Here is a 60,948-nt window from a genome sequence, read left to right as displayed (position 1 = left end):
TAATCACACGCTAGGGCCTCCATAGGATTTAACCACTTAAGCCCCTATATACTTCTCTGTACGATGAATATCGGAATTATCCGATCTATTAAGCTCACAATGTGTCATGATGCGACTTGTTGTGAGCTTGTAGATCTGCTATTTCCGAAAATCGTAAAGTTATTTATTTATTCATTTGAGTAATTAATAAATGTCACCTATGACATGCCCAAATAGCCACACCAGGGATAATGTGGTTAACAGCTTCTATTCAAGGGTAGAAAGTACATTCTTGCTTATACTATGATTCCTACTTTGTGAGAAGAATGAGTGTGATTTGTTCTGTGAAGCAGTATGGGACTGGGCTTCAATGAGCAGTAGCAGCAGCAATGTGTAACAAACTTTTCAATGCGCTTGTTCTATACCTGGAATAACTTGTGAATGTGCATGGAGGCCAGACAAAGAGTAGATAGGGGATCATCTTGCTGTTTATTTGTTGGAGAGCTTCAGGCTAGTCTGGTATTGTCAGGGTGCGTTGAGTCAGGCCTTGGGGTCACGCTCTCTGCATCTCTGAGGAGAGAGAGCCTCCACATTCCTCCTACACACACATGTGTGTGTGTGTGTGTGTGTGTGTGTGTGTGTGTGTGTGTGTGTGTGTGTGTGTGTGTGTGTGTGTGTGTGTGTGTGCGTGCTGCCCCACACAACCCACTCTCTGCTCTTTGACTCCAATAGCCATATAAGGCAGCCGGCACCATGGTAACCGCAGGGCTTGAATAGCAGTGTCAAATCCCTGAGTGAACACACACACACACACACACACACACACACGTGCACACGCACACACACACACACACACACACACACACACACACACACACACACACACACACAGGACTGCCCCCTCCCCCTCAGCACACACTCCCTGTCGCTCCCTCCCTCTGTCTTGCTCTCTCTCTCCCTCATACACACATAGGTCGAGAAAAACAGACAGAAGAGGGGAGAGGAAGAGACAGAGAGAGCAAGAAGTGTTGTATGGTAGCTTCAGAGAGACCAGTCTGTCTACAGCCCTGCCCTTTAAAAAAAAAATCTTAATTCAATTTGTGGACTGTGGAGCCAAAGAGAGAGAGAGGGAGGGAGAGAGAGAGAGAGAGAGAGAGAGAGAGAGAGAGGGGAAGAAGAGAGAAGTCCCTTCCCCCCATTTGTCTGAGGTTGAGCTACAGGGATAGGCTGCTCAGTGCAGAGTGCTCACACTCACACGCACAGACGGAAAGGAGCACATAGGGCTAGGCCGCAAGTCATTAGTTCTCGGTGGGCAAACACTGACAAAAGGCTGGAGGGAGAAGCCTGTGTTAGCGCTCGGGGAGCTATGGAGAGCTAAACGGACCGACGCCTCACTCCGGTCCCCTGCCCTCTCCTGTTTTGTTTTTTTTGGAGGGAAGGCAGCAATCCGGCACCAAAGAGAGCATAATTGCTACAACCTAGACCCTCTCTCACAACAACAAACGAGAGAGAGAAAGAGAGAGCACTTCCTTCGGATCTATCCGTGGAGGAGAAGGGGAGGGTGTCAGAGGCTCAGGCGCTCCACGTAGCCTGTTAACAGCTGCAGCTGGATGTGCCTCGATGAAACCCTCGGCCACAAGAAAGTGAACCGTGTGGCCATCATCAAGTTGTTTTGCTTGTGGTGATCTGGAGGGCTTTTTTTTTTGGTGGCTCAGGATGAGGCTGCTGCTCAGGAGATCACATAGAGCTCTGTGTGCCCTGTTTTTGCTCCCAGTCTCGCTGGATGGAGGGAAGAACTAGAAGAGAGAGAGGCTATTTGTCTTTAGCCAACACGCCTTTCTGAATGAGGGAAGCCATAGACGGTGCGTGAACGTTTCCTTCCGAGGTAAGCATAAGAAGCATGACATAATTTGTATGCCGATTTCTATCCAATGTTACAGTATAGCCAAACAATAACAGACAACTCTTATATCAGTGGTTGCTATGAGCTAGCCAGTAGCCACCAATTCTTGTGTGAGGGGTACTTTAAGAGGGGTGGTCATGGTCTCTCTAGGCATGTGCTGCTAAGGGCGAGCTGTACTGAGGTCCTTTTTCAGCCATTACTGTGGCTACAGACAGAGCTGGGAGTGGAGTGTGTGTGTGTGTGTGTGTGTGTACGCGAGAGAAATTTCACATTGTGTCATGTGAAAGCTGTTTGGCAAAAAAGGCTGCCTTTGCTCTCTTTTTGGATATTGTGTGTTTGACTCATTGTTTCCTGTGAAAGGTTCATTGGCTGAGGCGTGAAACTGTGCGACTGGACAAGTCTGTAAAGACGCGACATCTCAGGAATTGGGCCAAAGAAGAAGAAGAAGAAGAAATTGCACAAAGAGTGACTAACAGTGCGGTAAAGAAAGAAGAAAAAGGCATTGTGATCCACAGGCATGCAAAACAAAAAGAAAGTTATCAAGCTGAGACTGTTTCCAGGTCATAGTGGAGTGGGAGGAGACTAGACTCTCTGGTGTTTTCTTTTTTTCCTGCCAAACATTCTCCACACTTCTTTGAACCGTGCTTACTCCTTTTGATGTCTGCTCTTTGAACTGAGGATACTTTCCAATTAAGTCCACTGCTGTTTTTTTAAGGCCAACCTGGAAAACAAACATAAAATAACAACAAACAAGGAAATCTTGACACTCTTCAGGTGGAGAGGAAGCAAACAGACAAGCCTTTTCTTTTCATTTTCTTTTTTGACCATTTTTGTCAGCTTGACAGCAACCAAGAGTCTTGGCTGCCTGTCCATTTTCCTCAGCACTGGTTTGGTAACCAAGCGATGGCCATGGTCAGTGGGGGCTGGGGAGATCCCAACGGGGGCACTAACGGGTTCGGGGACAAGGGCTATCTGAAGGCAGAGGAGGACGACGGCTCTCCCCAGGCCGGGGGCAGCGACATGGAGGCCGGGGATGACGACAAGGCCTGCGTGGTGGACTGTGTGGTCTGTGGCGACAAGTCCAGTGGGAAACATTATGGAGTCTTCACCTGTGAGGGCTGCAAAAGCTTCTTTAAGAGAAGCATCAGACGCAACCTCAACTACACCTGCAGGTGAGAGGGGCACTCTGGGTAGTTGGTTGTGTTTGGACAATAAGTAATACACACATGTTCATGATCATACCAGTATAGGTCAGTGGTTCTCTAATTGGGCCCCCAGGGGCCCTTGAGATGGTTCCAGAGGGTCCCCAGCTAAATGAGTTAATATCATTTTGAATCAAAATCATTGAAACTCTATTTTGTACTTCAGCAATTCAACAATAGCCAGTCTACAAGCTCACAACACGTTGCATCTCAATGCGTTGTGAGCCTGTAGATAAGCTATTTTTGGGGGAAATCTTTGAATAAATGTACACACATGTTCTCTTATGGGTCTCCGTGACACAAAATCTTTTCAGATGGGTAGCCAAATACATATACATTTGGGGGTCCTTGATATGAAAATGTTTGAGAACCACTGATAAAGGTCAGTGGAATTATGGTTATAATGGTACAGTATATTTATGGTATATTTTTATGGGAAATGTACCAGCACTGTACAAGTATGATTCTTCACGTGTCTGGTTTGTGTGAATTCTATACATAGTACATTGCGTACACACAAAGTGACACATTTATGTATATGTGTCATGAAGAGGTGTGTATTTTAATTAAATATTTAATCTCAGTTCTCAGTTCCGTTATAATGTATAATGGATACTCCGGGTCTACAAAGGAAATGGATACAAATTGCTATAATGAGTCATGCATTAAGACAACCTGACTCTGCCAAGCAGTTAAAATTGCCTACAGCAGATCGTGTGTCTGTGTGTGCGTGTCTGTGGGTGACTCATCTCACATAGATCCACAAACATAATATTCCTCATATTACAGTTCTGAAAGCATAGGAATATCTAATAATACACTGCTGTCCTTCGCATACAAAAAAACAAACCTTCTGTTGTCTTTCATGGTGGAAGTATAGGCTACCTCCATTGACATAGGGGTTCATACATTTGTATGCATGACCTATATCTGAAAATGGCACTACAGTGATTATGGTCTGGAGTCAGGACAAACATAACTGTACTTCCAAATGCAACTGAAATTACAAATGTGATTGAAGTCATTCTTAGTGAGTCAAGCGGCTGGCCACTTCTCATCTACTCCTCCTTACAGTTGCCTCTAGCCACATGAAAAATCCATGATCATGATGCAATATTAATGTTGCAGTCGTTCATGTAAGGAAGGCACCCGTCGGCTGCTAGACACTTATATAATCTGTGAAATCAGCTTTACATATATTAAAGTGTATTTGAATGGAAGGAGCTTGCTTTGTTTCAAATCATGTTTACTGCCGCTGCAACAACGCTTTTCTCCATTTGCATTTGGCCTGAAGTAGCACTGGTTATGCAATTATTTACCAGCATTGTCTGGTTGCTTCAAAGCAGACGAGCTGCTTGCTGAGGTGAAGGCATATAATACAGCCTGACAGTGGAGGTCAACCAAAATGTGATTGCTGCTATAGCTGCTACGGTGAAAACATGAGCCTTGCTTAACCCTGATACAAGTGAAGGCTAGAACCACAGTGATTGTCTTGTGCATAAATCAATCACAGTAATCCCATAACATCTATGTCTGTCTATGTTATCAGGTCCAACAGAGAGTGCCAGATAGACCAGCACCACAGGAACCAGTGCCAGTACTGCCGCCTGAAGAAGTGTTTCCGTGTCGGCATGCGCAAAGAAGGTATCTTCCCATCCTGACCCATAAGTCTATTATCCGTCTTAATGCCCCTGGAACACAGCTTATTGGATAAGCAACAGTTTTTTGGGGGGTATAAGTGTTTTTTTAAGATTGACATTTATAGGTAATTATTTAAGAACCCTGAAGAGTTTCTCAAGTACTTACACCTGTCTTTGTGAAGAAATGAATATGAATGCGTTTGGTTTATTAACTACCTTGTCTATAATGTTGCGTGAGCCTGATACATAGACTAGAGTCAATAGCATACATGGCTGTGTGGCCTATCACGACTAAGCCAGCTGCGCATATCGGTTCAATGCAATGTACTTAGTGGCTTAATATAGTGCTAAGACACCTGTGTCCCAGAGTATCAGTCATTCAGGCAGACCTCTATATCAGCCCTAAGCCTCCGCTTGTATACAGAATCCCTGTGCCTTGTTGGCTAGATGAGCTGCAATCCAGCAACGATTTCATCCTAAGTGGAAATGAAGTCAAAACGTGATTGTTCTTCAGTGTGATTTAAATTTAACGGAATTAAATGAATAGCCGGCTATGTACACAGACTAGTAATGCTGCAGGTACATTTATTGAAAAGTGGCATGTTTCTCTTGAGGTGCGTTGTGGTGTTTAAACTAAGTAATCAGGTGGAATCGCAAGTGTAGTGATCATCTCAACTGGCAGAAGCTGTTCCTTTCCGACAAGCCTCCCCTGTTTCCGCTGTGTTTTAGCAGTTATCTCAAAGCTTTAATTCTTTAATGAATAAATGTAATTTTGTCCAATCTGTATGGTAGAGTATGTTAATACAATATAACTTATACAATTGGGGTGGTTGTATCTTGGCTCCCTGCTCTTCTATTGAGACATTTAGATCATGTCAAACTCAAAGGTCATGTCTCACCTAGACACAGGATCTGACACGAATTTTGAACTGATCAAGATTCAATGTATCCCCTGAGCAAGCCGGCAGGTTCTATTAGCTAAAATTTCAGCACTTTTGCAGGAAACCGGATTCAAAAGTTACACAGTGCAGCTTTAACAATCTTCAATGATTTGAATTCTGGATACTGTTATTTAAATGTGTATTCCTTCAGAAATTTTACAATCACACTGTTTTAATTGATTTATGTTGATTTGTATTGTATGAAATTGGAAAAAAGTAATGGAATATAACGTGCCCACAGATGCTTATAGCATGCCCTGCTGTGTTGTTGATATGGATTACTATGCAGAGTTAGGTTTGGGATGAGAAACAAAGGAATGTGAATTATCTCTGAGATTCTCTAATAGTTTTGCAAGTCATAGCTACAACATCATCCTCTACTCTCAAGGCCAAAATTCTGTTCTCACATTTTAAAATAACAGTTATAGAAGCTGTCCTCTACTTAAACGCAAGAGAAGCTCGTACTCTTAATAACCACCCTGACATTTCCCCTCCAGTGGAGAATTAATCTTCTAGAAATTGAAATACCCCCCAAAAAAAGAAAATAAATCCTCGCCTGTGGTATACGTTTTATTTCTGGAGATAACCTTCAAGTAGCATGTGGCTGCAGTCTAGTAATGTCTCCGCAACTCCACTGTTATTGTCTGGGAATCAATTCTGTGCTCAGCTGTGCCCCCTTTTAATCTGGAATTAGACCATCCTAATCTGGTCAAGGCCGTCTGTTGATAATCTGTCAAACCCCCCTCCACTGAGCACACATGTTTTCAAGTTGGCCTCCTCGCTGGCTTCGCCCCAATAACCTGTTCTCCTCATTTCTTTTATCCTCCCCCGCCCCCCCAAACCCCCCCGCTTTTGTCTTTTGTCCCTCTGTTTGCCTGTTTGCTGCCTTTCTCCCCTCCTTTCCTTTTCCTCTTTGCCCCCACCACCCCTTACTCCAGCAGTCCAACGTGGGCGCATCCCACCTCAGCCCAGCCTCAGCCCGTCCATCACCCCCTTAGGGGGCGCCAGTGGCCTTGGAGGCGAGTTCTACAATAACAACAACAACGGGGGGAGTGGCGGAGGCCAGCCTGTATCGGAGCTCATCTCCCAGCTGCTCCGCGCCGAGCCCTACCCCAGCAGCCGCTACGGTCACCAGTACAACCAGCAGGCTGGCCCAGACAACGCCATGGGCATCGATAACATCTGCGAGCTGGCGGCCCGGCTGCTCTTCAGCACCATCGAATGGGCGAGGAACATCCCTTACTTCCCTGAGCTGCCCGTATCAGACCAGGTCAGTTGACCATACTTTATAATAAACTGCAAACCTCTCATAGGGCTTTGAATCAATTCACAGTGCAATGTGCTTCACACATGACAAATATGCATAAAAACACATTCTGTTGTGAAGAGGACATGTAAAAGTCTGATAGTAATACTTCCTAATGCAGTCTGTGTGACAACTGCAGTTTATCACAACTGCGGTTTCCTTCAGATTTTCACGTCTTCACAATAGAACAATTCTGATTTAAACAAAACAAATACATTTGCCCTTTAATTTCTGCTTCAGAGAATATTCACAACATTGAATCCAGAACAATAGAATATATATATATATATATATATAAAAAACGTTACTTTTATGTGGGGGAGGAGGGGTTATTAGTGTCTATATTTGTTAGCGCCACATTGCTGTTTGTGTAACGAGATTCCCATGGATTTTGTACCCATCCACAGGTGGCATTGTTGCGGCTGAGCTGGAGTGAACTGTTCATCCTGAATGCAGCCCAGTCAGCCCTGCCCCTCCACATGGCTCCCCTGCTGGCCGCCGCCGGATTCCACTCCTCGCCCATGTCGGCTGAGCGCGTGGTGTCCTTCATGGACCAGGTCCGGGTGTTCCAAGACCAGGTGGACAAACTGAGCCGGCTGCAGGTGGACTCGGCAGAGTACAGCTGCCTCAAAGCCATCGCGCTTTTCTCACCAGGTACTGTCTTTCTGTCCATTTTAATTTGTAACAGTGTAAAGTCCTGAATGTTAACTGAACTCGGACAGTGTACAAATGCAACCAAATGGGACCCGTATTGGACATTTGTACACTCTCGGAGGGACGAAAAAAGAGAGCCTTGAAGAATCTATTCAGTTAAGATAACTGAAGACCTGAAGAGTTAGATGTAAGTGCATCCTGTGCTATAGCACCATCTTGTGGCATATTCAAGAAACGACATTCAGCATTATCTATACAGTAACTGATGCTGTAATTTAAAACTGCAGCACAGTGTGAAATACATTATAGATGATCTATTTTAAACAAATAGTAAATCAATGGAGAGTCCAGCACTTGTAAAGTGGGTGCCCAGTTACTGCTGGTGGTAACTGGTAATACGCAATCCATTTAATCAAATTGACAGAGAATTCAGGGCTCTCGTGCTTGCAGAGACTGTTTTACAAGTCACAGGATGTGCACAACCAGCTTGAGTGAACAAAAATATCCCAACAATATGTTACAATCACATAGTCAACTTGAAACTTTTATGTCCCCACATGAGGCAAAACATTTAGATTGCTTGATAAAGAATACCTTTGTTCAAGGACACATAGACAACCATTAAATGATAGCCACAGACAACATCAACATTTAGCATTTGCAAAGTAAGTGAAATGCCGTAACTAAGTATACAATATAGCATTGGGTTTCCTGTCTGTCCTGCTGGCTTCTTCCAATTAATCTTTGAGATGCTGAAGAAAGTTTCTGGCATTGACTAAAATGTATAATCAATCATATACACACACACCTACACATACTACATACACATCCCTCTGGGCTGGTGTGAGCAGCAGAAGCCAAACAAATGTCCACAGTTTGCAGTTTGGTGGGTAATTTGAGCACAAACATCACCAGTGTGTTTGCGATGCTTGACTCAGCCATGGCCGCGAGCACCCAAGCCTCCCCCCCGCATCGTAATTCTTCTACAGTTTTCTCAAGCTCATTCAAATACAACTGAACGCTTGACTCTGTCATAGTGTTGTAAAATGTGAAATCACCCACCACAGCCGTCCTCTGTGCAGATATGCTGGGAACATATTTTAGCCGGTCAAATTAGGTCCTTGATGGGGTTCTGGGGGATCCCCAGCAAAATGATTAAACTTTTTTTTAACACAAATCTCTTACGGTGGTCCCTGGCACAACATATTTTAACCTATTAAAGGGATACTTCACTTTCACATAAAATAAACATTAAAAAAAAATGAAAGAAGTTATGGCAAAATAAAGGCCCCCTCACACATTAGTAGGACACTCTAATGCGTGAGGGGGCCGTGATTTTTCCATTACTTTTTTCATTTATTTTTAATATATTTTTTAAATGTTTATTTTATGTGAAAGTGAAGTATCCCTTTAAGACCGGGGAGGTATCTGTGTCACTTTTAGATTTCATTGGCTATTTTAAAATAGCAGATATTCAAGCTCTTGGTGCCACGCTATGAGCTTGTAGATCTGCAATTTTTGAAAACCTGTGAAAATGTGTGCAAAATTTTTGAATATCTATATATTTTTTAAACCGAACATTTGTAACCATTTTGGGTGGTCCTTGACATGAAAAAGTTGAAAGAATTATGTTTGGCCGCAAACCCCCATCAAAATATGTTGTTCCAGGGACCTCCCAGAAGCAAAGATTGGAGTTAAAAATGTTGTTTCAAAAAACATATGTATTCAAAGATTTGCACAAGTGTTCAAGATTTTTTAATAGCCCAAAGTATAAAATAATGGTTATAGCTAAAAATCTGAAATGGCACATATATGCGTTCCCGGATTGAATGGGTTAAGATGGGGGTCCGTGGCCAAATACATGTCAATTTGGGCATCCTTGACATGAAAATGTTTGCTAACCACTGCTGTACATCACTGGAGGAAGGAGGGAAAACCATATAAATTGTGTTTATTTACTGCAATACAAGAAAAGATCATTATGCAAGAATGACACATAAATGAAGATACGGTTGAAAATGGCTTAAGGACCATACTGGTGGTCTGGCATGTCCAGCCCATTGATTACAACTCAACTGCACTGTTTGGACGAGTTACCAGATTTCACTATTCTTATAATTCAAACATTCAGGTGATAAACTTTGAGGTGATAAAATCCAATTCTGTGATTCTCCAGCTGATGTATCTTTGTCATCATAGATGTTTGAATTTAGTTTCTTAAACGATCATTTCTCCAGGAACAACATTTTGCTTAACTTCAGATCAGTCTGCGTTTACCTTAAAACTCAATGATAACTTTGACAAAAAAGTAACAGAAAGTTTACTGTGTTGTTTTGTGTTTCAAGTCTTTGTAATTAGTTTTTCATACCATACTGAAATGAATAAAATCCAATGGTATCCTTGGGAAAAAATAAATAAAAATACTGTATGCTTTGGAAAATGTTAACTATAATGTGAGTCATCATGGTTAATAGCTTCACATGCCAGACCACTGGTATGTTCTTTTTAAAGTGTCCGTTTAAGAGACTGTATGAAAATAAGTCTGGGTTATAAGTTTGTTATTCAGAGATGCCAAGGAATTGCATTTGTATACTTGGCCTTCTGGGTCACTGAATTGCATTATCGGCTGGCATCTCAAACTTCTTCCATGCTGATCACGACTCTTTATGTAACCTGCCCACACAATTAAGTAACATTCCATCTCCCCTCCCCCCTCTACCCTGAAAGATGCATGTGGACTGACAGACCCGGTCCACGTGGAGTCTCTGCAGGAGAAGGCCCAGGTGGCCCTGACGGAGTACGAGAGGATGCAGTATCCCAATCAGCCTCAGCGCTTCGGCCGCCTGCTCCTTCGCCTCCCCGCCCTGCGTGCCGTTCCTGCCGCCCTCATCTCGCAACTCTTCTTTATGCGACTGGTAGGCAAGACGCCCATCGAGACTCTCATCCGTGACATGCAGCTTTCCGGAAGCTCCATCAGCTGGCCCTATGTCCCGGGACAGTAGCCCCCCCCCCCTCACCCCTGATGAGACAGGTCTCCGCCTTGGCCTGGTGACGACACGGACCCACAGGAACCCTCTTGAGTCATCACTATCCATCTGTGTGGTTCTGCAGACCCAGTGCCAGCTGGCCATCATATGTACTGTACATTAACCGCTCTATTCCCCCTCATGAATTGAGCCCTCCGTTTCTATACAGGCCCACAGAGGAGAGTGGGGCCTGTGCCAGCCCGGGCCTGTCCTGGTGCCAGCCCAGTAGTTCTGGTGCCAGGTCTCAGGCCAAAGGCCAGCTCTGTCCTGCTGGGCTCCGATATGGCCATCAGAGCCAGCCATGCCATCACCCACATGCCACAGGGACAAAGGATCCCACAATCACATGCAGAGGGCAGCACTGCCTCGCTACAAATACATACTGTATTATGGCCAGTAATGCCCTGCCATGGAAGCTCACCAAAACAATTTGCTCCAACCTGGACTCATTTTCCATTGCTCATCATTTGTGGTATGGTGACTTTGATTAAAATTGGCACATTCAATCACTGATGAAAAAGGTTGGAAAGTGCAGGAAACCGTAGTTGTGTGATAAACTGCAGTTGGCTGTATAAACTGTGGGCCCAGTAAGAATTGGGACCATTTTGCCTCAAGATCTTTGTCCTGAGAGACTCAATCTGTGCACATCTGTGTCAAAGTTCAGCCTGATAAGGGTATTGACCATATTCACACTACATCTTACTGGGGAGCAGGGGGGTCTTCCCACCCCCAGAGTATAAAGTAAGAGCAAAATGGACACAATGTGACTATGGTACATGGCACTAGGGGAACCGGAATGAAACTGGACCAAGGAGAATCCACCAAAGTCTATCACATTATCACTTTTTTTGATTAATCAAATATAAATACACATTAAATTGTGGATCCAGCAAAACAAACCAGTTAAAAGCTGGTGGATGGCCTCTGACCTCCCAGTTATCAGCTGACGAAAATAATCTGTTTGATTTTCACTGTAGTTGAAGAGAAAATGGCCACAGATGAATGGCAACAGACTAATACCTCACAAGACATCAGAATGCTTTAGTCTGATATTTCCTTACAGCAAGCCTCTGAAATTGTCCTTCACCACAAGCCGCCTTCTTTTTTGATGAAAATTTGGAACACTTGTGAAATATGAAACAAGTCTTAAACAGCCCCAAGCTTCAAAAACGTGCATCTTTTGTTTGTTGTTGAAAGAGCCCGAAGCGGTCGTTTTCATTTCATGTCTGAAACCAGATGTTGTATACAACGAAAACTGTGTCTGACTGCCTGATTGTTTGGTACTAAGGTTTGTTATAAGTTGAATTTTTTTGTTTTGTTTTTTAATGGATGAGGGAACAGACATGTCACATGTAAATTATACTTACATGCTAAAAACAAGGAGCCAAACAAATGTAGGTGGTGCTTCAAAATTGCCATAATCAACTTTACCATTGGAAAGCTATCAGAGGTTTACTCAAGTCTACGATGTTTGTGCAAGAAAAGAACTCAAAAATGTATTGAAATGTGTGTGTGTATATATATATATACAGTATATTGAGGCCAAGTCTTTCTTCTGCATGTTAAATTTTTGTTTTGGATCTCTGTTCAGTTCAAATTGTTTAATTCTTTACACAGTGAAATTCTGAAAAAAAGTGTTCTTTTGAGTGTTTAAACATTTGGTTAATTGTTTGCTCCTGTTTTTTGTTTTTTTTTCCTTAAAGTTAATATTTACATAAAATACCTCTTCCATCTGTCAAGATGTAAAAAATAAAATAAAAGAAGAAGGAAAAAAAGAACTACATGCCAATATGGGTGAAATCACATTGCCATCAATAGGCTGCTTCTGCCTCCCATCACTAAAGCCTGTTGACATTTTTTGTCGCCGCAGCATAAATCAGGCTTAAAGCAACCAAATGGCTCTCCCCTCTGCTGAAGCGATGTGAGACACTATCGTACTGGACATGAATCTGACAGATGGACTGCACTTGGGAGTATATACAATGCCAAAATGTCACACTACCTGTGAGGAGCTGAAGGAGGACAGGGTCCAATGTTCTGCTCCACCAGGATTTACCTCACGAGGGTATTTCAAGAAGCATGTTTTGCAAAGGTAACTTTCAGGCTCATCACGGCACAACCTCTGAACCGCCTCTCGATGTTGAATTTGACGTTAATCCACAAAACCATGAGTTGCGTTCACAATGTTCTCTCTGGAGAAGGAGACGGTTCAGCTTCTTGAAATATCCCCTGGCCTTTTGACAGTAACTGAGATATTCTTCCTTTACTCACTCAACTCCTTTAATCTCACTCAACGAGGTCCTATAAAGAACAGAAAAAAAGATAAATGTACTATTACTGTTTGTGTTGCTGAGTTCTCTAGTTTTTTATTTTCATGTGTATGGAAGCATTATTAAAAGGCCAGAATCTAATTGTGAGCTTATTACTTAAAATGTTTTGTAAAAGAAAAAGGATTACACACTTTAACATTTCATACATTTGTATGCTACTACTATAAGAAAATGCTTGAGACTTAACTATACTGAAAGAAAAAACTTGAGACTTTACTATACTGAAAAGCAATTTATTGATGACGTTACATTCTCAGTGGTTACAATTTCAACGTATTACATATTTTATACATTTCTATACAAAATTTCGCTTTGGTTATTTCTTCACTAAAACTAGAATACAGTGTATCATCAAATCTGTTACTTTATCCACTTAAATCTCTTAAGGAGTGTTGGAAAAGGAACATTATTCCAAAAAACTAAACAAATTGTGACCATCAGTGCATTTGGACACTGACACCTTGTTGAAGGGATAGCATGATTACTATGGGCATTGTAATAAGTAAGAAACATTACATCTTAAATGTCTTCGAAGAGCATCAAAATGGCATGAAACGCAAAAGTTAAATGGAAAGACAAAATCCCATTTTGCACACGTTTTATTTTTCTCAGATTATATTGGATCCTCCATGAAAAGTGGGGTGGTGATTTAAGTGGCCCTTACCTGGAGGTGGCCACAAAAAGCTGTGTTGTCTTATGCATGTCCCAATTTATCACAGGGTCGGGCTCCGCCAGTGTCTTGTCTGACATGATGGGGGGAAGCAACGGTGGGAGACAGTGTAGTTTAACAAAGGCCATGGTCATAGTTCTTCACCAGGCGCTTGAGGTGGAACAGTTTCTGCCTCAGTTCCTTGCTTTGTTTCTTCTTGGCTTGATAGTCTGTTGTCTAGGAAAGAAACACTGCCGTCACCATCTGCTTTATAATATTCACTATATCAGTGATTCTAAAGCCTTTTCATTTCAAGGACCCCCAGTTTGATATGTATTAGACTAAGGACCCCCATTTGATACCATTTTTATCTCTGGGACCCCATTCTACACTGTACAATCCTCAGTGTTATTACTCTGTGTACAGATGGAACCAAATAGAGACGGGTCCATTTAGTTCCATTTGTACACTCTTAGCGATACAAACGCATAAGGGTCCATTTGGTCCCCAATTATCAATCATTTAGCTGGGAACTCCCTTAAGGACCCCTGGGGTCCCTGGACCCCACGTTGTGAACCACTGCACTATATAACAGATGATTTAACCAGACAGCTGCTGCCAACCATTGAAGGGTTTATTTTCACAGAAATGACCATTGTGAGTGAGTGAATTCTAAAACATCTTTCCTGCTCAAAGTTGGTGATTTTTTTGTAGGAACAGATTGATTCAAAATTAATTCATGAGCAGATTAGTCATTCATTTGTACTCACCCTCTTTAGCTCCCTCAGTCTGTTTAACTCATCTGCCACTCCCTGAGGAAGACAAAATGCAGTCAGACAAAAAAGAAACCATCCTAACAGTTGTTCAGGAACGTTAGTCAGCATGTTGAAACTGATTTGGGTCCTCTTAGATATATTATTTAGGTTTTTAGATGGCACATGCCCCTAAGTCATGCTTGAAACCACAGTGCAAATGCAAGACGGTTAAAGTCACAGACAGCCGTCACTTAAATTAAATGTGCAAAAAAAAGTCAACAATTGAATTGTGCAGTTAGAGAATATGAGAATATTGCAGCTTTACTGACTGAGAAATGACTGAGAAATCACATAATAGCCTATTGTATGATAGTGTATAATCTTGAGCTATGGTGTGCTAAGAATAGCTGCCGATTTTAATGTATTAACATCTTTACACCCTATCCTCTGGTTAAAGAATTGCGAAAACACCTGTGTCTGAGTTGGCAAGCTGTGGTGGATGGAATAGGTTATCACATGAACCGAAAACGAGTGCTTCCTCTGCGTCAGTCACAGCAACGGACACATGGGTTTTGCGGTTTTGGCTTCAGAACAGCATACACACACAGAAGGGACAGCTCTCAGGTTCAGAGGTGTAAAGTAACTACACTTTAAGTACTGTATTTAATTACAAATGAGAGGTACTTTTACTTAATTAGTTTTTTCAATATTATACTAATACTCCACTACATCTTGATCTGAAAATGTAACTTTTTACTCCACTACAAGTATTTGAAAGTTACTTTGTAATTTTTATTATTATTATTATTATTATTATTGCTATAATGAAGCCCTATTTTATACTTCAGCTACTCGAAAATGGCCGATCTACAAGCTCACAACACGTTGCCTATGTGACACGTTGTGAACTTGTAGATCAGATATTTTCAGATATTTTACAAATTTGACAAATTTGAGTACTATTACTTTGATACCAAAGTATATTTTAATGCCAATACTTTTGTACCTTTGCTCAAGTAAAATACAGGCCTTTAACTTATAACAGGGCATTTCTCTATTGATACGTTTACTAAAGTAAAAAACTCTTGAGCACTTCTTCCACCAGTGCTCAGGTTACAGAACATGTCCTGGGTCTTGCTCTCCTCTACCTGGTAATGGAGGGAGGAGTGTCCCAGGGTGTCCATTTCTCGGCTCAGCTTGTGAATCTGATCGCTGGTGTTGTCCATCTCGGCACACAGCCTCTTATAGTGGACCCGGTCAGCGTCAAACTCCCTCTTGTACTCACGCCGCTGCTCATCCGACGTTATCTCTGGGTAAAGCCTGGGGGCCCAATAGTCACGTTAACCCATTAAGACCGGGAAAATGTTAGATTTCTTTGGCTATTAAAAAATAGCAGATATACAAGCTCGTAGCGCGGCACCGAGTGCCGCACTACGAGCTTGTAGATCTGCTATTTTTGAAAAATCGTGTAAATGTGTGCAAATCTTTGATATACCGGTATATTCGTTTAAGTGAAAATTTTTAACTCAAATCTTTACTTCTGGGGGAGGGGGGGGGCTGGAACTAAACATGTTTAGATGAGGGTCTGTGGCCAAATACATGCATAATCTTGGGGGTCTTTGGACATGAAAAAGTTTGAGTACCACTGATATAGCAACATACGTTTTTCAGAAAACTGTTTAGAAGACACAATATCAATTTTTTTTGGTAAATAGCTAAATGAGAGGGAATTCCCTTTTTCTTTGCTAAGTATAGATAAGGAGTAGGGATTGTGTAGCATTTTGTCATTTTAAAACAAACAGCAGCCCTATTTGCCTTCAAGATAATAGTTGCGTGTACATGAAAGCATTAACAGTTTAATTTAATATGTGGCCTTTCTAAAAACAACCATTAGTTATTCTGGTTGATGTTCTTTTTTTAAACCACTTCACAAAATTGGCCGGAGGGATGTAAAAAAATGAATGAATGATTAAAGAGATACATCGGGAGCAAATGTGTGTATGTGTGTGTGTGCTTGGGAGCAAATTATAATGGCCCACCTGAAGAGATAATCCCTCTGGTCCTGAGCCAGTTCATTCCCACTCTCTCCCCCAGTGGTGTAACCCGTCTCATATTCAACCACCTCCTGAGCAGCGGAGCTGGGCTGATGGTCCGGCTGCCACGCCTTCGCTACAGGTTGAAGACGTTTTTTGATGCTGTCAGCCTCATCTGAGGAGCTGTTGGGCCTAACAGGCGCCCTGGGGTTTCCATGCGCAGGCTCAGCACCACGGGAGTTAGTGTTGTGACCGGGATAACTGTAAAGTAAAGTAGGGGTGCAACAGTTCCTCAAATTAATTGATTTAATCGATTATAAAAAATAATCGATAGTTGGAATACCAGAAATAGCACAACGTGTTGTGAGCTTGTAGATCGGCTATTTTCGGTATTTTTGCGCGACACCATTGTGCGACAAAGTATAAAATTTGGCTTAAGTGGTTAATCAGACTAATGGGTTTAGTTGATTATAAAAAAATCTATTATAATTTTGGAGTGTTGATTCGTTTGTATATTTTTTTATTATCCCAAAAATGCGCTTCTCGAATTATTCGATTAATCAAAAAAGCAATCAATAGAATAATTGCAAAGAAAATAATTGATAGTTGCATCCCTAATGTAAAGCCAGAAGCAGAAGAGTCAGATTAGATGCTGTGGTTTTAGAACCGTGGTGTACTATAATGTGTGTGTGCTTGTTCATCTGTATGATTACAGTCTGTTCTAGAGCAGTGGTTCTCAACCTTTTCAGGCCGTGACCCCCCAAAATAACCATTATTTGAACTGGGGACCCCCCACCCTGATAAGCACTTGGAATGTAGGAGTTAAGGCATTACATTTTCGGTTCCACAGATACATATTGGGAAAATAGCAGATCTACAATCTTTTAGATCTGCTATTTTCAAAAGATATATGCATATATTATTTGACAATTTGGCCAATGTTTGACCCGTTTTTATAGTATAGTTTGTTGATTACTTTTGATGCAGTAATGGTCTTTTTTCTTTTCTTTCTTTTTGAGGTCTTAAAAAGGTCTTAAAAGTCCTTACATTGTCACTTCACTTCACTGTCATCTGGGAACCCCCCACAATCATGTGGGGACCCCCCCTGGGTGTCCCGACCCACAGGTTGAGAACCACTGTTCTTGAGCACAGGTGGCGAGGAGATTGCAGTGACCAGGTCTCACCACTACTCACGTGTTGCCCGCGCTGTAGATGCTCACTGTTCCGTTGCCATAGGACAGCACACTGTCCACTGCTCTGAGGTCAGGGACGGGTGCAGCCCTCTCTGACAGGACCACGGTCGGCGCCTGTGGGATGCTCCGCGCCTGCCCAACGCTGTTCACCTGGAACAACACCGTGACATTTGCATTGGTTCATGAAAAATGTATTAATTAAAAACTGGAAAAGAGCGCTCTCAGAGTACAGATCTCCGTCAGGCATGGGTTGCCTACCCAGGGCTGTGTCAGACCTACTTTGTCAGACTACTCACAAATAGTAGTCCTATAGTGATGAATTGGGGCCCAAATGGGTCACAAAACAGTGCAAGAGGTGTGTTTGGTGCGTACAGGTCCTGGGTTAATCCATCCACCAGGACGACCTGGTACATTATCGTTCATTTGATCTGGGACTGTGTGTTTCCTGCATGCTGAAAATGGAATATAAAATGCTTACACTACACCTTCCATGATTTCAGTGACAGTCAAAGCACGTGCACTCTGACTTTGGACTGGCAGTTCAAATGCAATACCCAGGTGAAATGCTGTTTTTCCAGACAATGTTAAGAAAATTGTTATTGTTAAAATATATATATAAAAACACTATTCAGAAAGTTCACTTTGAGAACCGGGTGGCTAAAATCTAATGGATATGCCCTCAATCACTACTGCTGGTCTGTGCAGTGGAGACGAAATTACATTTCAGCAGGAGGGGGAAATGCATTTTTGATGCAGGAAACAAAGAAATGTCTTGTTGCTATGTGACTTGGTCTGTATTCAATTTGTCAGAGTGTTCTCTGCTCCTGGTAGGAGAATATTGCACTGACAAGCGTCCTTGAGTGAAAAGGAAATACGTCATGGACAGCCACAGGTACATACAAGTGTGCATGCTGACACACACACAGACGCACTTGCACATGCATGCACTGAAACAGACACTGTGACAGTAGCCTGAGTCACTGTGAGACACACTGAGGTAAAACAAGACGGAACTCCAACATCCATCATCCTCGGAGGGCAGGAGTCCTTCTACTCCAGGTGTCCAGGATGATCAGTGTCTTGCCTGCCAACCTCTCTCTCCTCTCCTATTCTTAGCAGTAAAAGCACTGTCAGAGCCACTCAGCGAGAGAGGGCCACACAGGAGAAATTCCCTCAGCTGCTTTCTGCGTGAGTGGAGGGCCAATGTGAGTGATGGAGGACGAGGTGCATGGGTCCAAGTGCACGTGTTTATATTTATACTGTATATATAGGGTCCAATTTTGCATTGAATATTACTCTGATGGTCATTTTGGAGTTCTTGAAAATGCATCGATTTTATGCTACAAGCGTAATCCTATCCACAAGTCTTAACAAGTCCTGTCTTCAAGGTTAAACCATTCAAAGCTGCTGTGCTAAACATATGTGCCATTATCTGTTCTCCACTAGCATGTTGTCACATTGTATTTTTCATTTAAACAAAGGAATGATTTACAAATAATGCTTTTATTGCAAGCCGACAACTCCCGAAATCATGATTTTTAACAATTGTATATTTTCTTGCAGCAGTGGGTTGTTTCTGAACTGGAACCTCGTCCCTTAGGGAGATGATGTACAATAGTTGATGGAGGTCTATAAGGCATGAATCTGAGTACTGTACTGTACTGACTTGAACTCATGATGTCATCAGATACAAAGTAGGAGTTACATCAGACCTGGAGGATGATTCTGTGGGCCCATAAAACATTGAATTTATATCTAATTAGCTTCCTTTTGTTTTCTATTTTGTGCCAGAAAATATACCCATATTCCAACAAATCCCTACTATGGTGGTACTCTTCTCATCACCATCTTTAAAAGTCCCCCCATTGATTCTAATAAAGCCTCTCCAGCCTTCAGACCTAGCTCTTGTCACAATTACAAGTCTTATACATCTGTTATCTCTAGGATTGGAAAAGGGTATCACGTCAGTATCATGTCAAGTATCTTGTCAGTATCATGGTCAGCATCGTGTCAGCATCATGGTCAGCATCATGTCAGTATCATGGTCAGCATCATGTCAGTATCATGGTCAGCATCATGTCAGTATCATGTCAGTATCATGGTCAGCATCATGTCAGTATCATGGTCAGCATCATGTCAGTATCATGGTCAGCATCATGTCAGTATCATGTCAGTATCATGGTCAGTATCATGTCAGTATCATGGTCAGCATCATGTCAGTATCATGGTCAGCATCATGTCAGTATCATGGTCAGCATCATGTCAGTATCATGTCAGTATCATGGTCAGCATCATGTCAGTATCATGTCAGTATCATGGTCAGTATCATGTCAGTATCATGGTCAGCATCATGTCAGTATCATGGTCAGCAGCATGTCAGTATCATGGTCAGCAGCATGTCAGTATCATGGTCAGCATCATGTCAGTATCATGGTCAGCATCATGTCAGTATCATGTCAGTATCATGGTCAGCATCATGTCAGTATCATGGTCAGCATCATGTCAGTATCATGTCAGTATCATGGTCAGCATCATGTCAGTATCATGGTCAGCAGCATGTCAGTATCATGGTCAGCATCATGTCAGTATCATGGTCAGCATCATGTCAGTATCATGTCAGTATCATGTCAGTATCATGGTCAGCATCATGTCAGTATCATGGTCAGCATCATGTCAGTATCATGTCAGTATCATGGTCAGCATCATGTCAGCATCATGTCAGTATCATGGTCAGCATCATGTCAGTATCATGGTCAGCATCATGTCAGTATCATGGTCAGCATCATGTCAGTATCATGGTCAGCATCATGTCAGTATCATGTCAGTATCATGGTCAGCATCATGTCAGTATCATGTCAGTATCATGTCAGTATCATGTCAGTATCATGGTCAGCAGCATGTCAGTATCATCTCAGTATCTTGTCAGCATCATGGTCAGCATCATGTCAGTATCATCTCAGTATCTTATCAGTATCATGGTCAGCATCATGTCCGTATCATGCCACTAATGATGCCAATGCATGCTCATTTTAATGGTTCTTCTGTTGATTGCCACACGATTACCATTATATAAAAGAAAATGTTGCATAGTTTACTATGATTCTTTTAAAATATATTTTGTATTCTGGGAGCTGCAGGTGTGCGAAGCAGCCCTGGTGACAGACTGAATCATTTAGCGACACGCCGACACTATGTTCTATGGGGATTCACACAGTAACACTGAGGCAACGCAACACTTTTTATACATTATACATGTCACATACATTATAAATGACTGCCTGTGAGGCAAACATACAAGCGTTCCCAAGAATAGGGCTGGCGTCACTCGAAAGGCACATCGACTCATTCAAACAATTTGAGAGCCAAAGTGATCTAATAGTTGTACCAGAGGAGAAAAAGGAAGCAGTATGATTAAACCATTGATACCTGGAACGCATCTGTGTCACTTTAGACAGTGGCGCGGGAAGGGGGGGGCTATGGGGGCTGCAGCCCCCCTGGTGATGGGAGCAGCCCCCCTGGTGATGGGAAGAAAAATCAAAAAAAAAAAAAAAAGTTTTATTTTATTTTATTTTTTATAATATATATATATTTTATGGATCATAGCAGTCTGTTACGGTCATGGATGAACTTCAACCTGGTGTTTACACTGTCTTTCTGCCTTTTTGTGTGGGGAAAAACACAGAAAACCCCAAAAAAAATCGCAAAAAAATCGCGGGCGCGAGGACTCCCCCCCGACGCACAGCCCCCCTAGGTATTAAGGACTTCCCGCGCGCCTGACTTTAGATGTCTTTGGCTATTCAAAAATAGCAGATATACAAGCTCATAGCGCGGCACCGAGTGCCGCGCTACGAGCTTGTATATCTGCTATTTTTGAAAAATCGTGAAAACTTTTCTTTTAGATTTTTTTCCAAAAACTGTTATGATTTAGAATTTTTTTAAAGAATCGCCTCAGGTCTTAAAGGGTTAATTTATACTCCACTGTATGACATAGATGCACGCCGAAATCTGCGAACGACACCGTCATGCAACTAAGGATAAATCAGGCTGTGTAGACTGCTGCACTGTAAAGTGGAGCAATCACGGCATGAGAGGACCTGAGTCAGGCACGTGCAACTCAGTGGGCTGGCAAACACACAGTGTGGAATAAATTTCCCTCCAATTATAATACGGTGATAATTCAACATAATGGAGTCGCCTGGGGAATAGACAGGTCACTTATACAGCCTACACCTTCTCATAGACAATGTTATTACAAAATTGCTTGACTATTACTGACGCTGTACAGCAGGCCTATTCAACTTGCAGCTCTAGGGGTCAGATTCCGCCCGTATAACAATTTGTCATAATTTCACATAAATAAATAAAAAACTCAGCTAAATAAGTGTGAATATGAGCCTTTGTTCAGTATTCTCCAATAGGAAGATGTTCCTATACACTGGCCTATGTTTTCATTCAATACCTCCACATAAATACCTGTTTCTGGTCTGAGCCAAATAAGGTGCTAACATCTGGCTATGATCTGACAGCGCAACACGTCACCTGCATCAGTTGCTAGCTACTGTTGATTTAAGTTAAGCAAATAATGTTAGTATGATATTTGACCATCTTCATGCACTTAAGTGGTTTTAATTTGAAACTATGGGGAGATGATAAAACCGTTACTGACATGACAGAAACACTGTCTTCTAATCTCACTCTTGTGATGTCAGTGTTTAGATAAATGAAAACCAGACTTTGCAACGACATAACGACTTCAATCTCCAAGAGAGGTGATGCAAGGGTAGACTTCTCTGTTGAATGGTTTCCCCTTTTCCCCCATCTTATCCCCAATGAGTTGATGCCAATTCCCATGTGTACTGTGGTCCCTGTCCCTGTGCTGATGACTAGATCCTCTTCAGCTAACTGTTGTTAATATTGATACCAGCACAAGTCCATGGGCTGTGACAAGTTTTTGGACTGAACATATTAATGCAGTGCAATACCTAAAATGTGAGCTTTGGTGTTTTACTTTTGAACAATCAACATACAAATGTCAATCTAGTTTCTCTCATGAATGCAATTCAAACTAACATTTGCTAGCCTGGCTCCAGCCCCTCGCTAGCCACGGCCATTAAAAAATATATATTCTGTAGTGAAACGAAATAAAAATTCAGGCTGAGTGTCAGGCTAAACATTTGCAGCAGTCAAACCGTCAATCTATGTGCCAAAACATTTCCCAATCTAAAAAGTGCAGCATTTCCCATCAGGAAGTGTATACATGTGTTTCAGATCAACAGTGATATAGACACTGTTTAGGCTACTACTGTTTTTTTTAAATGGTATAGATACAATGAAATACTATTAATTTAACCACTTAGAATTAACTTTCAGTAATATTTTACTTTAATTAACTAATCTGTAGCTTTCTAATTGTTTGATCAATGTTTTTATATTTAGGGAAAAGGTATTGCAAGATGTCTGACCTCTAAATAACATTTTCAAATCTGGACCCCTTAATAATATAGTTGAATACCTCTACTGTAAAGGAGTACTACATGTACTGTACAATTGCAGTGAATTAGACAGCCTTGAAAGTACTAAACAATTTCAAACATTTCATGCTGTGGTACAAAAAGACTGGAATAATAAGTAAATGAAAAATACATTTCAGTGTTGGGCCTCTATTTGAAAACTGGCACGCTTGGCCAATAACTAGGGTAGTGTTTTCACCAAGTTCCAGGCAGGTGCTAACAAAGTATCCAAAATTAGTATTGTGAACCTAAAACCATCACCACGTTGTCTTTCCTGATGTAGGCGTATCAGCAATATTCTGCTCACAATTTAGAGCTATAGGGAAAAACATGAATCTGCCTGTTATAGCGCCACCATGAGGCCAAAATGTAGGGTGGCATTTCTTTCTTGGCCTAGTGGAAATGTGCGTTCAAAGTGTCATAGCAATCAGTTCATGATTTGAGGCATTTTGTTCAAAACGGGCCAATCACAATGGAATATGAAAATCCGTCTTGATCACATGACTATGGAGATACTGTGTACCGATTTCTGTAATGTTTGGACACAATCTGTAGGAGTAATATAAACAAATTTAAAAGATCGAAACGTGCAACTCTCTCTGCTAGATCCCCTCTCTGCTGAACAGGTACCATGACCAGCCAGCAGGGGTCCCTATGCAGCAACAAAGATAGACTAATTCCTCGCTGGCTTTTTCAACCATAGACTGTAAAAAGAATGGACAAAGCGAAGCCATTGGTATCTACAGACCGCTTTGAAACACTTTTTCGACGAATTGAAATCCGACATATTTGAACTTCCGGTCCCGAAATGCTGCCGGAAACGACTGCTATTGGCTGCAACTGCAGCAAGGGCCGGTCTTCACTCGGTAGAACCAGTAGAAACCTAGAAACATTCCCTGCTTTATCATTTATTACAAAATTAATGGGACCATAATTTATTAAAAGCATATCATACGCATATGAATTAAAAAAGACTTGCTAGCGATTGAAAACATAAATTGTTTATGAAAAGGTTTACTAAAGTAATAAAATCAAGTCAAAATCGCCCAAAACCACATTTACTTGTATTGAGATTATATTATATTGCGACCGGTAGAGGGTAAAATAGTGACATCTGCTGAGCCATTAATAGGAACAGCAGGTTGTAAGAGAACCCAGAAGAGAGCTTCAATTCCAGCGCCGATTCCTTGGGCCTCAACCCACAAAGTGATGGGAATTGAACCCAGGCCTCAGTGTTTTATTACCTCTATGCTACCCGTATGTCCAGGTTTTAGGTATAGATCAAAGCACATTGGGGGAATGGTTAATGCACCAACCATATGATTTCAACTCACACTACCCTCAGCTTCCTGCTCTCAACTCTCTCCTATACAAATAAGGCAGAACTGCCTAAAAAGAAAGAAAGAAATGAATTGTGTGACTAAACATAACCTTTGGATCACTTTTAACGAGGACGTGACATTGTTTGTCATAGTTTTGGTATTAAGAGTTTTTATTATCTCGTATCTGTTTTTTCCCCCACTGGTTAATGATCAGCCACAGTGAAACCAGACGTGCTGAAGACAAACATGTGGGCCAATAGCAGCAGGTGAAAGGACAATGTGATCAATGATTCCTAGCCATGTGTTTGTCGGTATCAGCCCAAGACTGAGAAATCAAACACTAGAATCACTGTGGCACTGAGGGTTTTGTCTTTGTGACCTCATTTGTCTCACTTCTGTGGAGTGGCTGCAGTTGGCCTAGCCATTCATTGTATTGTTGAGGTTCGTGTTCACACAAAGGTCCATTATCCAGTTTCGTAGTGTAATTAATGGCTCAAGTCCGGAGTCGGTTTCCACACCAATCCTTCACTTCTGCCTGTAACCCACGCTGACTCATCCATCCAGCCACCCACTTCTGCACTCACCCTGTCATATGCCTTCATTCAAATTCATTCCACCTTTTTAAAACGAATCCCTCAATAAGTGAGTAAAACACCAAAAGGTTTGACTGACCCAGTCCAGTACATGGTGTCCCTCTGATTGCCCGGCATGGGGTCGGTCCCAGTAGATGTTGGGCTTGCCATGGCGCCAGATCTTACTGCGGGTCTTGTAGGCAAAGTAAGCAGCCAGGGACAAGGCTATCACCACCATCAGTCCCAGTACCAGAGCTACAGCCTGGAACAGATCATCATTATTATAACGTTGTTGTCGGGCAACTTTTTAGATGTTATTTATTTCGTAAATTAAGGCCCTACTTGATCATGCTACAGCGTCACACAAAAGCATCAAAAGTAGGAGATCCACAAGCTCGAAAAAGTGGCGTGAAGCGGCGCTTTTTGAGAGATCTGCTTTATAGATTTGCTGTTTTTGAATTTGAATCCTGAAAAGTAGCAGTTTTGGACAGAGGTTTCCACCCCGTAGAGATGATAAACAAATTATAGATAGGATTATAAAAAAAATACATTAAACAGAGAATATAATATGTCTATTATCTCATTAAGACCCGGAACGCATCTGTGTCATTTTAAGATTTCTTTGGGCTATTCAAAAATAGCAGATATACAAGCTCATAGCACGGCACCGAGTGCTGGGCTATGAGCTTGTCGGTTAAAAAAAAATGTATATAGTGAAAATGTGTGCAAATCTTTGAATATATATATACATTTTTAACTCAAATCTTTGCTTTTTTTAATAACCATAGACATTTTAAAAATGACACAGATGCGTTCCCGGTCTTAATGGGTTATTCTGTCCACACTGAGAGTGTAAAAACATGGCCATTGTATAGCTGTCAGGACATATGAACTGACCTCCTCTGGGTCCATGTAGCAGTAGTGCTGGAGGTACTGAGTGTACATAGGGAAGCCTCCTGGGTAGCCGGCCCCGATGCTGCCACTCAGGCTGGGTTTGCCTGGTATGTTCTGACACATCATCAGCATGGGGTTGTACAGCATGCTCTGGGAGCTCTGGGACATGGGGTTCACCCCGATCACAAACACGATGTCAATAATACCCTGGAAAACGTCAAACACATACACACATACGGCACTTGATACTTGTTCTGTCATGTTTTAAACAAAGGTCTAATATCCATTATATTATCCATCTATTATACATTGTCAAAGCAATCCACTACTTACTGCGTTGAGGTACAGTATATGCCGCCTGCTGTTTTTTTACCCTAACCCAATGCCCCCTTCTAAGCCCATTCAAACCGGGAAAGCATCTGTGTCATTTTAGATTTCCTTGGCTATTCAAAAAATAGCAGATCTACAAGCTCATAGCGCGGCACTCGTAGATCTGCTATTTTTGAAAAATCTTGAAAATTTGTGCAAATCTTTCAATATATATATTTCTAAAGCTTCTGGGGGGGTCCCTAGAACAAAACATTTTGAGATGGGGGTCCACGGACAAATACATATCTAAAAATGTTTTTAACAGTATGTTGCTATATCAGTGGTGCTCCAACTTTTCCATGTGAAGGACCCCCAAAAATATATGTATTGGTGCCGCAGACCCCCATCTCAAAATATGTTGTTCCAGGAAGGAACCCCAGAAGCACAGATCGGAGTTAAAAATGTTAGCTTTAAAACATATATATATATTCAAAGTGTGGAAAAACCTTTCACGGGTTAAAATGCCCAGAAACTTAATGCCCCCCTTTTGACAAAAATATGTATGGTTACATTCTGAGATCTTCTGAGCCTAAATGTAATAAGTCCGATCACAGGCTGTGCCCGAAATCACTCACTCACTACCCTCTACTCCCTATACAGTAGGTTGTTCTACATACTCTATAGTGAATTACATAATTGTTGTTGTGTGCCAGATCAACGTCAGAATGTTTCTTTCAGCACAATGCAAGGGGGTACTGTATGTAGGGTTTGCGATAGTGGCAATCGGTTGTACCCTACTTTTCACAATGCATTATGGGATTAGATGAGTCTGCGATATAGGGTAGAATAATTATCACTATACATTCAGCCACCACTGCAAAATGGCATAATCACTATATAGTTCATATACTTAGTAGGGAATGATTTCACACACAACCATAGACTTGGGGCAAGTCACTACAAGTCAGTCATTATGCTTATCCAGCGGTGTCTGGTGAAAAGTGCATTATTCTGTCAAGATGTAACATCTAATGCCTGACTTTCTTACATCTTAAAGTTTGTGAGTCTTTTTACACCCCATTTCCAGGCGTGTTCAAAAATGTGGACGCCTGTGCTTTTGAAGCCCAATCCTAGGCAGCAGTGGCTCAGGAGATAGAATGGCCGCTTGGGAAACAGAAGGTTACGGTTCGAGTCCCAGCTTCCCTAGGTTATTGTCCTTGAGCAAGACACTGAACCCCATCTGCTCCCGATAACAAGGTTGGTGCCTTGCATGGTTTCCTCCGCTGTTGGTGTGTGAATGTGTGTGTGAATGGGTGAATGTAATGCACATTGTAAAGTGCATCATTTTCCACCTACAGTATATTGACATTGTGGACAAACAACCTAGATCATCAACATTGTAAGCAATCAATAGTGTGCAGCACAAGCATGTATAGCTAGTGACAGCATTCCAGTGTATTCCACTATTCCCAAGAGAGGAAATAGAGCCAAGAAGAGGGCGCAGAAGGACTTCAAGGTGTCGTGTTATGACAGGGACCTTTTACAGAGGTCCGTAGTGTCCTGGCCAGCCTGACTCACCTGGAGGACGGCTAGGATGATGTCACAGACGAAGACCGTCAGGTAGAAACAGCGGCTCCGCATGCTAGGCGACCGAGAGAAACTCCCCACCAGAAACCCCAGCGCAACCAGGAAGTTGATGGCTGCCACCGAGATCATGGCCGACTTGGCCGAGTACGGCGTCATGTACCCACTGGAGTAGCCGTAGCTGCCCCCGTAGTACCCTGAGCCCGTCCCTCCCGAACCGGCCCCCGTGGGCCCGGCCCCTGCCCCTGCCCCGTAGCCGACTCCGTGCATCTCCCACACCAGGGTGGAGGCGACGCAGGCGAAGATGAGGAAGCACATGAGCACCGTGGCGGCCTGGAAGGTCTTGACGAAGCCGGGAGGAGAGAACCATCGGAAGAAGTACTGAGGCCTCTCCTCCGTGTAGTAGGAGTCTGGAGGGCGGTTGTTGTAGGTGTTGGGGGCATACTGGCTCCTGAACGAATGGACGCTCTTCGGGGCAACGCTGAAACGGGAGTTGCCGGGGTTGTACGCCGGGGGTCTGTCGTACTGCCGAGTCTCAAACATGATGGAGTTGTGAGGATGGCAGCCAGAGGAGGGAGCCCTGGAAATAAATTGCATGTTATTTTATGTTAGCTTTGCAACAATAACACAGACGATTTTAAATAATGGCAAACCTAGCAGTCTAATTCTTAAGTCTCTTGAGCAATTCTTCCAATTAAACAATTTGCACTCTACTGCACCCCAACACACCGTTCTCACCTCTCTCCCTCGCTCTCTCTCTCTCGCTCACACACACACACACACACACACACACACACACACACACACACACACACACACACACACACACACACACACACACACACACACACACACACACACACACACACACACACACACACACACACACACACATACATATCGGTGACCCATGCTTCATCAGTGCAGTGGAACTAAACCCAAGAGGCTTCAATAATTCAGACAGACAGCAGACCAGAGGCCACCTGAGGCAGCTATGCATGGTGTTTGCTGCAAGGTGAACCCCATGCACCGTCACATAAGCTCCTTGTTTATCCCTCCCCTGGCCTATATGATGAGATATTTGTGAGGGGGGGAAGCCCTAGTCATGCATACTCTCTGCATGGTCTCTTCAGAGATATATCACAGCTGAGGGGCACATTTGCATTCAGCAGTGGTGTAAAGTAACTAAGTACATTTACTCAAGTACTGTACTTGAGTACAATTTTGAGGTATTTTTTTTACTTTACTGGAGTATTTCCAATTTTCTGTACTTTTACTTCTACTCCTCTTGCCTGCATCTCAGAGGCAAATATTGTACTACAATTATTTGAAAACTTAAAATGACTAATTACTTTGTAGATTTTGATTATTATTACAAAACATACATTACCCACTTCAGCCCTATATACATTTTGGCCATTTGAAAATAGCTGATCTACAAGCTCACAATGCGTTAACTTGTGATGCGAGGCATTGTGAGCTTGTAGATCTACTATTTTCAAAATATTTTTGTAGTGTTTGAAAACTTGTGAAATGGGACATTCTGCGTAATGACTATACTTTCTACTTTTGGTACAGTACATTTTGATACCAATACTTTTATACTTTTACTCAAGTACATTTTTAACAGAGTATTTCTACATTGCAGTATTGCTACTTTTACTTAAGTAAAATATCTGAATACTCCCATCACTGGAAATAAGCCAAATGATGAAACACACACTCTTTTCTGCTCTATTTCTCAACTCTCTTGCACACGTGGCACACAAACGTGCATATGAAAACGCACCGACACGCACGCAGGGTTTTCTTCTCACCCATACAGCCAGGGTACAGTGAATAATTCAGAAGCTGAACTAGACACATTCATGAAAGGCTACCACACATCAAAGCTATAGCCGAATTGGAAATTCCAGTTATTCATCCTTCATACAGCCTGCTCTTCTCTTCTATGGCTCTGTCCACACTGTGTGCTGAATTATGTGCAATTAATCTGAAACCGTGATGAACATTAGAAGCCAGTGGTGGAAAGTAACTCATTACATTTACTCAAGTACTCTATTTAAGTAAAAGAATGTGAGGTACTTTTACTTTCCTTAAGTATTTCCAATTGTCAATACTTATACTCTCCACTATATCTCAGAGGCAAATATTGTTATTTTACTCCACTACAATTATGTGAAAACTTTAGTTACTAGTTACTTATGACTTATATAAATATTATTACAAAACATACATTAACCACTTCTTCAGCCATATATAGATGTCGGCTATTTTCAAATGATTTTATACATTTTGAACATGAAAATGGAAAATTTCTGCATAATATTATAACTTTAAGTACATTTTGATGCTAATACTTTTGAACCTTTACTTAAGTAAATTCTGAATACCAGACTTGTAACAGAGTCTTTCTGCATTGTAATGTTGATACTTTTACTTAAGTAAAAGAAATTGAGTAGGCTACTTCTTCCACCACTGCATAAAAGTCACAGGCTGGCTGTGTTAATTAGCATTCAGAAATTGCCTTTTCAGTCAGATAATTTATATTAAAGGAATTTTCTAAATACATTTAAATATAGGCCTATATATAGCCATTATTTAATTAAAAACAGGTCAATAAGTTATGAGGTTTACCTGTACTAGTCCCAGGCTACTAGCCTGGCTATAATATGGAGATAGATATCTTACCTCTGTGTCTGTGGAAGAGTCCAAGTTTTCAACTTTCTACCTGCTGTGCTGCTGCAATTCTGTTCCCGTCTGCAGCGCGTTGTTCCCGCATTTTATTTTCTCTCAACTCGCACAATTCTACGTTTTCCATAGTTAATTGTAAAACTCTTCCTCTCGATGGAGATTGAATAACGTGTTGGTGTAACCGACTCTATAGCAGACCTGACTTGGGGACCTGTCTGTCTGTCTGTCTGTCCGTCTGTCCTGCACCTCACTGTTGTCTGCGATATGCCGCGCAAGACATAAGACTACGTAATGATTAATGAACTTCTCTAGCCTACCTGACCTGTACCCATGGAGTTATGCCTGTACCTTATTCCATAGGGAAGGTCTAGCCATAGCCTACAGTTTAGCGTCCAGCCTACATACATAGTAGGCTACTAGTAGCTAGACAACTTTTAATCAGTTTGAAATGTTTGCAACACCATAAGGCTAAATATTTTTTTTATACAGGACACATAGGTGGGCACTTGGGACATCTGGGCACCTCGATGTAAAATTGGCTATTTTGTCCAAAACAAAACAAAATATTAGCAAATGCAATATTTAAAAAATGTAGTAAATGAAGTAATGTAAAATAGGCTATACATGATGTGAACATGCACATTACATCATTATCAGACTTAATGTTATCCTTCAACTTCTTGTTGATGCCCCAAAATGACTGGATCAACTCTGGAACTTTTTGTAGCAATTTGTAGCAATTGTAGCAATTGTAAAAATATTAGACCTTATTTTTTTTTATGTTTAAGCATGTTCTAATCATTAACTTTACTTATATTTTCTTTTTACATTTTGGAAACAATAGCCAATTTAACACTGAGGTGCCCACACTTCCTTGGTGCCCACCACCTATCCTCTTACCATTATAGAAAACAAACCACACTACACACCACGTTTTAAAAAATACAATATTTATTAGTTTACAAAAGAAAATCATGTGTGAATCCAAAAATCGAATTGTTAATTTAACAATAAAGTCATGACAATGACTGAATGCATGATTATTTATAGCTTATTCATGAACAAAATGAAATAGTGTATCAGCCTACATTATGGTTCCATAGGTTTAGGTAGGCTTATAATGCTTAATGTGAGTTTGACTTCAAACAGACATCTCTATAAGTTAAAAGTAAAACATTTCTCTTTATTTCCATTATCTTTGATATTTCCACACACTGCGTACCCCTGGGCATATTTATATGCATATAAAATCAATATAAATGCTGATAGTAAAACAGTTTTTCACAAAGGCAAAAGGACATTAGATGATGGAACAGGTGGAGATGAAGGGGATAGGCCGATGAGGTTGTAGAATTGACAGTAGCCTAGATGCTTTCATGTAGGGAGTATGACATAAGAGCAAAATGGCCGTGTGTGATTTCCTCACGTCCGACCCTTTGCCACCGTGTTCTGGTCAAAACTGTGAATCCTCTTTTTGATGTAGCTTAATTTAGCTTTCAGATAGTCGCAGCGCTCTTTCTTCTCCAGGAAGGAAGGGTCCTGTGAGGTCAAACAGAAACAATCTATTGAGAGATGACTACAGTTGCTCAAGCTCTCCATCTCTTTTTTTCTTTCCCATTTTTTTTCATGTTCTGTTGCCTATAGCCTGTTTCTTTCATTAATGCAGATGTGTGAAATTGGAATTCCCAGAGGCCGCCACATTTCATAGTGGCAGGAATATTATCTGCATGGGTGGACAGCCTCATCAAAAAAACAAATAATTACCTGGGTGTTTGGACAACAGTAACAGCTCTAATACATCTCTCGGTTAAATGTTAAAATGATTGCTAAATGATTTTGGAGGCTGTTTCACAGTGAGCAGATTGGGAACGTGAGGTAAATACTGAGCCCCTTGTTCTGTAACTGAATCCATCACTTACACTCTTTTTCTGCTCAAACTTCTTCAGAACTTCCTCAATTCTCCTCTGCTCCTATAGGGAAGACACATAATAATGACGGAACTGAATAGAATAGAATGTGAGCTACAGCACAACATTCATGTAAGTCAAGTTCAACTGATGATCACATGACAATAGTCCAACTAAATAAATTGTACAACTATCAAAGTCTAAAATGTGGTTTTGGCTGGGGTTAATAATAATAAATAACATGAGGAATTAGTCAATTTACGTTACATGACTGCATCCTATTGCCACTTGAACGAAATTATTTATCTTTAAATATCTGATAGTACATGAATATATCTCTCTCACCTCTGTGGTTACACAGTCTCTTGGAAGCTTGGCCATCATGGTGTCTAACTGTCTGAACTTCATCAGGACAGCACTGATTTCCCTGTGGAGCTCCTTGTATTCCTCATACTGGTCATTAAACACTGCTTTGTACATCTCCCTTTCCTCCACAGTGCAGATCTCTGGGTATTTCCTGTAAGATTATGGATACATTGGATAATGTTACTTTTACTAAAGTTAACTGAGAGAGAAAGGGTCAGTATTTTCACTCTCAGAGTCAAATTAACACTGAAGATTTGACTGCGCATCTAAAAGTTGTGTTCCCCTTAGATTTAGCTGGTTGATTTAATACAGCAACATCTATTAAATAACCTGCAGTGTAAAATGTGTGGGTACATAGAGTTACTGTAAGCAAACCTTGACATTTTGAATATTAGTCAACTTTTTAAATACTAATAGCTATTTTTCTTAATTAGCATTCTTCACCCCTTCATTTCAGTGAAGAATGTTAAATGCTGGAGTCATTTTGAGGAAGCAGGGGAACAAATGGACATTATTTTCCCTGCACAATGCAACAAGTGCAAAGCACCAGCTATCAAGGCATCCACTTAAAAAGCTTGACACTCACAAGACATAATCTGCAATGACTTGTGTTTTGGGTACATAGCTGGGAGGAAAAGCTCGGTTCAGGGTAACAGGGTCCTCGTGGAACCTTGTCATGGATGTGTGCAGTTTAACGTGTTTGTTGCTCTCTCTTGGATACCCATCCATCTCATCTTCAAACACAATCCTCTTGGATTTGGTCTGGGCCAACTGGACAGAGGAATAAGGCTCTCCCTGTGGTCAAATTGGAAGAGAAAGGGTAGAAGAATATGGTCAGATCAGCTATGAGACAAAAGTGCACAGATTAGAATGTATCTTATTAGTACATCTAGAGTCTGTGTGTGTGTGCGCGCATGCGTGTAGATTGTGCATTGACCTTGTATGTCACATAAACGCTTAAAACATAAACATTACACATCAAACACAGTACATTCAGCACTGACTTGGAAATTCTTCAGAGTTGTTTTAAACCTATTGTTGACTCAGTCAGTCTCAGCAGCCCTACCTGAATGTGTGTTTTGATGTGTCATATAACTATCCTTAAAATAAACCCTAAGATGACAGACAGGGACTGGCAGTGATGCCACAGCTGCACTTACTGTATAAGTTATATGATGACTCAGCCTTCTGTCTCACACATAATGTGATGTAGGAGGCACTGACTCACAACAACAAAGACTGACTTTCATAATTATAAAAAGGTACAGAAAGAAGCAGGTGCATTATTATAATCAACAGCTTATTTATTTACCCTTTCTTGTCTTTTTTGGGTGCACTCTTGATATGTGGATATCCCCATGGGATTATTGTGGGGTAATGTTAGTTGTCTGTGTGAGTTCAGCTCAGTATGTTTGTCCATGTGTGTATACGTCTATATAATGTACATTTTTCTCACAAATTCCAGAAATGAGACAAATTGTTACCATGTTCCTAATGTGCTCCATCTCCCTGCGTGCAGCCTCATGCCTCCACATCTTCAGACACACCAGGAAGCTCACCAGATACATCAGCATGTTGATGAAGATGAATGCCGTCCCCGCCATCTGGCCCCCATCCACCCGACATAGATTTCCCATGATGGGATTAACGCCTACCGTCATGTAACACAGTCCTCCACGGTTCAGGTCGTTGAGGTACACAATCCCTGCTGACATGTACAGCAGGAACAGGGCTACGTTGGTGAATGCCTCTGTGAGCGGCCACCAGGGAGAGTCCAGGAGAATGGTGCGATAGTACATGGTCATACCCATCACCAGAAGAATCAGGGTTATGACCCAGGAGAGCCCGGCAACAGCCAGGACAAAAGGGGTCATGGGGCCTCGGTAGGAGTATCCAGACATGCCCAAACCGTTATTGTATGCCCCGTTATAGAGTCCGTAGGAGTTGGACCACTCACTGTCTCTCTGGACGTAGGCAATAACGCAGGCAACGACCATGCCTCCAAAGAGAAGTTCTACTCCGGCGAGGAGTCTGAGTAGCCCAGGCCACGATTTAAGATATGAGTACTTCATTCTATAGACCTCCACCTTTTCAGCATAGTACTCAGCAGGATGGATACTGGTTAGCAGCGATTCCTCTGCTGGACGTGGAGGGAACAGGTCATCATCAAAGGGGCTGTCCCTCAATAAAGGCTTTTGAGAGCCGTGGCTGGAGTAGCCCACCGACCCTTCCTGGTTGCCCGAGTGTCTGCGTTCCAGTAGGGGACTGACAGGCGGACTCACTCTGGTGCCATTGGGAAGGACCTTGAACTCATCTCTGGAGCTGCTCTCAAAGTCATGATCAGTGTCATTTCTCTTGACCCATTTCTGTACAACGCTCCCCCATGACTGAGGGAGGAGAGATTTCAGTCTGTTTTTGATGTTCCCATCATTGACACCGCTCTGTTTTGGGGCATGCGGTGGGATGCTGGATATACGGCCAACGGAGTCGCCACCATCATCTGACATGCTGATTGATGTGGGTGCATGATCCACCCATACAGGTACTGGAACATCACTTATGGACGTTCTTCTGTTGGAGAAGGGCTGAACCATACTCACGGAAGGTCTCCCAAATCTGCGCTTTGGACACTTCGTGCAGCGTACTGAATTCCTCAGTTGGCTAATCGAGGAAGGGAGGATTGATGGAGGTCATTTTGTGATGAAGAGGAAAAAACTGGAAAATGGAAAAGAGGCTCATGGTCAGTTTAATGTCTGATTCATACTTGATTGTGCACCGGTATCGTGCCCAGAAATTAGCCGATCTACAAGTGCAAGCTCTCAACGCATTGCACTTCGACACATCGAAAGCTTGTGAATCGGATATCTTTTCACTTTCACATCAAACTAGATCAGACTCTTGATCATGAGTGCAGAGGTAGCTGTATTTACACACATTCAAATGTGTCATTGGAAATGTACAATATAAGAGTACATACTGTAGCTATGCCCTCTATATACCATGTCATATATAGCTTTGAGTTGCGATGTTTAAAATAACAGAGTCAATTTTGTGAGAGACTGCTCTCCTCCTACACTCTTGGATAAAGCATGCTGTAATGGTACACAATAGCCGCTCCTCTGACTGAGATACTAAGAAAAACCCATTCATCACATTGTGCAGTCAATGTCAGAAATAGTTTAAGCTCTCTGTGGGAAAGCACACAGCTTTCCTAGCTCCTTGCTCACTCAACTCAGAACAGGAGGCTTTGCACAGTAAGAGAGATCCTAAGTTTCAGCAAGCCAAGCAAATTACAGTGGAGTTTAAACCGTGTACTTTAACTCACCACAGTTTTTAAGTACACACCAGTAACTACAGTCGTACAACAGGTTAAAGTTGAACCATTGTTGATATTGTAATTGTTGTTAAAAAACTGTATATATATATTAAGAAATCAACAGCTTTCTTTACCTCTTTGATGCAGAATCCAATTCTTCACTCTGATCAGGCAGTTGTTGAATTTGTTGTGGAACTGAGGAGCTGCCTGTAAGACAAGAGGAACTGCTATATAAAATGGCTACGCTCTCCACTCCACCAGGCCCACAGAAGCAGGCTCTCAGGTGACTCACTCCTGTTATCAAATTCGCAGTTCCGCACACGCAGGTTTGTTGGCCAGCCTGTGTGTGTGTGTGTGTGTGTGTGTGTGTGTGTGTGTGTGTGTGTGTGTGTGTGTGTGTGTGTGTGTGTGTGTGTGTGTGTGTGTGTGTGTGTGTGTGTGTGTGTGTGTGTGTGTGTGTGTGTGTGTGTGTGTGTGTGTGCATTGAGAGCAGAGGGTGGCTGTGGGAGAGCTTAAACATTAAACCAGCACAGGCCAGAGTGTTGGTGCAGCGGGGAGGCAGGCACTATTCAGCTAATCTGTGGGAGAGAAAGGTCATAAATGTTGTCGTTCAAAAGACAGAAAGCAGTCCTAAACCGATGTGTGTTTTCTCACAACAGGTGATATAGAAGTTCCTCTTTTAGGCTCCTTGATGTTCATGTAGGTTTATTCAAGAACAAGAACAATGCACAGATGGTATCAGCTGTAAAAGTGTAGTAGTAAACTGTAGAAAACCTAGATATGGTGATACAACATATAGGCTCAGCTTTGTTAGAGTAGTTGTTAAAATAGGATGGCTATATAATTGTAAGATATCTAGTTTGCACATGGAGATTATGGTAATCTTAAGTGACAACCATATCAGTCCCAAACTATACATTACCGCCTATATCTAAGATCTACTAAACACCTTTATCTTTACACTATCTATGAATAATTCAATTTCATCTCAACACCGTAGTCATGTTGCAGTTGCAGATGGTCCATTTGAATATTCGTCACTAGAGGGCAGCAAACACTGGTGCTTCTCCCTTAGACTCTCCTGTCTGTCTGTCTGTCTGTCTGTCTGTCTGTCTGTCTGTCTGTCTGTCTGTCTGTCTGTCTGTCTGTCTGTCTGTCTGTCTGTCTGTCTGTCTGTCTGTCTGTCTGTCTGCCTGTCTGTCTGTCTGTCTGTCTGTCTGTCTGTCTGTCTGTCTGTCTGTCTGTCTGTCTGCCTGCCTGCCTATCTGCCTGTCTGTCTGTCTGTCTGTCTGTCTGTCTGTCTGTCTGTCTCTCCCTCCCCCAATTCTGTCTCTCTCCATCCCAATTTCTATCCTTCTCATTCCCCCTCATGCCTTGTCTCATACTGTCACACTTGCCACTTCTCTGCTAGCATTGTGTACGCCACCCATCAGCCATGTTGAGCATCATCTGACCTGACCCTGTTTCTTCATGTAAAGAAGGCCATTGGCATAAAACTAGAACATTTGGAGAGAACAGAATGTAACAGACAGAGAACTCTATTCTCATGGCCCAAGGCCTAATTCCTTGTGGCCCTGGTGACCAAGACTATAGTTCTAGTTTTCTATGCTGCATGTGTTTAAGTTCACCTAGTGTCTCAGGTCATACCGTCATACTAGAATGAAAACCAATCGTACAACCTGGTCCCCAGGACCAGAGTGTAGCACAACTGGTTTAAACTAATAAAAAATGTCATAGTCTCAATTGGAATTATTAGTTTTTTCTATAAACTGTTATCAATTCACCATAATCTAGCTTATCTGTCTGGTGTCATCATATTGCCATCCATAGCACTGAAAGACCTTTTTGTATGTATGTCCTTGGAAGAATGCCTTCTGGCAGGTATGGAACCAACATACTTGTATGTCTCCCACATTATGCTGTACAATACAGTGAGACTGTTTGACTCCGATTTGCCTTTTTACAAATACATATATATTTCCCAGATCTGCTAAACGTCTATGCTAGCGTCAAGGTGTTAAAGGTTCGGTCACAGTGGGTCCATTCCCACAATCATAAACTACCCAAAGTGTACAATGACATGGTTCTTGGCATCTGCTGCATATGCATGCCTAAGTTATGATATGTTGCAAAGACTTAATACCCAAATGACTGTCATGGCAGCACAATTAATACATTCAGGCAGTATAATATCATTATGTGGTATATTCATGTGTTATTACTTACGTAAGATGATACAAATTATGTTTTTTAAATGAAGAGTGATTTCACCCCAAGCAGCACAGATGCCTCATCTGTTTTGTTCTTTGTGAAGCTCTGTCTTTAAGCGTCATCCATGCTGGATAATATGACATCATTCTATGCCAGCAATCTCTCATCAGCTCTACTGATTTTCATGGAGAGAAAGCTCAAGGCAAGGACATATGCAGTGACCCCTCCACCCCCACACACTCTCACTCACATAAGCACAGTACAATACACACACACGCACGCACGCACGCACGCACGCACGCACGCACGCACGCACGCACGCACGCACGCACGCACGCACGCACGCACGCACGCACGCACGCACGCACGCACGCACGCACGCACGCACGCACGCACGCACGCACACACACACACACACACACACACACACACACACACACACACACACACACACACACACACACACACATACACACACATAAACGCACACTCAGCTGTCATGAATGCACTCAGATACATTTACCGCACTCACACAAAGACACACACGGATGCATGCACGTGCACACTCACATGCACCACATGCACATGCACACACACACAAACACACACACACACACACACACACACACGCTCTCAAGTGAGTAGTGAAGCTCACCAGTGGCCTTGCCCTGAAGGTACCTCATCTGGTCTTGTCCTGCGTGTCCTATGCTGACAATGCAGACGAAAACCCAGCTGGGAATAACATAACATATGGTAGGGCACAACACAGATGCATGTGAACATATATGTATGGGTATAAACTTTGTCCATAGATTCATACAATACAACATTGAAGACAGAATGAAAATAGTGAGTGCACAATATTATGATATTGAAATGAATTTTTCAAAGTCAAAGGGTTGTCCTCAGTACTAGTACGCAGGAGTCTTTCTTCCATTGTGTTGTATAAGGCTGTTTTTTAAACCTATGTGTTCCTTTAACACAGGGCTACTCAACTTAAGATGGTTCAGGGGCCACTCAGCAAAATACCAAAAGTCCAAGGGGCCGCCATAAAAATGACGGTCCTATTTTGGATTTTTCGATTTTGTAACACACACTACACATTGTTATTGTTATAAGAAAATGTACATTTTGACATCATATTATTTTCACTGTACCTGTTTATTTTGTGTGTATGTCCAGTGGCATCAGTTCAGCAAAAGCTAAGGTATGGCAAGGTTAGGGTTGCCAACTCCCAGAGATTGAAATAAGGGACACCTATCCTGGGCGCGCAGCAAAGCCGCGCGGCCGAAAAAAATTGGGGGTCAAACCCCCCCAAAAAAACGAAATGCATAGAAAACTATGCATTATACCTGTAACAATTGACACACCTGTATGTATGTCTGTCTGTTTGTTTTTGAAAAAGAAATTTGAACGGAAATTAATATTTTTATCCTGTGCTTAATTTTTTTTTTTTTTTTTTTGACCATGAGGGGGCTGCCAAGATGCTGCGTTGGGGCCGCATGCGGCCCGCGGGTTGAGTAGCGCTGCTTTAACATAACAGAGCATGCTGGTGGTTTCCCGGAATTAATTTAACAGGGTCTCTGACAATTTCCTTTATGAATTTGCACACGCTATCTTTTCCTCCTTTTTTCTCCAAACAACACAATATTCCATCGGAATGAACAGTTTAAATGTCAATACAATTCTTAATAATCAGTCATTAATCACACAGTAGGCTATCAGTGTTTTCTTTCTTATCAGTTCACCAAGAAATATAACCCAGATTGGCCAGGTGGGGGCATTACATTAAAGGTCAAAATGTCCATCACTTAACGCCAACACCTGAACACCATAAATCCGATCAATACAAAACACAAAAAAGATATGTGTCAATCATTGCTCACATGACACCTTATCAGATGTTATGCTAATTAAATGTTTCAGTATTCCACATTTCAAACGACTCACTGTTCAATGTAGTGGTGTTCATTTTGGAGAGTCGGGAAATTCATACACCTGCTGCGTCCCAAAAAGCCCACTTCCCCTCATTTCCAGCCTCAGTGGCACGTTCATGTTGCTGTCTGCCATGATGACTGAGAGTTTTGCAGTCTTCACATAATGAGGTGAAATACAGGACTTTCCCTTATTTTTAACTCTATGGACTTTCCCCATTCAAAGTGTTGAACAAACTACATCATTTTTCAGTTGAAAATATGTCATTTTTGTGATGGAGATACATGTACATGTATCACTGAGGAATACTTGGGGGCACATATCAAGTCTTTTGACTGAATGATTGAATCACTGTCAGTGAGTCACTCATGAGCAAAGCATTGGTTGGCCTAACAACAGACCTACAGAGCCGGTGTCCCTCCAGGCTATGGCATGTAGTCCTTGGTTGGCTTGACAACTAGCTAGCTATTTGCAAATCAATCGTCCCTCCAGGCTATGGGATGTAATGAGGCGAGTTACGTACAAGTCTATGATTCGTGAATGCGCATGTTGGTTGTCTGCCTGAAAGTCAGATACTGCTGCGTAAATTAGCTTTTTGGAGTGTTTTTGGCAACACCTTACATGGTCATTACAGCATCTGCTCATAGCTTGCCTTTGCTGCATGTCACTCCCCAACTCTCCCTCCCTGTTTCCTGTCTCTCTTCACTGTGGACTATCAATCAAAAAAAAAACAACACACACACAAGGTAATGTCTGGTATAAGTCTGGTGTAAAGGGAAGTTTAACACAATAACTTAATGAAGTTGTCACTGCACACATGGGTAACGTTCAGATTCTGCTCCACAAGACAAAGCTTACAAGCCATTTCTCCCATTTCTTCTTTCTTCAGTTAGATCAATTCAAACAACCATAAACAATGCAAGCATACATATACATTTCTGTGTGTGAATATCGACTCCACTACTTGCTTATCGATTCTGTTTACTTCGCCACCATTTGTATTTCACGCCACAACGGTTCAGCATAGTGCCATCATCTGTAAACAGGTGAAACATTCTTGTCTGTGTTTCGGTATGAAAATATGCACCACTTGAACCCCAGCATCCGTATTCTGGGCCTGAGGGAACACTAGCCAAAAGTATGGATTTTTTTTGGTGAAGAGATTTTAGCCTGCCATGGCCAAACTAATATCACTGCGTATATATTAGTCTGGAATCTCTGTGTGTGTGTCACGGTCTGGCTCTTTACCTGTCTATAGAACATCGCAGTTCCCGCCCACTTCCTGGTGCCGGAAGGAAAAACTCAATGCATTTTTCCCATTGACATTTCCAAAAATATTTATATCAATTAATTTAAGCCTAGAATCAAGCCATCCAGGGTCCTGGTGAATCATGACCATAAAACGTATTTTTCTGTGATTTTTTTTATTTTATATTTAATTATATGATATACTATATTTAATAAATACCCTTTGTTTTGCCGTTTTCAAAAAAAAATAATCACAGAATCAAACGTTTTATGGTCATGATTCACCAGGACCCTGGATGGCTTGATTCTAGGCTTAAATTAATTGATATAAATATTTTTGGAAATGTCAATGGGAAAAATGCATTGAGTATTTTGCGGTGGAACCCGGAAGGGGCGGGAACTGCGATGCTCTATTTCTCTCTTTCTGTCCTGTCTCTCTGCCCTGGCCACGCCCACATCATATTCCACCATGCTTCAGTCCCATTTACACACCTGTCTCCAACTGCCTCATCAGCCCAACAGTTACCTTCTCACTCACCTGTGGCAACTTCCCCAATCTGTAAAGCTGGACTCTTTGTATAAAATTCACTACCAGATGGTAACCAATGTTGCTAGTGTGTTGTCCTGATCTCCCTTGGTTATTCCTAGCGTTCCTTGGATTTAAGACTTTGTTTTGCTTGGATTTTGACCTTCTGCCTGTTTTTGGACTTTGATTGTTTCTGCCTGCCCCTTTGGATGTGTTTGCCTTATTTGGACTGCTTGTGTATGCTTTTGACCTCTGCCTACCTCATGTCAATGTAAGCCTCATTCCTTTGTTTGGTCGCTATTAAAAACTTGGAACTTACTCTGCCTATGTTGCCTGCATTTGGGTTCAACAGTACTTTAACACACACCGTGACAGTGTGGAACCTGCATTTCCAAGGGGAAAATTCAAAAAAATACCGCCCCATATTTGCATACTGGGCCCTGATTGGTGCCCCACAACTTCGGGGGCAGAGAAATCCAATCACAACCGAGAGGGGCCAAAAAACGCAGTCCAAGTACAAAGGCAACTCGGGTCCAGTTTACTTTAACTAGAAGGTTTAAGTGGTTAAGGTTTGGCACAGATGTGTGGCTAGAAACGCACCTGGGCTCCATAATATCAGTTAAAGGACACATTAAGGCAGGCTATATTAAAGGACGGTTGTGGTTTCGAATACATAAGAGAATCAAGAAATAATGTATCCCATAGACTAAGCAGTCACTCAATAATTACTAAATCAAATTGTCATTATTGTCATGCCTGTCCCAGGTGAATGTGCAGTATAACACCCAGATACAAGTTTCCCAACAACATTCAATGACAATATTTTGTGCAGCAAACAATGTCAGCAGTGAATCAGTTAGTCATTGTCAGCCAGACAGCCAGTGAGTTTATTTTAAACACATTTACAGAAACAGTGTTGGGCAAGCTACTTTTAAAATGTAGCTTGCTAAGCTACTAGTTCATTTTCATAAAAGTAACTCAGGTACACTAAAAGCTGGAACTGGGAAATTTGGTCTGTAGGTTGCGTTTCTAACTTACTTCGTATTTACAATGGTGTTGATGTGAATCCTCTGCACAGTTTTATAGATGAAGTCCCTGATCCTTTTCTGTATGGGGACATTCTCCTATAGATCAATAGCACGAGTAACTTTGATGGCTGGGATAGGAGTTGATATATAAGATGACACAATTCCAATTTAGACAAGTCACAGAGTGATGTTGTCAGCATTCAATATTACTGTAGGTAGAAGACTAGAGAAAACCATTCTGCAAAATTGAAAAATTTCATGTGTGACTTTTCTGAAAAGGCGAGCAAGATATGATCATAGATCTAAATCAATAGCCTTGGCTAGAGCGATTCTGTCAAGTGGAGGACAAATGCTTTAGAAGCACACACGTGCGTGCGTGCGCACACACACACACACACACACACACACACACACACACACACACACACACACACACACACACACACACACACACACACACACACAGGTTCATGGCTCAAGCCCCGACACATGGCTGAGCCGCTCTAAAATGGGTTCTTTTCACCTTCATTGCAAAATGAAATGGGGAAGCTATGGCAGCCTGCTACAGACAAGCTCATTTGTATCAGCTAAAATCAGACATCTCAGAGAACCGAGAGAGAGAGAGAGAGAGAGAGAGAGAGAGAGAGAGAGAGAGAGAGAGAGAGAGAGAAAGAGATGATGGATGCTGAAATGGAGGACAAAAATAATCCTCATTCTTTGAACAGAAACGGCTCTTCGCCCCTTCCTCTCCAACTCTCAAAAACTGCCCCTTGGATCAATACTCCTATCCTAGCTGATTTCCCACAGTGTATGCCAAACCACGTTAGCAGAAAGTGATAAGGATTGTGTTTAGCATAATGCAGCTGCTAGCAAGTAACCCAGCAGGCAGATAGCAAAGTAGGCACGTAATTCAATAAATGACCCTTTGCTGAATTGTCCCCGAAGGACCTTTTCACACTCCTGGGTGATCCTCCACACCCTGCAATCTCATTCTCGTCCCTTGCCTTTTCAAAGTCAAAGGGTTGTCCTCAGTACTAGTATGCAGGAGCCTTTCTTCCATTGTGTTGGATAAGACTGTTTTTCAAATCTATTCGTTCCTTTAACATAACAGAGGATGCTGGTGGTTTCCCGAACAGCCATACATTCACAGAATTAATTTAACAGGGTCTCTGAGACCCTTTCCTTTATGAATTTGCACACACACTATTATTTTTTCCTTTTTATTTTTTCTCCAAACAGCACAATATTCCATTGGAATGAACAGTTTAAATGTATACATTTACAGGTATCAAAAGCAAGTGTCAATACAATCTTAATAATCAGTGATCCATAGTATTCCATACCATGTGACAGTCATCCCAACACAACAAAGAACTAGAAAATGTGCTCCTCGGAGCACAGGTCTCCGCCAGTACTGTTCCTGATTAATCCTGTCTTACCTATTTATATTACATATTGTCACGTGTCACTTGACCAATGTTATCTTGGCTGATTGAAGGTCACTTCAAAAAAATATAAATGATTTTTTGAAGTGCGTCACCTATTTATAGGTTTTTATTTCATCATGCGTCGCTAGCCAATCAAAGCATTGGTGACAACATATTGTCACGTGTCATGTAAGGCTTGACCAATGTAATGGCTGAGACGGACACACACACGGAAGGACGGAGACGAAAACATACTCTCCACCATACTGGCGGAGACAATGATTAGAAAATCTCCGCCAGGCTGGGTTGCCTATCCAGGCCTGTGTCAGTCGTGGGGTGCAGCCGTCAGGACACGAGGAAGCTACAGGGAAAACTAAAGGTTGTACGACAGATGGTGCAACTGTACAAGCAAAAAAACAAAAAAACAGTTCAATTGAGCATCAAATTGCTTACTCAGGGTGGGACAATGCCAGGTCTCTGCTCTGTATGTAAAGTGTCTTGAGACAACAAGTGTCTTGTGATTTGGTGCTTTGATAAAGTTGAATTGAATTGAATTATCAAATATACACATCAGCTTATACACTGGTCTCACTTTTGGGTCCGGGGACCACCAAGGGTCCAAATGGACCTTAACGGGTCTGTAACTCTGAGAGTGTACACAAGGAACCACATGGACCCGTCTACACTCTCAAAGTTAAATTAACACTGAGGATATTACAGTGTAGATTGTGGTCCAAGAGATGAAAAAAATACATTATATATACAGTATAGATGGGGGCCCGTGTCCTAAAACATATCAAACCTTGAAATCACTGAACTAATACACTAGTTGGCCAAAAAAAAAAAAAAATCTAAAGGGAGATAGTTCAGATCTGAAAAATCCATGGAACTTCAGTGCATGAATGGGATGTCACAATTCAGAACCTCTAGTCTGAACTTGAAGAAAAACTCACACATATTGTTGATCTTGGGCAGAAACCTCTTATATCCATATTTCAACTTTTCATGTTTTTTTTTGTCAATGAATGCCCTACTTTTCAACAATTAATGCACTACATACAATAGTGTCACACACAAGTAACACGAATGGCCTTCTGAGCCAAGTATAGATCAGATCAGAGTAGAATATTGAACCAATGAAAGTTTTAACAAGAGCTTGTGACTATTTTAATAACTTCATTGGATCCATTGGAACACAGGTTCTATTGTCCATATGGCCCAGCCCTAGACATACCAGTCTAGTATTCTAGAGCAGGGGTCAATGGTTTTACCTATTTAGCTAATTGGCTCATCAATGTGTGTTAGCTTGGAAGTATTCCACAGGTTTTTTTTGAAGTGACTATGGCTTGTTACCAAGCGATAATATGTTTGATTCATGTTAATGTGTATTATCAGACATTTACTTAACAAACTAAATAACAAACAAAAAACAACGCTCCTATCACAAATTGGTGGCCCCTATGTAGTAACTCTGAGGAACCCCTGTTGAAGAACCATATGCTAGAGCCAGGAACAGTCATTGAACATGTTTCTTTGCCACTTTGAGGGATTAGAATCAGGCCATAACTTGAAACTGATTTTAAAAAAAAATATATATATAATAAAAACATTTCAAAATGTTGAAAAAATGGTTTGCAAGGTTGAAAAAAGTGGAGAGGAGGAGAGGAGAGAGGTGGGGAAGGGAGAGGAGAGGAGGAGTACCCCTGCCTGGATTAATACCTGAATCGCTGTTAAAAAATGTGTCCTGTCGCTTCAGTCGCTTGTTCGTGACATGACCGTGGACAAATAAATCACCCTTCTCAATGAAGCACCGACCGACCGTGTGTTTTTCTCCATTGCACTGCCCGGGGAAGATGAGCACAGAGCAGGTCCTGGTCCTCCCCGCTCGGATGTCACTTCGGTAGAAAACGCTGTTTGTTGACTCAAATACCAATTTGTGGGCTTGATTTGTCTGCAAGGCTGCAGTTCTACAACAGATGTACAACATAAATGTACACAGGGATGTACCCGGGTCCATTTGGTTCAATTATGTACCCGGGGTTTAATAACCAGAGAATCGCGATACAGCTTTTGATCAATTTCGGTACATTTTCGATACGTATCGAGTATCGTGACGGCCTTACCGCCTTCCATCCCGGATGTGAGATCAGATAAGAATATGTCTGCCCAAAAAGGAGTTACACAATGATGTCATCAATATAATGTTAATTTTGCCCAAATATGGAGTTTGTGTTTGTATGGCTGTACCAATATAAGTGTTAGCATGTGGAACATCACTGCATTGTTTTACAGAGACTTGAAGTGGCGTATGCCAGAGAACGTTCTTGGATTTTTAACGTATTTCCACGGGAAATCCGTGGGGCAGCTGTTACGAACATTCAGGGCATACTCACCCATACTCGCCTATCCCCATAAATGGAGACAAAGTCTGACAGTATAGAATAGCTAGAAAAGGAGATTCCTAAAAACATACCTAGCTCTGACATCAGAACACTCCTTCTAGAAACCCCATATACGGAGATAACCGGAACCATCCAGGACTGACATCATAGTCCCCGGTTTGGGCATGAGAGACATAGCCAGCTCCATATGTGGGAAGGCCTGACACCACCTGACATCACCGCCGTGATGTCAGGAGCCACCCTCAGTGTTATAAAACAAGCCGTATGTCAGGGTTGATCTAGTCTCATCATCGGCATTAAACCCAGTCCTAACCCTTCCAGAGTGAGCAACATAGACCCAATCAGGAATAGCTCATCAGGCAATCCAGTGTAATCAGCGACGCTCGAGGAACATATTGACCCTACACAGAGTACCAGGACAACTGGCTGGCCGTACGTCACTTTCATCTGCTTTGTTGCTGCTGTCCAAAATGTGGCATTGGACCTTGGATCTGAACAGAGGAACAAAGAGATCCTTCGATGCTGCTGTAGCAGTGGAACACAATCTGTACTCCTTTGGAGGGTACTTTAACTTGAATGACAGGGACCAGATTGCAGTGCATGTCTTCAATACAGTGTCTTTGAGATGGATTCAGTTGCCTCCTGTGACAACTGGAAGAGGAGAACATCCACCTGAGGTTCCCTCCAACTGTGTGTTCCACACAGCTGTGCTCATAGAAGCTATTGTCTACATCTGGGGTGGTGTAGTGAATTTTCAGATAGAGGAAGGTAAAATCCAGGGGCACGACTCCAACATGCTTCATGCATTTGATATCGACACCCACAGTTGGGTCAAGCCCGGGGTTTCTGGGACAGTTCCAGAGGGGAGGAGGTACCATTCAGCCTGTGTCTTGGGGAAGGTCATGTATATTTATGGAGGATGGAATAAGCTGACTGGACAAACTAATGACTAAATCTACAAGTTGGACACCACCACAATGGTCTGGTCTTTAATTAACAACACAGGCACTCCACCACCTGCTTCATCACTGCACTCTGCCACCATCATCGGGACAAAGATGTTTGTATTTGGGGGAACAGGGAACCAGAACGAAAACTACAACATTAGAGTGTTTGACACGGAGACCAACTGCTGGCTGAGCAAACCTTCTACACAGCTTCTCCCAGAAGGACGCTGGAGCCCTGCAGCCTTTGCTCACAATGGAGAGCTGTACATATTTGGTGGACACAACAGTCATCTGAAGCAGAATTTCAATGATCTGTGGAAATTCAATCCAGAAACCTTCTCCTGGAAGAAGGTTGAGCCCAAGGGGAAACGCCCGTTTCGGATGAGTTGTATGTCCTGTTGCATGGTGGGAGATCGTATCATCCTCTTTAGAGGATACAGACACACACTGTTCATCTTAGACTTGAATCCTAGCCTGAAGACGTTATGCAAGCTAGCAGTTATTCAGTACAATCTGGAGCAGTCTGAACTCCCGCACGACATCAGGTGGGAACTGGCAGCCATGACAACTACAGAATAAATGATTAGAAAATCTCCGCCAGGCTGGGTTGCCTATCCAGGCCTGTGTCAGTCGTGGGGTGCAAACATCAGGACACGAGGAAGCTACAGGGAAAACGAAAGGTTACGACAGATGGTGCAACTGTTCACGTTTGTGGCGTCCCCTATCGGCACAAGTGAAAAAACTTTTGGTGGTGCGTTCTATAGGGACCCCTCAACATGCAACTTCATATTCTGAAAAAAATAAACAATACAAACAAAAAAACAGTTCAATTGAGCATCAAATTGCTTACTCAGGGTGGGACAATGCCAGGTCTCTGCTCTATATGTAAAGTGTCTTGAGACAACAAGTGTCTTGTGATTTGGTGCTTTAATAAAGTTGAATTGAATTGAATGATCAAATATACAGATAGATAGATAGATAGATAATTTTATTTCTGTGTCCTGCACACAAAGCGCCCAACCCTCATGGGTTTATAAGACACCATTTTACGTTTATAACATGTTTTACAATATATTCACGTAGTACATTCAATTACATCTCAGAATTATACCTCAGAATTATACAGACTGTTCTGTCTTCGCTCCCAAGCTTGACAAATAAATTCTGCCACAACAAAAGCTCCTTTAACAAAACATAACTCAATTTCTTCATAATCATCCAACTACTAACAAATATCTCTCTTATATCATCATACTTTGAGCAATAAAACAAAAAGTGTACCTCATTTTCAATTTCCCCAAGTATCAGCTTATACACTGGTCTCACTTTTGGGTCCGGGGACAACCAAGGGTCCAAATGGACCCCAAGGGGTCTGTAACTCTGAGAGTGTACACAAGGAACCACATGGACCCGTCTACATTCTCAAAGTTAAATTAACACTGAGGATATTACAGTGTAGATTGTGGTCCAAGAGATTAAAAAAAGACATTATATATCAGATAACTCACACATATTGTTGATCTTGGGCAGAAACCTCTTATATCCATATTTCAACTTATCATGTATTTTTTTGTCAATTAATGCCCTACTTTTCAACAATTAATGCACTACATACAATAGTGTCACACAAAAGTAACACGAATGGCCTTCTGAGCCAAGTATAGATCAGATCAGAGTAGAATATTGAACCAATGAAAGTTTTAACAAGAGCTTGTGACTATTTTAATAACTTCATTGGATCCATTGGAACACAGGTTCTATTGTCCATATGGCCCAGCCCTAGACATACCAGTCTAGTATTCTAGGTATGGGGTCTTCAACGGTTTACCTTCACTATTTAGCTAATTGGCTCATCAATGTGTGTTAGCTTGGAAGTATTCCACAGGTTTTTCTTTGAAGTGACTATGGCTTGTTACCAAGCGATAATATGTTTGATTCATGTTAATGTGTATTGTCAGACACTTACTTAACAAACAAAAAACTAGAAAAAGTGCTCCTCGGAGCACAGGTCTCCACCAGGTCAGGTATGTTATTGTGGCCTCCTGGTGGCGCTATAATATGCCAATGTGAAAAGGGTGCCATTTGTTCAAGCCAGGGCTTTTCACTGCAATCGGACACTGCATTCATGATTTGAGGCATTTTGTTCCAAAATTATGTTTTTCTAAATTAGACCTGCTGGTGGCGCTATAACAGGCCAATGTGAAAAGGGTGGCATTTCTTCCTCTGCCTAATAGAAATGTGCGTGTGAAATTTCACGGAAATTGCAAGCTGCATTCATGATTTGAGGCATTTTGTTCAAAACGGACCAATCCTGCAAACTTTGGAAGCCAATCTTAGGCAATCAGGATGGAATATGGGAAATCGGATAAATCTGTGTTGATCACATCACTATAGAGATACTGTGTACCGATTTATGTGATGTTTGGACAAAATCTGTAGGAGTAGTATCAATAAATGTGTTTTTCACATATCGGCCTCCTGGTGGCGCTATAACCGGCCAATCTAAAAGATTTAGACCAGAGATTCTGAATTGGCATCCAGGGAGTGTGCGTGCACAGTTTCGCAGCGGCCGGGCCAACGGTGCCAGAGATTAGCTGCTAACGGACGGACAGGACGGACACACGGACACACGGACGGACGGACGTACGGACGGACAGGGGGTAAAACATACTCTCTCGCCATGCCTTTCGGCCTGGCGGAGACAATAAGGAGACAAAGCTTTACTGTACCTTTGATCTTGGTTGAGTTCAGTTAAACATTAGAGGAGGGTTGGCATGGAATTATTTCTTCATCTTGTGGTAATTATTAAACTGTCACTTGAATTGAAGCTTTCCCAGTTCATTGTATTTCCCTGAAACGCAACAAAAGGCAACTTTCCCGAAACCTGCCTGCCACTCTCCCCCACATTCCTTGGGCTGTGAAGGGATACAGATTCAGAGTCACAACTATGGTCTTTCCACACTTGACATAAGTGTGACAACTAATGTTAACATCTGAATGTATTACAAGTAATTAGTTTTCCACAATCACCACCCTGGCATGACAGTTGTGCAGCCGGGGTCAAGCTTCTCTCCCTTGTCTTTTCATAGTTCAAAGGTCATAAGCTGAAACCTCCTTCCATTCTATGTCATGTCGTTTTTCAGTGTTCTCCGAGGAGATGCTTTGTAGGTCTAACCCTCATTTATTGCCCAAAACGCCTTGCAACGCAGAATGGGCAGTACAGGCTATACTGTAGATGTGGATGATCTCTCAATTCTGAAACAAATGTTTCAAATCATTAAATTACCTGTTTAACTAACTCAAGTATGAGCAACCAGCTTTCTTGTGTGACACATCCAGGGGTGAACCATACATATGCCAATGTCCATAATCCAGACAAATGTAACCACTTAACCACTTAAACCCCTGGCCAGGGCTCTATACTAGTATCTTTTCCGTTTTCTGTTATTGTGGGGAAAGCTTTCGCTGAAAATAGCTGATCGACTGAGCGATTTGCTATTTTCACCAAATGTTCACCTATTTCTGCCTGTTACTCCTATTATTATGACATGCCCAGAACAGGAACACTATAGGATTCATGGTGAATTAAAACAGATCTCTGCACAAAGTAATTCACCATCTGTAAAAGTTCACACTGGTCTCCATTATACAGTTGATATTTGCTGATTGCTGTTTTCATATTCGGTCTAATTCAAGATAATTTGTCCCCTCAAGTAGAGCACTTTTGAAAAAACACCTCAGTTCTTGTAAATGTTGTCTCTGCTCCATAACAACCTATAGGGTGAATGCTGAAAGTGAAAGTATTGCTGTGTTTGTATTTTGTGTTCCTGATCACTGTATAGTGCAGTAGGAATTTCCTTGACAGACTAATAAAGAATCAATCAATCAGTCAGTCAGTCAGTCAGTCAGTCAGTCAGTCAGTCAGTCAGTCAGTCAGTCAGTCCGTCAGTCCGTCCGTCCGTCCGTGTCGCTCTCTCTCTACATACATACCTAAATACATACATACATACATACATACATACATACATACATACATACATACATACATACATACATACATACATACATACATACATACATACATACATACATACATACATACATACATACATACATACATACTGTACATACATACATACATACATACATACATACATACATACATACATACATACATACATACATACATACATACATACAGTACATACAGTACATACAGTACATATACATACATACATACATACATACATACATACATACATACATACATACATACATACATACATACTGTACATACATACATACATACATACATACATACATACATACATACATACATACATACATACATACATACATACATACATACATACATACATACATACATACATACATACATACATACATACATACATACATACATATGTACATCAATACACACACACACATATAAATACAAGGAAAAAGATAAAGAACATATTGAGGACTTGAAGAAGAAGCCCTGTGTCTCAAGAGTGAACCACTGTCTGCTGTGCTGCTACAGGGTTGTGTACTGTAGCAGGGTTGTGTACTGTAGCAGGGTTGTGTACTGTAGCAACAACTACAGGGTGACCTGCTGCTCCTATGGGATATTGCCACAAGCTGATTGGGCCGTGGATAATTAACCACGCTGAGCATCATTTATACACTTGGACATGAATAGCTGCTTGTTAAGCAAGGTTTGAACATTAATGGGTGTGGTGTGGCCTGCTCTGCCCTGTGTGTGTGTGTGTGTGTGTGTGTGTGTGTGTATGTGTGTGTGTGTGTGTGTGTGTGTGTGTGTGTGTGTGTGTGTGTGTGTGTGCGTGTGCGTGCGCGTGCGTGTGAGAGTATGTGCATGAGTGCGTTTTGCATGTCACAGTTCACCTTGTGAGCTTGTAGAGCTGCTATTTAGCCATTTTTGATTATTTTCTTAATCCAAATAATAATTTGGCATATAATGACTTGCCCAAAATAGGGACGACCGGCTGTAAGTGGTTCAGCAGCTGTTTGTCCATATGGAGGGCTGCATTTTTATAATGTTTAATATCAACAAGGCCGATGCCTGTTGGGGACACATGCTCCTCCAGTTATGCATAACCCGGTGTACCCATGTACACAACATGTCACAACCACGATCGGTTGTGAGACATGAACATTTTTCACCATGCAACACCACCATATGACTAATGAATCAGCTCTCTCTGTTATCTCAGTTCGGCTTGGATTTACTACTCTGGGCTACCCTGAGGAGAAATAAATAAATAAATAAATAAAATACATTGGGGAATGTTTCACAATGTCTGATTGGATGCATGGCAATACTGTGGATGCTTGCTTAATAGCAAGCATAATTCCACGAGATTTAACAAAATGCTTTTGTTATTGCATTACACTATTGGACGGAGGCTATGGCTATTTGACATGTTTTTTTTACAATAATGACATGCCCAAAATAGGGATGCCAACAATCTTACTAATATTATTTTAATTTAAATAAATCATATATTTAATTTCCCTCTCCTTTCTAATTGGCCCCCCCTGGGGGTTCCTGGTAGCCCCCACTTTTAAAACCACTGTTTTACTGTTTAGAGTGACTGACGGAAAGTCCTGTTGAAGTGTCCTTGAAGACAATCGCCTACTTTTTGATCACATACTACTAGACGTTGCACTCACTGAGAGCATGAACAAAATGCCTACAATGAAAAGGCCACATATTATATGAAGAATTGCACCATTTCAGACCAAAAAAAAGATGAGAGTTGTGCCCATACATAGCTGAAGATAGTCTTTAATGATTTGACCTTGATGTCTCTCCTTGCTAGGACAAAATTCACCTGCAAAATGAAGGAACAGCGTACAGCATACAGAGAAACATACCATGTAAAACCCATTTGCCATCCATTAAAAGTTGATTTATTCCAGTGCTACTACGTACATTATGTATTTATGTGGCAGTGTACACAGAACAATGACGGTTTACATTTTTTTCACGTTTTTGGGTTTTTTTCCCCACTCTGTTTTTGTTTAGTAGATGTACATTCTGATGCCTGCTCTACGAGGAAAGCCTACTCTTCTGGATAGTAAAAACATTTGTGGGATGGACTTCTATTCACTTGACTACCATCATCAGAATATTATCATGAATGTCCCTCGTTTCACTATACGATCAAGTGTGACTGTAATTCTTTTTTCTTTTTTTTTATAAAGGAGCAAATCAGATCACCATCAAATTCATTGGAATGGCATTTGGGCAGTTCTTCGTTGTTGATTGGTCAAAAAGAGGGAAAAGACAAAAGAGAGTGACCTATGACAGGATAAAAAATGGAATAGTAACCTAAACCATCAGAGGGAAAAAGATGCGTTGAACAAAAAGAAAAAAACCTTCTTCTAATAAGATTAACCACTTAAGCCCTCTGTTCCAAAAATGTAAAAGGAACTAAAACAAATTAAAAAGTACGCACTGTGAGCTTGTAGATTGTAGATTTTTTTTTCTTTTGGGGGGGGGGGGGGGGGGGGGGGGGGGTTCAGAAAATGTTCGCCTACAATGACCTGCCCAATTATAGGGACGCCAGGGTTAAAGTGGTTAAGAAACCTTCATGTCCTCTCCATACTGCATATTGTTTTCCTACTGCATAACAAGCTGTGTGTTTGCCTGGCCGGGTATCCCCCTGCGGCATAGCAGTTGTCCCGTTTGTTCTGTGACATCTACAATGAGGTCATATTCATGGGACGCCCACTCTTGATGTTCTCCAAACCCCATGGGCCAAAATGGACATCTGTCTCATCTCTTTTTTCCCATTCTATGCTGCCCTCTTTCCCTCTCCATCTTCTTCTCCCACTGCCCCCCTGATCTCTCTTTCTCTTTGCCTCTCCCTCTCGTTTCATAGATGAAGGATGAAGTCCTTAATGACAGTGCTCGCCCTTCTCTCTGGGGAAGACACTCAAGCATCTGTGATGTTTCCTGGTGTAACAGAATATTACACACTAAGTGCAACACGGGGCATGACCTGGAGGCTCCCGGGCTTTTTTCTTTCTTTTCCCTTCTCTCTGGAACCACTAAAATGTCTTTGCTGCAGGCCCTTTGGGAATCTTCCATGGGCATGATGAGGACATCATTAATGCTCTTAATGCTCTTAATGATGACAGATGACAAACAAGGGGCTAAATCGCCATAGTAATGAAGAGGTGGAAACCTCAGATACGCTTGGAACGGGCAGTGAGGTCATAATCAAGCGTTGAGTCCTACACTCGTGTCCGAAAGTCCTGACTCACTGAAGGACACTCATTGAAACTGAGATCAGAGACTGTAATGGAGTGATAAGGTCCCTTCATATTGAAGAGGCCTATTGGAGCGTAGCTCTTAGAGTGATTTGGAGGGGGATGAGATGCAAGGGGGTGAGGGGTTATTATTGAAGACTCATGCTTCATTAACTCAAGTTATAAAAAACTAAGGTTCATACTTGATTACGTCCCATTCAGAGCAACCTGAATGTGTTATTCGATTAAGCGCTCTCTCTGGCCAGCACAGAACATGTGGGTGCTGGTACCTGCTCTCTCACAGGCTTTGACTTAGTTTAACCACATGAACCCTAGCGTCCCTATTCTGGGGGGCGAACATTCGGTGAAAATCGCAGATCTACAAGCTCGTAGATCGGCTATTTGTGGTTAAGAGATTTGGAGGACCCTGATCAGCCAAGTGGGTTTAAGTGGTTAACCAAAAGCAGCTTAGAATTAAGATCCATGTGTCCACTGGGCTGTAGAATAAAGATGACCTTCTATCATTTTGGCAAATGGGGCCTTGGTTTACTCAGATGCAGACCGACTATCTACCATACAAACTTTTATACAGCATGCTAACACGCTAATCCAGCTACGTCCTGCTTGCAGCAACACAAGTTGCACGTGCTCCTTGTGGAAATTGAGATAAAACTTTGGGAATCCTAAAATCGTATTTTCTCCTCAAACAAAAATGTTCACATCTAATCACCACAACTCTACGCTGAGCATGTCTTATGATTCTTTACCAGTTTTTACGATTCTTCATTCTAACCTACAGTACATAGTCCAATGTTCTCTAATGTACGATGTATAATGTCCAATAATGTTTGGCTAACTGAGGGACCAAATTCAGTGCTCTATAACCACCACCGCTTCTTCAGCACTTTTATTTGTATTCTTTCAGGATTCTATTTAAATATGAAAATTTGAAACAGGGAATGCGTTGTTATACAGTATCACATTACTGCAGGTCTCTAAATTCTGCAACGCTAGAAATCCTAGGTATCCTAATAACAAAGAAAACAAACCAACAAAAGTAAGCATTGTAAAATTAAAAAAATCTAATATATCATCAAGCCATCCAAAGGAATTTTTGCTCCATCATCATTTTTGCACAGAACCATGCAAAGGGGTAGGGTAGGTTTCTCAGTTCGGCTATTATCTTGTGCCTGTGTGGAAAAATATCCCAGTAGACCTCAAGCCATTATCTGAAGACCAGTGGAAGCTCTGATTTTGTGGTGAAAAAGGATAGACTACATAATATTTGTTATTTTGTGTATGAGTGTGCAGCATTGAGCTAGAAGTGAACTATTTATTTCTCACAAAGATACCCACTAATTTATCTCTAAAGCCATCTCTGTCGCTTTCTCTCTCTCGCTATCTGATCTTTTCTCATATTTAAGGTGTTAGTATAAATAGAAAAGGGGACAAATCAAAACATTGAGTTACTGTGTAATGGAGGCAATGTTATGCAATACATTAAGACATTTTCTTTGAGTTTTTGGAGAGGAATGTATCTGAAAAAGGAATGCAATGCTTGTATTCAGACTGTTAACATCGTAAAAAACTTGCTCTGAAATTAGTAATTAAATAACCCTCTACTATTTATACATTCAGGCACTGAAAAATCACATGTCAATATGTAACTAAAAAAGATAGTCGCTCTCAACTTTCCCTTGGTAAGAACAAGGAAACTGAAACCTTAAAGTTGGCATTTGTGTAAATTTTTCCTACTCAGTAGTAATGCCATGTGCATCCCCTTTTCTTCTTCTTTAGCGTGACACTTTCCCATCCCCACCTTCAGTGCGTTTCAAACACTGCGCTTATGTCAGAGCTTTCGGTGGCTCTCTCGAAACTGTCACCACTTGGCCAGTATGGGGAAGAAACCATGACACTAGTCTTTTGAAAGGGAAGTCCAACGTTTTTTTTTACTCGCTCCCCCTCGCCAAACGAACAGATGGTCAGATGGACGGATGGAAGCTGGACTCCTCTGTCCTCCATGGCTGCAGTGGGCCAGCAAGTAAACCAACTTCCCCCCTCTTGGTTTAAGGACTCTCCGGTGTGATAGCCAGCTCTCACCCCAGCGACCCTGAACTCAGTCATTTGTTTTAACTATACAAGGGCTTTTACAAAAAAAGCTAACTTGAACAGCCATACAATGGCTAAAACATAAACCATATCTCTACTGTATCTCGGTTTTTTTTAAGTCACTTTTTATCTTTTTTTTTGTTTGTTTTAGGAAGGGGCGGGGATTGCATGTATTATGTTTGTGTGATTCTCCTTGTTTTGAGTCTTCATTCCTTCCTTTGTTCTTTTGGAGTATAGCTCTGATTCAGTTCTGTGCTGAGAGACGCAGTCACAGAATAATTGGGTTTTGGATTTGATGTCTGGCGATCGATTTGGGGGGGGGGGGGGGTCAGGGGGGTTGGCAGGGATGGGTGTGAGGGAGAGCATGAGGGCATGGATAAGTCAGTAAGATACGGGTTCAGTGTGACTCAAAACACAGAGTCACTGGAGGAGTGATTTCAGATGGCAGATGACAGGTGTGGGGGGCTTTTGAGGAGGGGGAGGGAGGAGAAGGGGGCGTGTTTGCCAGGGTTATCCGCTGTCGGAGGAGGTGTGCGGTGCCGTGGAGGGCGACCGCCGCCGGCGGGCGGTGGACGTCCACGAGCGCTCGGAACGTTCCGAGCGCTCCGAGGCTAGCGAGGCGGGCCGGAATCGGTGCACGAAGCCGTCCAGGAACTCCTGCTGCTGCTGGGTTATGGCTTGGGAGATGAGGCAGGGCAGCGCCTGCAGGCTGCCCGTCACCGAGTCCAGCTTGTCCTCCAACTGGCCGATGCGCTTGTCCAGCTCCTCACTGCGCTCCTGCAGCTCCGACACCAGGTCATACATCACGTTCTGGGTCTGATGAGGAAGATGGTGCGGTGTGCGTGTGGGGAGGGGGGCGTGGAGGCGTATCAGAGAGGTGGACAGAGAAGATGGGGCGAATATACGTGAATTAATGAGGCTATATCCACACTAATACGTTTTAACTAAATATTTTTAAATGAACATGAAAATGATCTGCATCCACATGAGCATTTTACCAGAAATAATCTCTGTGCCTACCACATGCTTGAAAACAAATCCAGTTCACAACAACTCCCATGAAACCATACTGAAAGTCACACAACGTTGTACATTCAAAGAATGCTTCCCTGAAACAACTTGTTGGGATAGTCTAAATTACTCTTCCCTCGTCACTCGGGTAATAACATCATGCACTGCCCTCCATGTAGGGCTGATAACTCTGCTGGACACGGGAATTGTCACAAATCTCTTGAATAATAGCTTGTGGGATATGATAAGAGTGGAGTACAGTTCTCAAGTAGGGTATCAAACAAGAAGACACAGACATTGCATTAAAGAGATCCTGTGTTGGCCCACCCCTAGTCTCGCGTAGCCAGACAACTATTCCACAATCTCTGAATGCTATATAGAGTCTGGAACTACACCTCCCGAAACACAGAGGAAACTGGCACTTCCGTTCACGAAAATATATTTTAAAATATCTTTACATTTTATTCTTTAATTTCCATTTATGCTAAGCAGCAAGCTAAATATACTTAGATGATTTGTATTTATATTTGGATAAATTTGCACGACTGTAAAGACGAAACGGAAGTGGGTAGGAGGCTTCACATCCGGTTTATATTCTAATCATGATCAGAGCTTCCGAGTCCCAGACTGTATGACCGGAAACATTTGAAAATTGTGGGAGGCAACAGTCTGGCCACGCGAGACTAGCCCACCCCAAACCCTCTTTTCAGTGAGACATTATTGTTATTATTATTATATTACAATTGTTATAACTGACACATACCGTACTGCAATGAAACATGCAAACCTTTTTTTGCCATGTTCCAACAGTTTAAAATAGCTACGATAATGTCATGTATTAAATGAAAAGCATGAATGATGTCATGTCAGGAAGAACACTGATTAATTAAACGAGGAGCTCAGATCTAAATGACAAGGAGGATCATTTACTCAAACTCTAATTGGTCATTAACATCCAATAGCCATGTCATTAGCTCCAACTACAGCTAGCCTCACAGACGTACTCTACTCAGTGCATGCTTCACTGATGGAGTGGCCTGCAACTCAGTCTTGCGTAGCCAGATGCTCAGAGATCTCTGCCTACCGATATGTCTGGGGAAATCTAACACACCCCTTGTGAAGAAGACTGGTTGATGGTTGTGTACATATATAAGAGTTGAACAATATGAACATTAAGTGGCTTTACGTCTTTCTACTTTATCGCATAGTGCAGCAGAGTGGCTCAGAGCCTCTGCCCGAAGACCAAAAGCCTAACATCTGCCCCGGCCCAAGGGGATTCCCCTTCAACGGTTTGGCTTCAGTGTCCCTTCCCGTGCGGGAGACCCGGGTGCGAATCCCGAGTTTTACAATAGAATGGAACCTTACATTCACGTGTTGCATACTACAGTGCTTTAAAGAATTCACCTCTCCAATTCAAATGAAATCCTATTTCCTATGCCATGGCATTTCGAAGAACTCAAAGGGGTGCATGGTGGGTGGACATTGGTGGTACACTACACTACTATATGAAGCAGTCTGTTGCAGTTTGAGGTTAGACTGCTGTTGGGTGTACACAGTACACACAGATCTGACCAGCCAGCAGTGGAAGGGCAAGTAAACACACATTAAAGGAGGCAGCCTTAGAACATTTTAAAATAGGCAGCTGGGGTGCAAATGCCACCTACATCAAATGATCAGGAGCCTTCCGCTCCCCTTTGAAACCATAGCTGAAGCTGACACCCCCCCTTCCCCCCCCCCCCACTCTGCTAGGTCAGCTGGTTCCAGCAGCGCAGGCCAGTGAAATGGTAGGGTTCACCTCTCACACGCAGGCACTGATTCATTTATATTCAGGGGACCTTTTCAGCGGAGGCCCGTAAATTGTGTAGATTCATGCTTTGATCTCGTCCTCAGGATCAAACCCAAGTGCATGCATGTCTTCTGGCTCTTCAGCCTCTAACCACATCGCTTTTATTAACTGCAGCTGCGTTGCTTACCACAAGCCTGCCATGTTTATACCCTGCAGTTTTTAACATGTACAGTACAGAACAGGAAAACAACCTACAATATCAGCCTAGGCCCCTAGGGTGTCATGCCCACGTCAATCAGCTCAATGCGTGACGCACAAGGACGACAGATGTGTAGCAAGTGATGATAGCCTCACCTTAGCCAGGTCCACCAAGGTGTTGGCCTGATCATTGAGTTTTCTCTGTTCCATCTTCACACTGCGCAGTCTGGACAGGAGTTCGATGAGAAAAGAGGAGAGAGGGAGGGAGGAAATGGACAGATAGGAGGAGAAGAGGGTGTTTTGGAGGTTCACGGAGGGGGCAGACAGAAGACAACACATGTTTTATCAGGAAGGCTCTCTCATTGGTTGAGAAGAAATACAGAGAAAGAGCAGCCTGCATGCATAATAAATATATACATATGTTTATATACATACAGTATATATCAAGCATTCCCAGTCTTGGTCAATGCAATACCAACCAAAACATGCAAATATACTGAAGTGTATTACGTTGATTCTGGAGGGATGCATTTCTACGGCGTTATGATCTTTTGCTTGTAATAACAAGATATTTTCCAGGTTCTCACGCGATCTTTTTCCTCATAATACAGACATCCTCAAAGCCACATGATGAAAGGTTTTTCTTGCATGATCTTTAATTGTTAGAGTAAGAAACAAGAATATCCTATAATGGGGGAGGGGGCAATGGAATTTGCTGATTTTGAGAAAAAGACCTCGCAATCACGTGAGAAATATC

The 60,948-nt window shown here is 42.0% G+C and overlaps 4 protein-coding genes across 8 annotated transcripts in view; 1 reads left to right on the top strand and 3 right to left on the bottom strand.

Annotated features, from left to right (window-relative positions):
- The first annotated feature begins 964 nt into the window (after positions 1-964).
- nr2f6a (nuclear receptor subfamily 2, group F, member 6a) lies at positions 965-13,060 on the top strand. Of its 2 annotated transcripts, none has more exons than XM_080441010.1 (6): positions 965-1,864; positions 2,243-3,054; positions 4,634-4,728; positions 6,607-6,935; positions 7,379-7,625; positions 10,353-13,060. In XM_080441010.1, the coding sequence occupies exons 2-6, from the start codon at positions 2,786-2,788 to the stop codon at positions 10,625-10,627; spliced, it is 1,215 nt and encodes a 404-aa protein (XP_080297136.1). In that variant the 5' UTR covers positions 965-1,864; positions 2,243-2,785; the 3' UTR covers positions 10,628-13,060. The 2 variants fall into 2 exon arrangements, with proteins under 2 accessions (XP_080297136.1, XP_080297135.1); XM_080441009.1 differs by having other exon boundaries at positions 6,604-6,935.
- A 650-nt stretch (positions 13,061-13,710) lies between these two features.
- On the bottom strand, positions 13,711-28,345 carry LOC308093519 (occludin-like; the record flags this gene model as incomplete). The annotated part of the gene is made up of 8 exons (XM_080439856.1): positions 13,711-13,867; positions 14,401-14,442; positions 15,534-15,705; positions 16,425-16,679; positions 17,613-17,761; positions 25,116-25,277; positions 25,913-26,116; positions 27,797-28,345. 8 exons carry the CDS (start codon positions 28,343-28,345, stop codon positions 13,766-13,768), a joined length of 1,635 nt encoding a protein of 544 aa, XP_080295982.1. The 3' UTR covers positions 13,711-13,765.
- Positions 28,346-31,798: 3,453 nt separating this feature from the next.
- Positions 31,799-35,363, bottom strand: LOC308093518 (MARVEL domain-containing protein 2-like; the record flags this gene model as incomplete). Its single annotated transcript, XM_080439855.1, has 5 exons — positions 31,799-32,035; positions 32,416-32,466; positions 32,749-32,920; positions 33,356-33,564; positions 34,254-35,363. 5 exons carry the CDS (start codon positions 35,361-35,363, stop codon positions 31,919-31,921), a joined length of 1,659 nt encoding a protein of 552 aa, XP_080295981.1. The 3' UTR covers positions 31,799-31,918.
- Positions 35,364-53,602: 18,239 nt separating this feature from the next.
- kcnn1a (potassium intermediate/small conductance calcium-activated channel, subfamily N, member 1a) overlaps positions 53,603-60,948 on the bottom strand; it is a 71,323-nt gene continuing 63,977 nt past the window's right edge. For 3 of the 4 annotated variants that reach the window (XM_080439054.1, XM_080439055.1, XM_080439056.1), the window contains 2 exons: positions 60,348-60,417; positions 54,343-58,012 (listed from right to left, as the gene is read on the bottom strand). In XM_080439054.1, the coding sequence (XP_080295180.1) occupies positions 57,707-58,012; positions 60,348-60,417 (376 nt within the window). In that variant the 3' untranslated portion in view covers positions 54,343-57,706. Of the gene's footprint in view, positions 58,013-60,347; positions 60,418-60,948 lie in introns of all 4 variants that reach the window. The other variant, XM_080439052.1, reaches the window with a different exon arrangement.

The sequence above is a fragment of the Gymnoscopelus braueri genome (genome assembly GCF_963280865.1).
Source record: "Gymnoscopelus braueri genome assembly, chromosome: 10".
Lineage (NCBI taxonomy): Eukaryota > Metazoa > Chordata > Actinopteri > Myctophiformes > Myctophidae > Gymnoscopelus > Gymnoscopelus braueri.
This window is presented reverse-complemented; position numbering and strand designations above follow the sequence as displayed.

Bases quoted from the DNA above. Each gene is read 5' to 3' on its own strand.
- nr2f6a (XM_080441009.1), top strand. From the start codon at position 2,786: ATGGCCATGGTCAGTGGGGGCTGGGGAGATCCCAACGGGGGCACTAAC. The intron at 4,729-6,603 runs GTATCTTCCCAT...CCCTTACTCCAG, and splicing joins TGTCGGCATGCGCAAAGAAG to CAGTCCAACGTGGGCGCATC. The intron at 6,936-7,378 runs GTCAGTTGACCA...ACCCATCCACAG, and splicing joins AGCTGCCCGTATCAGACCAG to GTGGCATTGTTGCGGCTGAG.